Here is a 61,114-nt window from a genome sequence, read left to right as displayed (position 1 = left end):
GGAACTTTCGACGAAGAATTCTTAACAACTAAAAACTCCCTCGAGAGAGAGAAAAAAAGAAGTCTTGCTATTGGTACCGACCAATAGCATAGGGAAAATGCACCGACGGCCGCGTCGGGCCGTCTCCGGCCACCTCCGAGCCGTCCAAATTTTTTTTTAAAAAAACCGAGTGGTCCCGTGTGGAAATCAACGGCATCCGACATGTGTAAGTGCTCGATCCAAACACTCCATTGAACACAAATCTTCTTATAAGGGCGCCCCTACAAGAACACCCCCTTTTCCCGATCGAATGTCGATGATCCGAGCCGCTCAATGTGTTCAGAATGTGATTTTAAGGGTACCAATAAAAAATCGGCAAAAAAAAAAAAGACCAGGAAGGGTTCGCTGGGATCAATTTTTGATAAAAAAAAAGCTATAAGAACATCAAAATTCGATCGAAAAAAAGGAAGAAAAGGAAATGTTTGTATTTTAAATAAAATGCGGACGTCTTTATAAGAAGGGGACTTAGGGTTTGAATGTCTATACTTTTAACCCAAACTTAAAAACTCTATGCCTAAGTTTTTCAGTTTTTAAGCCACATTAATTTTATGCGATTACAATGGTTGATCAAACTTATTAAGTTCCTGCCTTTGCACTTTCTGTTGGTTGCTTAAAATGGTTTCGTACAGTTAACAAAAACAAATGCATAATTTAGGTACACCTCCTGAACACACCGGCCACCATTAAAGAGTGAGTTTCACCACACTTATTGTCAATCAAAATCATTCATTTTGTAGCTCTCAACGTGCATGTTATTTATGCCAAAGTAACTAACTCAAATTGTCAAAATATGTCGTGCGAACTCGCGCTATTATAAGGTGTATTTCAGACTTCGTGATTTATATGTATCTGATGCAAGTTTAATCGGGTTTGTAAAATTTTTGATTAGTTGGCTTTCTGTAAGTGTATATTGGGTCAAAGATAACTAACTCCTCAGAGCATTCCCATTATAATAACCAAATGGGTATATATAAGCAAATTTAATAATAATGCCAAAAAAAATCCCACATTGTAAAAGCATCGGCAGTGGAATAAGCAAATGTGAATAATCAAAACATGCCACATCAAATTTTGATTATCCATTTAGAGGTTGCTAAAGTTAGCAATGTCAAATCTCATATTGGTTATTTTTTTGCCTATAATCAAAATCAATGGGCCCTCCAAACTTTTTCTCTTCATTTTATGCATATTTTTTGAAAAAACGGTTTTTGAAGGAAAAAATCCCGTTTATGTTAGAAATAGTTCAAAAAATAAATTTTCAAAACAAAAAACAGTTTTCCAAAAAACACACTTTGTTCACTTAAAAACTATAAATACAATTTTGAGAAATTTTGAAAGAATTGTATTTACAGAAATAGTTTTAAAATTTTAAAAACTATAAATACAGTTTTTTAAAAACAGATTTTGTGTAAAAAAACAGTTTTCTATAAAAGAATTTTGAAAAACACATTTGATTTACTTACAGTTTTTAAAATTTTTGAAAAAGTTATTTTTTGTAAAAAAAAAAAAAAGGTTTCTGAAAAAAACAAAAAAAAATCTGAAAGTTAAAGTTTTTTTAAAATTATTTTTTGAAAACATTATTGAGAGAGAGAGAGAGACGGTTTTTGTGTAATGTTAGTGTACTTAATTGAGAGATAAAATTTGGTTATTGACAAAATATTGCTAGCTTTGATTATTGAAGAGCCAAAATTTGATGAGTTGTTAAGAGGTTGCTAGGTTTGGTTATTCCAATGTAAGCAGTTTTTTGATTCAACATTGCTAACTTTAATAATTTTTTGTTTTGCTTATTTCACTGTGGATGCTCTAATAAACTAAGTTACAAGTCTTTTAGCAAATAACCAAATTACACCCATTTCATAACCAAACTTAACTACTTTTACCAATAACCAAAACTCAAAAACACCCCACATTGGAATAGTCTTATTGAGAAGAATCATTTGGTATGGTTGAGTGCATGATTGAAACTCGTTTGCGATTGGACAAATGTGTATTGTGGGGATTTTTTTGGTTAGAGATGCAAAAATAACTAATGTGGAGGTAGAAGTTGTTAAGTTTGATTATGAACTAAATGGATAATTAAATGCTGACATGACACATTTTGGTTATTGGTTTTGATTATTACCATTGCGGATGCTCTCAGCACTATCTTCTTGTAACTTTCAACGAATGGAGATGGTATTGTGCAGTGGTGTGGTGTGCGCAGCACTGTGCTGTGCGCCTCCGAACGGCTCAGATCTCATCTCGGCAATGAACAGCTTTCGATCGTTGATCGTTGAGATGAGATCCGAACCGTCAGATACATAATTCGACGACTTAGAGGTGCGCAGCACACCTCACTGCACAACACCAACTCGAAGTCCAAGTTTTGGCTTGACGATTGCCTAGTCTTTTCTCTAACTCAGGTTGTTTTTGGCATACCCAAAAAGTCAAGACTTTTTGGTGAATAAAAAAGAAGTTCAAAAATTAAATGCCTTTTGTTGAAAAGTCAAGTCTCTTTTTCTCTTTTTTTTGTCAACTTAGTAATTTTTTGAAAAAAGAAATAAAACTAAAAATTTTAAGGAGTTAGTGCTAGTTTCTGTGTGTTTTTAAGGTCGTTGGAGCAAAACGTTCTAAACATTCCGACCACTGAAGGTATGCCCAATCCTTAGTTTAATGACCTCAAAATTAATCAAGATGCAAACAAATTAACCCAGACACCAAATTAACAGAAACTAAATACTATTTGGCACCGGCCGTTCGGTATGATGCTGGCCGTGAATTTTCCCGGTCAAGATAGACGTGAACATGTGGTGGGCTTTTCCCTGGGGTAGCCCAGAACTTGAAAAGATTTCGAAGCAGAAAGGCCCAGGTTGTGTTAAATGTCATTTCAAGGTCAATGTGCAGCTAGTGTGCCCAAGTTTGTAAACATTATTAAGTCCATATTTATGACAGTGCCGGCCTTGGGAAGAAGCGAGCAAAGCGATCGCTTTTGGACCTCCAGGAAATTCCTAAACCGAGGGGCACCAAAAATCAATTATGTAGCACTCACCTTCACTACAGGTCTATAAAATTGAAATTTGTTCAAATTGAATCCATCAAATAAGAGAAAAATTGATTATACTATCGTAATTGGTACTTTTGCTGCTACAAATGCAGGAAGGGTGATACGTAGTATTTAAGTGATGGTATCAGATTTTTGTAATGAGGCATAATTTTGGAATTGTTGGAAATTTTTGTCATGATGAATTAATGTTGGAATTTTTCCTTGTTGACTATTAATAATGATTATTTTTTAAGTCGATATAATATTTATTTTATCGTTTGTTTCTGACGTATACATTAAGAGCCCTATTTGTTTAAATTTGTTTTAGGACCCCATAATTTAAAGACCGGCACTGTAATTATCCTCAGTTGTGTTTGATAGGCTTCATTTTTTTCACCGTGTTTGTTCTAGTGAACTTTTATTTTTATTTTTTCACAAATTTTGGTCGAAGCTTTCCCGATTTCAATGGAAGTACATATCTTTTCGGGAGGATTAGATCTTGTAGCTGGGGGTCTATGGTTGACCGATATTGCACACCAACGTACTTTTACTTTTCCTTCTTCTTTTTCGATTGCCATTTCTTTTTTGAAATCGATTTCTTCTTCTTCAAGGTCTTTCGACAGAAGGCAAAAAGCAGAATTGATTCGAAGGAGAAATGTGAAACATTTTGTTCCACCCCATAAAAAATATTTGATTATTTTCTTCCAAAGAATTTCCGTGCCAGTTTGGGCAAAAGGAGAAATCGAAAGGTAAAAATCTCACATATCGAAGATTAATGACAGAGAGGAAGATCATCTAACTTTCAAGATCTTCCAGTTAAATTGAAATTTTCATGCTACAAAGATTGAATTTTGCTATCCCAAATGTCAAATTTGGTCGATCGATTTTGCATTCCCACAGGTCTAACCTCTTCTCTTTCAATCACTACGTATAGATTACATTTTCCCACTGTTGCTCCCTTCAACTAGATCTCTCTCTCTCTCTCTCTCTCTCTCTCTCTCTCTCTCAACACAAAAGGCAATACAAATATTATAAAGGCCTTGCTTATTTATGATAGGGAGAATTTTTCATAAGTCGTCCACTATAGCAGTTTCATAACCTACTAAGTCCACTTCTAAAATTCATAACCCATTAAGTTTACTAGCCTACAAAAATACTAATATAACCAAGTAGCCCTAATCACTATATATACCCCACTATAGCAGTTTCTTTTTCATTTCCTTCAAACGTAGGAGAGAGAGAGAGAGAGAGAGAGAGAGAGAGAGAGAGAGAGAGAGAGAGAGAGAGAGGGAGCCGCCGGGACAAGCATCTCGACTCAACCTCCTGTCGTCGCCACCGTTGCCGCCCACCTTCAGTCGCCGTCACATCCCATCCCAGCCTCCCGTTCCCATCACCATCGCCACCCATCTCTTGTCGCCATCGCATCCCGTCCCAGTGTAACACCCAAGATGTTTAATTATGCTAATCATGCTTATTTAAGTATAAGTTAATCATAGATGTTAAATTATGTGATTTTAAGTACTTACGTGTCCTTTATGTGCTATGAGACACAAACGAATTATATTTGAATTATATGCCATGTATATGATTTATGTGTTATGAGTCAAATTTCCTAAGACAAAACATAGAGATTCATAAAATAAAGTTATGGGTCAATGTGAAAATATTATTGGGTACTTATTTGAAGAGAATGTTTTGTGAGGGTTCATTAGATAATTAGATCACCCCTTTTCTAGACAATTCTAGATGTAGAAGGAAGAAAATAATAACAGCCCCCACCCTCTCATTCCTTCAACATCCTATGTCTCTCACTCCTCTCAAGAAAAAAATCAAGAAGGCTCCCCATCTTCTACTTCTAGGGTTTTGGTTTTAGGGTTCAATCAAGTTCTTGGAGCAAGATTCAATCTTAAATCCATCTCTCACAAAAGTGTTTGAAGCTCTCTCAATCCATGGTTTAAACCTAAAAGAGGTAAATTTTCTTGTAGTGAGTTTGAAAAGAAATCTGTCCAGAAATTTACTGGAATCTGTACCTTAAGCCACGAATTTTTAAACCTAGTAAATCATCTTCAAAAATTATGAAATTTTTATGGGATGTTCCTCAGTGAGTCTACAATGTTGTGTAAAAATATGGGATTAGCATTCCTTGAAACGAAGTCTAGAAAAATCTCGCACTAGACTGCACTCTGTTTTACTGCTACTGCTGAATCTCTGTTTTGGCCTTCGGTTTTTGGTGTGTTTGACCTAGTTTCGCATCACGTTATTTTCTGATATTTTTATGTGAGGTACCCATATGTGCCTAGTGTATTGTGTCCAAAAATTAGAGTAAAACTCAAAGAGAATAATTTTGAACAATTCGTTTATTAAGCTGCGTGCTGTTTTGGACTGTGCTGAATTCTGCAGTTTTGTTCCTTATTCTTCTAATTTGTAAGGGAAGTTCTTGGCCACGTAAATTCTCAAGAAAATTTGACACCATGTGAATATGAGTCCCCTTTATACGTTAAAATTTTCGAGACCTAGTTCATTGTGTATTTGTGTTTGTGTTTATCCTCAAGAATTGTTGGAGCATGTCATGGTTAACTTATCATTTTTTTTTTTGGGAATCATGCATGTGCATCATTTTATGAGCTTTTTGTGTAAATGATGAATGTTCATATACAATATGTAGGATTTGGTGAACAAGAGAAGGATATAAGAGATACAAGTTGATGTTTACTTGAAGTGTAAAGGAATGTGAGTAACCTCATACTTTGAATTGGAAAATTTTATAAACTTTTCTTTTCTATGAAGTGTGACTTGATTTTCTAAGTTATGAAGTGATATGTCTAAGTGTTTTGAGTGCTATGTTATAATGAAAATGTTCATTAAAGTATTTCCTAAGATGTTCGAAGTATGTATGTTACAAGTTTTGTTTTACGAAGTAAGTATGTCTTGCCATTGCTTTACCGTATGTGCCCGCTGGTGGGTTCCATAATAGCCAGCATTATGTGCCCTTTTGGAGGGTTCTATAATATCCAGGTATGTGCCATTACCGATGGGTACCAATAATCGGCCGGGATCCCGATATGTATCAAGTATGTATGTGTGTGATAAGTTTAGCGGTATTAGCTATGTAAATGTGTTCGAGTACCTTATGCTTTCATGTAAGATATCTTTTGTATTTCTTTTAAATGTTCGTAACTAGTGTGCTATATATGTATTGAATATTCAAAACCCAAATTAGAGTATGAGCTTTACTTACTGAGCTTTCAGCTGACGGTTTAATTATCAATTTCAGGTGATGAAGTACAATAGCTTATAGGTGCAATGTTTTGTGCAAGTTTGGGCTTCATGGAATCGTTTTGCATATAGAATAGAAGTAGAAAGAAGACTTGTATTTTTGGACGTGTTTGTACTTGTTTCCCTTATGATCAAGGGTGTATATATTTTTGCAAAGTGATGTACATAAGTTATGTATGTTATGGATGTTCATGCTAATGTAATTATGATTTCATGAAAATTATCAATGTATGGATGCTCTAGACCAAATGGGTTGTGCTCATTTTGCTTAAACTTGTTTATGGTTACTTTGATTAATAGACCCAACAAATTTAAGTGAAGTTTTTTTAATCGCTTCCGCAAATGTTCAATTTTTTTATTTAGAGCACTTTATTCTGAGCCCATTTGGTTATGTAAGAAGGCCTTATTGGCCGGTCACAGGCCGTGATTCCCTTATAAGGGGTCTAGGGATAGCGGGTCGTGACACCCAGCCTCACCGTCGCCATTGCATCTCACCTCCGCATTACTTTCGTGTTCGACAAAAGTATAGATCGCCAGCACGTCACCAAACGAGATCTGCACAAATCTCCACGAGATCGCCGTCCTTTCCCACTGTCGGCTTCATTCCCACCACTGCCGTTCTTTTCAACATAAACAGGTAAGTCGAGTTTAATTTAGGTTATTTGTTACTATTTGTTCAGATCTGATTTGGTTAGGATTTTGGATGAACTTATGGGATAATATAATGTTCTATATGATCTTCTGAAATCATTTTCATTACAGTTGAAGAACATATGATGCTATATGTTTACATCTGAGTCTTTAACATATAACCCTAATTACATACCGACTACAATATAATTAGGTCAGGTTCTATGGCCGAAATTACACCACAAGTACTTGATGTAGGTGTTGGAACCGGCTTTCTCTTCGACCGTGATGGGCATATACTGACAAGTGCACATGTCCTGTCGATTTTGCAAGAATTCAAAGTGGGGGAGAAAAAGGTCGAACGTTGGCTTCCCGGGCATGTTAGGGCAAATTTCAGAGGAGAAGATGACTATGTTGTCGATGTCAAATCAATTGACATCGACAATGACGTTGCACTGCTAAAGCTTCCTCCAGGTGTAATAAAGCAATTTCATCTTCCCTGTGTGCTTATGGAAGTACCCCTGATGTGGGTGAATTTGTCTTCTTGATTGGACACCAAGCAAATCTCTCATTCTCTTTGCGGTTTGGTCATGTCATTAATCCTCGCCGCTCCCCCTATGATTTTAGCTTGGGTCACCTTGCCCGTTTCCCTCAACATGATGAATATATGGATCCAAGCATGAAATTCCTTAAGCTGGATATGAGGTCAGCCTCAGGTTTTTCTGGTTCAATAAACCCAGACTGACAAAGTTTAATAAACATGCCATAACAAGGGAATAACACAAAAATTCTGATGCTCACATTAGGAATTAACAGTGTACATCCACATTGGAATACGAAGTCATATAATCCAGAATTAGAAAATCCATAAACCATAGCCAGAAATTAACTGAACAGTCTAGGAATTAAGAAATATGCAGTCACATAACCCAGAATTAGAAAATCCATAAACCATAGCCAGGAATTAACTTAACAGTTTAGGAATTAAGACCCAACCTCCTTACATGTGTCGAAATACATTATCAGCAAGGCTCCTCTTATGCATCTTCTCAAGAACCTTCGTAATCATGGACGACAGAATCCCATATGCTGCTTTTGCACCTTGATCAAAAAGTCCATCAATCCCAGCATGCAAATCCCAATCACATTGCCTTCCATTGTGGCTAATGGCCCACCAGAAAAACCTGGGGCTGACCTCATATCCAGCTCGAGGAATTTCATGTCTGGATCCATATATTCATCATGCTGAGGGAAACGGGCAAGGTGACCCGGGCTAAAATCATAAAGGGAACGACGAGGATTAATGACATGACCAAACCGCAAGGGGAAGGGGAGACTTGCTGGGTGTCCAACCAAGAAGATATATTCACCCATATCAGGGGGTACTTTTGTAAGCACACAGGGAAGATGAGATTGCTTTATTACACCTGGAGGAAGCTTTAGCAGTGCAACGTCGTTGCCGATGTCAATTGATTTGACATCGACAACATAGGCATCTTCTCCTCTGAAATTTGTCCTAACCTGCCCGGGAAGCCAACGTTCGACATTTTTATCCCCCACTTTGAATTCTTGCAAAATCGACAAGACATGTGCACATGTCAGTATATACCCATCACGGTCGAGGAGAAAGCCAGTTCCAACACCTTCATCAAGTATTGCATCCTTGTGCATTGAAAAGTTAAATTAAAATCTAACATAATGTAATGTAATTTAGTTAAAAAACTAGTTGAAATTGAATACAAATTATCTCGTACCAAATTGAGAATGGAGTAGGACAGTCCACGTAGGACGTTCTCAATAACCTCTTTGCTGAAGAGTTTGGCCACTTTAACCAAATTAGTCAGTGAGAGATAAAACCAAAACTCACATTAGAAACCAAAAACTCACAAATCTCACATTACCAGACTTCTCTCCAGAATTTACAGATCAAACAAACCTAGAACCTAATCGATGAATCAGCCCATTTGACAATGATTTACCCTCATTCAACTATAAAACAAGTATGATGTATGCACAGACAATGCAGTCAAACATGTCATCAAGGCAACATATCTTATCAGTATATGCCTGAACTTACTCTTACATACTACTTATTAAGGTAATAGTGGCTTTACCATAAGTAATGAAATAGTTCTATTTAACACGTTTGTCAGTTATTCCAAAGGTTCTTGAGAAGATGCATAAGAGGAGCCCTGCTGATAATGTGTTTATACACATGAAAGGAGGTTGGGTCTTAATTCCTAGACTGTTAAGTTAATTCCTGGCTATGGTTTGTGGATTTTCTAATTCTGGGTTATGTGACTGCGTATTTCTTAATTCCTAGACTGTTCAGTTAATTCTTGGCTATGGTTTTTGGATTTTCTAATTCCGAGTTATGTGACTTCGTATTCCTATATGGATGTACACTGTTAATTCCTAGAGTGAGTATCTGAATTTTTGCGTTATTCATTGTATGGCATGTTTGTTGAACTTTGTTAGTCTGGGTTTATGTGACTTTGGATTCTATGTGAGCTCTTTTTGAGCTAATATTGCTAGATTTAGTTTTGATTATTGCACTACGTATGCTCTAGCATCTTTTTGATAATTGCATGATGTTGCTAACCTTAGTTAACTTTGTTGTAAATTATAATTCCCAAAACAAGTTTGATACGTTATGAAGACCACTCGGTGTCTCACAGGTGTCTCAGTTGAGTCGTGTCCCTACGTGTCTAGGATGTCCCACAGGTGTCTCAGTTGAGGATGTCCCTAGCATCTTAAGCGTGATTAAACTAATTGAGTCGAGTTTCACTTTAAGCGTTGAGTCGAGTTTCCACAAAGATTGATTAAACTAATTGGGCTAAAATCCCATCTCTATTGATGTTTTCCACATCAAATCTCTTCCAAGAGTAAATAAAATCATTGCCTCGAAAGCAATATTTTTCATAGCTATATCTCCACAGTTTATGACATGATTCACTTTGTCCGGACTACTATTACACTCACAACTACCAACTCTCTCTCTTAAGTGACCATAAAAATAGACTTAGTACTATTTGTGGAGAGTGACGTTAACAAATAGGGAAAAAATAAGAAGGGAAGTGACATTAACAAATATTTTTAATGTGGGCTTTAATATCGTTTAAAAAACTTAACTTTAAAAACATATACGGAAAAAGGGGCATGGGGTTTAATATAACATATTGGCGTGCTTGGAGTGCAAATTGTACAGTATGAAATGGATGTACGATGTATAAATAACAGAAAGTTGTACAAAGTCAAAAACTGCTACTATCAAAATAAATGCGGCGCGGCAGAAAAATACATCGCACAGTGTACTAGGAATACCGTGCGGTACATATTTCTGCATATTCCAGAATGGTTCGAGTTTGCATCATAAAATGAATCCTTGGCCTCTAAAATGGACTTTTTTGTATTCGGAGTTTCCGAAAAACAGATTGTGAAGTTTTTGATTCATTTTATTATACAAAATCTTACTAAAAGCCATTTTGAGATGTTTTAGAATGTTAGTAGAATCAAAAGTGACTTTTAAATTGAAAATCCATTATGAAATAAATCTACGCAAAAAAAAAAAAAAAGACTAAACAAAATAACATAAGGAGCATGTACAAAAAAAATAAAATGATGCACGGTGTAACACACTACGCCGCACGATGTAGCGCATCCAATGCAGAAGCTGTTCTTTTTTTTTTTTGTGCTTTTTGAATATAAAGCTCGTTTGAGGCCCAAACCCAGTATAGATGAACTAGGAAGGGCCTCGGTGAGCTCCCCTCAAGGCTAAAACACGTTTTAGCCCAAGGAATTTATTTATACCTTTTGATCGAAGCTTGAATGTGGAGGAATGAAGGTTGATAAGGACTGAAAATCCCTAAAATCAGTGGGATTTCTGAGTTTAGGGGAGATTTGATGAACTTTTGTAGAGAGAATAAGAAGAAAAATCAATTTCAAAGTGATTTTGTAATAGCCCAGCTTGTAGGTTGATGTAGAGAAAGAAAGAGATGTATATGGTGGTGATGGGTGTAAAGGGTTGTAGAGAGAGAATTAAGGGGGTCCTTTTTCTTTAAGAGAAAGAGTGTATTTATAGGCAAAAAAATGCTTGGAGTGCACCCAAAGGAAAAAAAATGTGCAAAATGTGCTCTGGCCAATCTGCTGACACGCATGGGAATCTGTCAGACGCTCCTCCTGAAGGCCGTGCAGTGGAGTGATTTTTGAATTTTTCTGAAATGCCGTTCAGCGTTTGGAAATGCCGTGCGGTTTTTCGAGACAGCACAGCTCACCAAACTTCGCGGGGGCGCCCCGAATACTCCCAAACTCGGATTTGAGCGCGGTTTGAAGCGTTGAAAAGCTTGTCGAGTCCTCTTTCTAACCCAATTGATTTCACTCAAAGACATTTTATACATTGAAATATGTGTCCATTTTACCCTCAATGTGTCATGGAAAAAATTATTTTTGACAAAGTAAACGCATATTTCTCTTTTGCAATTGAACCTAGGGCCACCATATATGTTTAAAATGGGATTTTCTTGAGGTTAGAGAAGGAGTAAGAAGGGAGCAACAATCCAAGCCTTGAAAGTATATTTTTTCTTATTTCATCATCGGGGAACTTAAAGATTATTCGGAGGCCCAGATTGAGGTGTCTACACTGTCATTTATCACTATTTTGTAAAGGCTAATAGTAGCATTTTAGAGTAGGATAGAGATAATGCCACGACTATTTTTTTTATAGTGCCACGAACTCGTATGTAATCTAACAATCTTGCCCTCTTTACTAAAAGCAACCAAGTTGGATTCGTCTCTTTCACGAGAGATTTCTCCTCTTTCACCTTTTGACCTTTTTTCCTCTTCACCAGGAAACCCTTACACTTCTTCTATGTTCTCTCAATTTTATTCTCATTCTCTATTGACCCGCCGCCTCTTCAATCCACCACTCTCTTTTCTTCACCGCGGCGTCAATATTAGGCATTTGCGAGTTGCGAAATTACCAAGCAAATCCCTAGTTTCAAATATGTTCTTGTTCTCGACTTCACTCCGAAGATCCCGAACCTGATCCCTAACTTCGAGACACAAACCGTCCCAAATATTCCTTTCGACAAGCAAGGATTGAAGCCTTCTAGTGATAGTTTGAATGGAGAATTTTTCATAAGTCCACTATAGCAGTTTCATAACCCTGTAGCCCTAATCACTATATATACCCCACTATAGCAGTTTCTTTTTCATTTCCTTCAAACGTGTGGGGGGGGGGGGGGGGGGGGGGGGGGAGAGAGAGAGAGAGAGGAGGGAGCCGCCGGGACAAGCATCTCAACTCAACCTCCTGTCGTCGCCGTCATTGTCGCCCACCTCCAGTCGCCGTCACATCCCATCCCAGCCTCCCATTCTCGTTGCCATCGCCATCCACCTCCTGTCTCTGTCGCATCCCGTCCCAGCCTCGCTGTCGCCATTGCATCTCACCTCCGCATCACCTTCGTGTTCAACAAAAGTATAGGTCGCCAGCGCGTCACCAAACGAGATCTGCACAAATTTCCATGAGATCGTTGTCCTTTCCCACCGTCGGCTTCATTCCCACCATTGCCGTTGTTTTCAACACAAACAGGTAAGTCGAGTTTAATTTAGGGTTGAACATATAAGGTTATTTGTTACTATTTGTTCACATTTGGTTTGGTTAAGGTTTTGGATGAACTTATGGGATCATATAATGTTATATATGATCTTCTGAAATCATTTTCATTACAATGGAAGAACATATGATGCTATATGTTTACATCTGAGTCTTTAACATATAACTCTAATTACATACCGACTACAATATAATTAGGTCAGGTTCTATCGCCGAAATTACACCACAAGTTCTTCAAAGTATCGTTTGTGCCGTGGGGGCTCCGCCCCTACACTCCTGTCGTCGGGAGAGAAAGAGAGAGAGATCAAAGAGAGAGAGAGGAGGGAGCCGTCGGGACAAGCATCTCAACTCAACCTTCTGTCGTCGCCGTCGTTGCCGCCCACCTCCAATCGCCGTCACATCCCATGCCAGCCTCCCGTTCCCGTTGCCATCGCCACCCACCTCCTGTCCCTGTCGCATCCCGTCCCAGCCTCGCTGTCGCCATCGCATCTCACTTCCGCATCACCTTCGTGTTCAACAAAAGTATAGGTCGCCAGCGCGTCACCAAACGAGATCTGCACAAATCTCCACTAGATCGTCGTCCTTTCCCACCGTCGGCTTCATTCCCACCATTGTCGTTGTTTTCAACACAAACAGGTAAGTCGAGTTTAATTTAGGGTTGAACATATAAGGTTATTTGTTACTATTTGTTCATATTTGGTTTGGTTAAGGTTTTGGATGAACTTATGGGGTCATATAATGTTATATATGAGCTTCTGAAATCATTTTCATTACAATGGAAGAACATATGATGCTATATGTTTACATCTGAGTCTTTAACATATAACTCTAATTACATACCGACTACAATATAATTAGGTCAGGTTCTATGGCCGAAATTACACCACAAGTTCTTCAAAATATCATTTGTGTCGTGGGGGCTCCGCCCCCACACTCCCGGATGTAAACATATAACATTACGTTATAACATTGTAATGTTATATGTTATTGTGTAACATTATATGACGTTATATATTCTCCTATTGGTTGTTTATATATATCATTTTGTTCTGTGAAGATGTATGGTATTTTATCATTTTGTTCGGTTGTCATTTTGCTCTGTGAATATATATGGTTATTATGGGCAGCGTGCCCTTGGAATTTTCGGATTCTAAAACGCAAAGGGCCCGGGTCGAGGGAGCGCGAGCGGGGAAGCAAGCGCTCGCAAAATACAGAGTCGCCACTCGGGTTTGAAGGTCCGACACCCAAGGAACCGTATTTCGAAGCACTTGCCGCACTGATTGATTTGAAAAAGTTTAAGGAACCAGTCCGTCATAACCATATCTGGGTTCGGGAGCCAGGTTACGAGAGGGAAATGGTTTTATGGCACCCCTCTCGCCCAATCCGGAGATCGGTCTCTACTTAGGCATTTGCGAAAATACTTGTTTTGCGATTCTGTTTGATTAATCAATTCTTTAGCCAATTAGGGCGGGGGAACAGTTTAACGGGAATTAAAACTGTAACATGTTTGCAGGATGTAAATGATAGCATAGATGAACAGTTAGTATAGGATGAGAACAGACTGCTGTGGGAGTTTAAACAAACTGGGAAGCCCCTGTTTTGGAATGACGTGCGCAGGAAGAAACCAACATGCACTGAACAAGTCACTACATACTGTTCACTCATGCGCACACAACTCCAAGACACGTGCGCGCCGGTGAGCTCAAACCCACAGCTCTTATTCTCAAACCCTCTGGGCTATGGAAGGACCAGTGCACACCCAGGACAAACCACGCAGTTATAAGAAGCATAATATACAGTTTAAAGGTTGTAAAGCCCTACAAATTAATAAAACACCCCATAAACAGTGTGGGGACAAAATAATGACCAAAAACTAAGCTACCCGTGCAAGGCCACTCACTGGTTAGAGACATACTATTGCGCGACGGAGCTAGTCTGGCGCGCGAGGATGCGCCCTGGCGCTCTGTCGCGTGATGGAGCCAGTTTGGCGCGCGATGGTGCGCCCTGGCGCGGACCGGTGTTTGGTTTACACATTTCTGGGTTCTGGGACAGGTCCAGAATGATCCCAGGGGTACTCCAAAACCGCAGACATGCAAATTGAACTACATACTAGCAATTTCTAACAAAGGAAAGCAGTAAACTGATTTTTAACATGCTTAACAGTGATCTATAACATAATAAAGCATAAAACAGTAGGAAACCAATCCCCACGCGGTCCATCGCGTGCAACAACGGAGTGTCGCGCGTGAGAGTGGGACCATCGCGCGTTGGTTCCTACCACGATAGTTTTTGAAACCTTGCCAGCTTTAGGACCAGGACTGGTATTGATTACCAGCCTTGGCTCTGCCAGCTCCCCTCAGGGATCAGAACAGAAAACAGAACAAAGGTAAGTTATGCCTTCGGTTTTGAGTTTGAAAGATGTTTGAACTTTGATGTTTGAAGGCTTGATTGAGGAGTTTGAGTGGTAGAAGGAAAGAACAAGCTTTGTTCTTGAATGGTTGAAGTGTGAAAATGGAGGATTGTGAGTGTAATCCTTCTTTGGGCTTAAAATTTGGTAACCCTTTGAAAGAATAACCATGGGGGGGTATATATAGGGGGAGATGGTGGATTTGGTTGGTGCCAGGAAAGGAGTTCAGTCAGTCCACGAGGCTGGCTGAGAGTTGCATTGGTGGCCAACTGTCCTCCTTCAGAAAGATTGGTGGTAGGTTGGACCGTCGCGCGACGGAGTCAGTCTGTCGCGCGATGGTGCGTCCTGGCGCTCTGTCGCGCGATGGAGTGAGTCAGGCGCACGATGGTGCGCCCCGGCGCGGGATGGTTGCACCCTGGCGCGCATCAGTAGGGTTTTTGGTTTTTGAAGTGGCTTAGGCTAGGTTAGGTTCAAGGATTTTGCAAACACTCAAAGCTCAAACACGCTATCATTCCCGGGGTGTTCTTGATCCATTTCATCATCGAGGAATCAAAAACTGTAAGTAAACTAATCTGGAAGCCCAGATTGGGGTGCCTACAGTTATATATTCAGGTTTCTAAGAGGTTTATAAGCCGCTACGCGGACCTATTCAATAGCATAAATTTAGTAGTTTATTAATTTGTGTGTATAAATATATGTTATTTTTATTTGTACATATAACTATATTATAAAATGATATGGTATGTTCTCCGTATATGAGACACATATATGTGTGAATATAAGGTTATATGGCAATACACTGTTGTGTGGTTATATGTGGACTTTTTATTTGTCAATTTGTTTCGATTCTTTATGTCGTCAATTGGTTATTTGGGACAGATTCAGACATATAAGGTTAAATATCGATACACTGTTGTGCCATTATATGTGGATTGTTTATGTGTCAACCTCTGTGACTATATATTGTCATATGTCAGTTTTTCTGAACATATAATGTTATATGTCTGAATCTGTCTATGGTCATTAGAAGCAAGTCATTGATGTCGCTGCGCGAACCAATTCAATAAAGTAAACCATATAACGTTATATGTGTGTTTCTGATAACCATATATGTCTATAACAGAGTTCAGTTCTTCACAAATAATCATAATGACACTGTGGTGATAGAGTTAATGATGAACTCCAACCTCAGAAGAGCCCTCCACATCAAATCCTTCTACCAAAGATACATGATGAAGTTGAAGAGCCACATCAGGATCGTTGAGTCTGAAAAGACAGCCAATGCCATTAGATTTAGAATTTTAATTTTTTAAAAGTTTTTTGGTATAATTTATTTATCTTGTTTTTATATTGCTATTCAGAAGACTTTGAATCCATTTTGTAGATCTATCGATCAAATTTATAACTATGTAAGCCTCATAAATCAATGAAATTGATTTGTTATTCATGTTCTGAATAATACCCAAATAATGGTATATGTTCCTCTCTCTTTTTTGGAGTTTCACTACATAGAAACTCACATATAACATTATATATTTTACTTTATTGAACTGGTCCACGCGGCGGCTTCACTGACTCACTTTTGATAACGTTATATATTTAACCGAACCACTAATCAAATGTCCATTTCACATTTAACATTGTTATATGAGGCCAGATCAAAATTTCATTTTTTCTGATAAATGAATATCTAACGTTAAATGTATGTTTTTGTCATGTGTATCCCTTGAAAAAATGAACATGTGACATTATATAAGGTTAAACCTAAACAACCATAATCATTTTAGGTTTGCATCGTTAATATCGTTATATGTGATCTTTTGTCATGTGCGAATGAGTATATAACGTTAAATGTGAGCTGATGAATGAGTATATGACGTAAAATGTAAGTATCTAACGTTAAATGTGAACTGTTGAACGAGTATATAACGTTATATGTGATCTTCCTTTTTTCTCTCTGTCATAAAACTCCCTCTTTCTTTTTGTCGCAAAATTCCAACGTCACTGCCGTGATTGGCGTGATTTCAAAAGTAGAAGGGATAATGGGCTAAACGGATGGGATTTGAACGGAAGGGTAATTCTGTCAGGCACTATTTTCCTTTTTAAATGTAGTGGACTTTATGCCTTACTAAATACATATTAGTGGACTTAGTGGGTTATAAACTTGATCAGTGGACCTAGCGGGTTAGAAACATGTTATAGTGGACCTTAGGCCAATTTTTTATTTATGATATGATTTAGATGGTTTTGATTTCATTATTTCATAATCGGGAAATTTTTTATTTACGGAGCTTCCGTAAATAAAATTTATCGAGGTCAATCTTGGCCGTCCAAAAGTGTTTTGGACGTTTCAGATTGAAGACAAACTATTAACGGTAAGAAATGTTTAATACATGTCATAAATTAAAAATAAATCTCAACCGTTGATTGCAGAAACGGACGATTGAGATCGCGCGTTTTCCGTGAAAAGCTTGTTCACGGAACCTCCGTGAATAAGACAATCTCTTCGTCATCACTGTAACACAAAAAGTACACAAATTTGAAATTTCCCATCATCCCTTACAATACGACACACTACCGCCCCGTTCCCATCTTAGGCCAAGGATGCATCATTTGGTAATTGTGGGGAGAAATGCTAGAGGCAAAGTAATAGTATTTTCATTGAGATTCCAACTAGTACTGTTTATGTTCATTGCCAAATCTTCAAAATTTTATCTACTCGGATAATTACATCTGCGGTGTGCAGAGACTGTGTTTTAAGCTGCTTGAAAAAGTCGAGTGTCTAGTTGATGGACTAGACAAAATTGTAAGTTATGGGCAATGTGTGGGATCGACGCAATGTCTAGGTTTGTAATTTCCTAACTTGGTTAGGGTGACATGATAATGTGGATTAACATCATGAGCTTCATGAATAGTTGTAGTCAAAAACTGAAAAAAGTTCACCGGTGACGGAAAAAATACAACTGTAATTCATTCCAAACCCCACCTTGGTAACAAGAATTGAAAATTACGCATCTCGTCGTAGTGGACTATCCATTTGGGACGGAGAAAGTAATGCTCCATTATATAGTCTCCAGTATGGAAATTTGCAGCATCCAGGCATAAGTTCGGAAAGAAAATACTTTCAGTACCTATTTCCATTTCCATGTCCCTGCATTGTCAAAAAGCAATGAATCATGAACTTTGATTGAGATTGATTTCATTTTTCTAGGAAACATAGAAAACTAGGCTGAAGATCCATCTCTGAAAATTCTTAAAATACAAAAAACACTTTTCAGGGCATTATTTATTTATTTATTTTGAATGCAAGCTACATCCAGTTTAGTTCCCGTTAGTGAAGTCTGGGGAGGGTAGATTAGTTAGAGCATGTACACCAAATTAGGTATATTTTGAGCTATAATGGCTATGAACAGTACACTTTTTCAATTTTATCTACTTTCTATTACTCTATTATGATGTTAGTTTTTTTTTCTCTCTATGGCCCGATCAGAAAAATTAATTATAATACTTTAAGATAAAATGGATTAGATTGTTTATATATTAAAAAATTAAATGGTCTAATATTCAATCTGTTTAAACCGGTGCGATGATCGACTAAACCTCTAGCAATTTATGTGAAATAGTGGTCATCCTCATCTCAAGGTCCTTTGCACGTGTATTAAGTGATTCTCAGCCACAAGACTACATTCGGAGGTTCTCATGTTTTGACTTTTGAGATTCCTGTGTTCTTTTGTGGCTGAGGATCAGCGGTTTATTGATTCACCAAAAATCAACTTTTAACTTTTAAACCAGTGGTTTCCTAAACAATACCAAATAAAGTTTCTAATTTTCAAAATAAGAATAAAAAAATTAATCAATAAAAAAAAACTTGATGAAAATAGAAGTTCTCGTGAAATTTTAATCAATTTTGCTTTCCAAAACACGGAAAATAACAGAAAATGAGTAATGACAATTCGTTACTTACTGCGAGATTTGCCATTGACGGTATTTGCATGACCAGTACGAGAAGCTCCATAGTCCCTCTCGTTACCCGTCGACCCACCCACCCCAGCAAGCTTCGAATCAGGTCTCGTCCCGGCTTGTGGGTTTTTCTTCCTACTCAACATCCCCGCAATCGAACCCGGTCCCGTCCTGGGTGCACTTAGCGACCGCACCAATTTCGCCTTAGAGGGTTCCGTATTCTCCATGTAAGCCGGAGCCATCACGCTGTAGTCGTACGAGAGATACTCGAGTTTGGACGTTGCGGATGAGCCATAAGGGCTGCTTTGGTCCGTGTCCAAGTAGTAGTCATCGGAACGCCCACTTTCGGCCCTCAGGCTAGAGTCCCCGAGTGCCGATGGTTGTATTAGGGATGTGTCTTGGCATTCATGCTTTGCGTAAGCAACGTTCGTGAAGACTCGGTGATATGTTTGGGCGCCGTACGAGGGGTACTCGGGCATGGACCCCGCGGAGGACGAGTACTGAGGGCTGCCTTGTGCCGCGTCAAAGTACCGGTCACGATCAAGACGCATGCTTCGGGATATCGGGCTAGAGCTTACGAGTGCCGATGGTTTTACGGGTAAGCACTCCCGGCGTTCTTGCTTCGAGTGAGCGTGATTCGTCGCGGGTCCTTTCGAGGGTCGGTGATTTGTGTGGGCTGTTTGAGGGTGGCTTGAGTGGCTCTTTCTGCTGTTTGTGCTTCGCTCTGATTCCCCGACATCCATCTCCACAATCCTGATGTTTCCATCCATGCCCCGGTCCATTTCCTGCATCAACCATATGGAAGATAAGTACTTTATGTTTTCAAAAAACGCTATGAAGAAAAAGCGGGCGGCCCGGGGCTTCAGGCGGCCTGTCGCTTGAATAGAATCAATCAAAATTCCATTGATTGTAGCATCACTGCACCTCAAACAGACCACATCATCAAGTCTTTCTAATTCCTAGTCCAAATTCCAACATGAAAACGAATGTTCCTGGAAATAGCACAATTTGATTAGTCGAGGAAATGAAACTCACCTGATCATAACTTGATTGTCTGGACCTCCTATCCGTGGATTTTCTGTGATTGGACTGTATCCGATGACTAGAGTTCGATTCATCGGCCATTCTGATCCTCTGAGACCGTGCCCTGGCTTGGGCCGTCGCAAGTAACTGCATGCTGTGGAGGGTCGCCGTGGTTTGTTTTCTTACTAAATAACCCCTCACCAATGCCTGCACCTTCACCAGCCCTTTCAAGGTCTTTAATGCTTTTCTAGCCTGCAAAAACACCACCAACTAAGCAGTTCACGTATAGGCATGGATGCAGCCCCGAGTTTAACTTGAAGTTGTCCAACATGTAGCTTTTTTTCCATAACGGATGTTCAGATTAGCTTGCACATACCTTGAGTACTAATTTCGACATCCTGAAGTTAATGACCGGACAAACCCTCCAGTAACCCTGGACTTTGGAATGTTTGGCCTCTGTGCGATTTGAACATGCAATCTCATGGAGGACGATTGCTTTCTCATACCCACTTGACCAAACACTTAAGATCATCGTTGTGGTAAACGAATTAAATTGTAATATAGTTCATGTGAGTACTGCTATGAGTACCGACGGTTTACGTAGGGAAACCGTACCGACGGCCATGCCGGGCCGTCTCCGGCCACCGGACGGCCGATCCGAGCCGTCCAAAAATTCTATAAAAAAAAAAACCGCGGGGGCCCACGCGAAAATCAACGGCATCCGATGTGTGTAGGGTACTTGATCTAAACACCGTATTTTTCGTATATATATGTATAGAGACGGCCGGCACGGCCGTCGGTACTGTTTCCCTACGGAAACTGTCGGTACCTATATCATTTTCGTAGTTGATTTACTCTCCAAAAAAACCCAAGTTGTAATCAATATACGAACATCATTCGTGTTTTCTAAACTGTGATTAGTCCTTATAGTTCACCAAGAGGTTTTTATTGTTCTTATTCATCGGAATTTTTTTTTAGTTCTCTCCGAAAATATGAAATTATCATTCTCATATTTACCCCTAATCAACTGCTTATCGTCATAATGAACTAGAGTCTTCAACACGGCCATTACGTAATGGTTAACGGATTTTTGACTTTCGATACCATTATTTACCTATGTATCGGTCAATATGGTCGGTATTCCCTTATCACTGGTGCATGTTTCTTTCTGCCGTGATTTAAAACCATGTAATGAAATTTTATTGCGTGTGTGTACATACGTACCAAATAAGAACGAAAAACAGATTGGATCATGACAGCAGCCGCCTCCTCAACAGCACGACCTCTCCTGTAGGCGACGGCCCCAACAAGCTCGGCGGCGGCCGCCGCCACCGCAAACGCTTTCTTCTGCTCCATCCACGATTCCAGCACCCCGTGGTCTGCAGGCCGAACGGCGGGGACGCGGGGTGGCGATCTCCGGTCGCTCTCCTTCGGACTGTCCGGCGATGGCACGCGATTACGAACCGAAGCACTCCTGGTGAGAATTCCGGACTTAGTTAAGGAATTCGCCTGAGTACTGCTTGGTTTTTTCTCCTTGTCTTTTTTCCCTGTGAACAACTTTTTAATCCACTTCGTTAACCCCATCTCTCTCAGAAATTCGTAGTAAGTAACAGATAGAGAACAAGGTCTCTCATATGTATGTCTCTGTTTCTCTCCCTTGAGCAGCTTTCAGCGATATTAGATTTCGTTTTTAGTTGATTGGATTACCGACGTATACCCAAAAAAAAAAAGATTTGGTATTTGATCTGATTATAATGTTTGATTTGTCCTCTCTGTGATGAAACCAATCAAATGTGATCTAAGTAACTCGGAAGAAGGCCTTCCCCTGTTTATTCCTTCCCTTCAAAATGGTGTCGCTCGCATTTACACATTTTACCTTTAAAATGGTAACTATGCAGGATTAACACACGGACATGCAAAGCACACGAGATACGAACATGATGCGATGAAGAGATAGGTCAACTGGCAAAGAGATTCGTCCGATGTTGTTTGTTCATTTTTGTTAGTTCTTTAATATGGTACCAAAAAATTATGCAAGACTGTACTTTATTTTTTTTTAGAAAATGACACGACTTTTAAAATAGGATATGGATACAGCTAGTAAACGTTTCTAATAGGCTGTCTTATAAGAAGACACTTGCAAGAAGGTCTTCCTTTTTTTTCCCGACTTAATTTACCCTTAACAAATTTCTTAATAAACGTTTTGCCGTATCAAAAGGTGTTCCCCTATTTAAAGCTAGTGCCAGTTGCGACAAGTTAAATGGTATATATTCCTTCTCTTCAATAAAGTGACTCGTGCCTATTTTACCCTTTGTAAACATGAGTATCTATGCAGTATTGACACCGACATGATAAGGACACGAGATACCAATATGATATGATTTAGATACGTTGATTAGCAATTTCTTTTGGCCGGTATTATTTGTTCAGTTTGATCAGTTCTTTGTATGGAAAATTAGTCAAAGAATTATGCAAGATTCTGCTTTATTTTATTTTATAAAATTGAACGACTTTTAAAATATGACAAATAATCTGTGGCAGAGAGTAAAAGTTGGATACTTATAAATCTAAGAGATGTTTGTGAGAGGATGTCGTATGATGTTTGTTCCTATTTTACTCTTGTATTAGGAATCACAATAGTGTCCTAGTAATTGTTTGTTTAAAAAGAGAAATATCCGCGAGGATACGATTGGCCCTAAATATACTGACCCTATGAGAATTCTTCAAGTTCTAGCAGACAAAATTGATTTTCAAAGAGAATCTTCTTCCATCTCTGTAGATTATTATGAGCCTGTCAACGTGATTTTCTTTTTTCTCTTTTGAACAAGTAGTAGTAGTAAATTGCATATAACCGATTAGACTACAAAATTAGCTCCCCTGCTTAAAGGGTCGCTGTGGCTGGGACATGAGCTTGTTTTACCACTGATCGATCCATCCACTTCAACAATATAAAGTTAGAAACAGAGTACTCTAAGCGAATGAGAGATTTTTGGTGAAATAAGAAGATGGTTTCGGGAGGGAATTAAGCCTGTCCCCATTACTTGCTCATCAGGTTAGTCTCAAATGATGAGTAAAGCTTTTTTGTATAGAACAGTTTAATTAACATGAGTAGCTATATTAATATAATCTTCAAGATGTAGTACGATATTTGATGTACTAACTTGTAAGAGCATTCACACCCATGAATGCCATTTTACTATTGTCATTCTCATGTTTGAATAGTGAATCAATAATCATATAGGTACACGAAAAAGGGGTGCTCGAATCAAGCACCCTATACAACTCAGATGCGGTTGATTCCCACTTTGGTCCCCTCGGTTTTTTTTTATAGAATTTTTGGACGGCTCGGATCGGCCGTCCGGTGGCCGAAGACGGCCGGTCGGTACAATTTCCCTCCCCGACCGGTCTGTACTCATAGCAGTACTCATAGTGAATAGAGTCATTTTGCCAAAACAATAAATAGCGTTATTTTGCCAAAAACACCCATGTTGCATGGGAAGTGGCCCTTCTCTCTCTCTCTCCCTCTCTCCATTTGAGAGGAATGCTTATGTTGGGAAATAAGAAGTTAAACAATTCTCATAACGGTGGAGTTTAGACTAACTGAACTTGTCTTGGTTGTTTATGATTGACCGATCGTTTTCTAGATTTGGTTTTGAATTCGTATTCACGACAGAATCAGAAAAGTGAAATCATAAACGAAACTTGTAACAAACTCGGTTTGTGGTCTGCAGCAACGCCGCCAGAAGGGGAATGCTTCTTTTTTTTTTTGATCATGGAAGGGGAATGCTCGGAAAAGAAATATCTGATTGCTAAGGCTGATGCAGCATTAACCTTACGAGGGATGGTTTGCTTCTATTTTCCTAAAACTGGCAGAAGCTACTCCCGCCTAAGCTGTATGAATCTGTTTGCGACAGTGTGTTTAGCAGTATTGCCAAGTTTGTATTGACCATTTTCGATCTGGAAGATTTCGAGAGAATATTTAACTTGGAGATGCTCATTGATAGTTATACAAAGTTCTGTCATAGCCTGTGGCAATTAAAGCCTGACCGTGGTGCTCTGATAGCCATTGCTGAAAGGACGATAAATGCAAGAGAAGATCCTATCCTAAGGGAACACGATGTTGGAGAGATATTGAAGGTTCATACCATTCTGTCTCGTTACCCAGACTTCGAGCGCTGGGAGGTTCAGGGTTTGCCATGGGAATATGATATTCATCCTATCGTGGTGGATGGTATTGAGTTGCATTTGATGGAGCTTGCATTGAAAGAGATGAGGAAGTATGTGCCGCTGAAGGGACATCTTAAAATGCAGCTGATGTTGGAGTTTGTGCGTGACACAAAACCTCATGTTCTTGATACTCTGAGTTTAGAAGCTTGGAAAGATGTCAAATTCGTGGAGCTATTTGAGTATGTTACCAAACTGGCCGAAGATAAACGGGTTGAAGATTTTGGAGGTTTTGAACACCTGAAGCTTTACATGGAGGATGCAGAACCACGTGCGTTTGCGATTAAATTGCTGGATGAGTTTGTTTGTGGCATGCATGATGGGCTGGCTATATTGAAAGAATTTAAACGCCTACCGGTGCGGATGTTTCATGTTGCAGCTCTTGCCCCTTTAGAAAGTGATGGCTTTTGAATTTTTGATAGAGAAGTGATTGATGTTGTTGAGCACTTTCTGTTTAGCCTATCACTATCTAGAGTAGCTAAGCCTGTCCAGAGGATCCTTGATGGTAAAAGGCTTAAACGTAACATTGGAAAGCATTCGAAAGTTGAAGTCCCTTCGTGGAAAATGGTGAACACTGGTGAGACTTGAGCATTTTACTTCGGCAGTCATTGCTTGGAAACTGCAAAACGATACTACCAGTAAGATGGCAATGGAAACGGAAACTTCTCAGGCTAATGGCGACGTCATAGGAAGTGCTGAACTCCTTGAAGCTCTGAAGAACGGATCCGATCCTGTGAAGAAAAGCTGGAAGTGTGGTGGCTTGGTGCGTCTACGAGAAGGATGTTATGAGGAAAAATATGAAGCAGTGACGTGTTACGAGTTGGATGGAGCAGTAAAATTGGTAAAGGCCTTTGACGAGGGATTGAGTTTGCCTGCAATCCGTTTAGATGCATGATATGGGAATGAGATTGACTTATACGTACACGGAGGCTCCGTATAGAAGTTAATCTGTATGGGAATATGCTAACTTGACAACACAACCATCTATTCAAGTTTGCAACTTAAAAATTGTTACTACCAGTGTGTATATATATCCATAAGTAAAACTATAGACAAATTCGAGCAGATAAACAATTTGTCGATAATTAAAAGAAAATTGGATTCTTTCTTTTGCACAAAGCGTCAGCGTATCAATGGGCAACAATGGCTACCATCCCTTTAGGCTTGAGTTAATTGTAATGTAACGGGCAACAATGCCGATAGCATACTCTTTTCAAACATTCTCCTCTGCGCCAAGCTCAAATCAGTTGTCTCCTAATATTATGGTCTCTAGAACGGGGGTCTCTTTGCAATATCCAGCCAAAATGCTTGTAGTTGGGAAAGTACTTTCAGTACCTATTTCCATGGACCTGCATTGTCACAAAGCATTGATAAGGAATTTGTGTCTTGTATAATGAATCATGAAATTTTTTGAGATTGATTGATTTCATTTTTCTAGGAAACATAGAAAACTAGGTTGAAGATCCATTTCTGATTATTCTAAAAAAAAAAAAAACACTTTTCAGAGGAAAAAAATTTAAAAAGTCAAGCTACATCCAGTTTAGTTCCCGTTAGTGATCAAGTCTTGGGAGGGTAGACTAGTTATAGATCAACAAACTTCTAGCAATTTATGCGATATAGTGGTCGTCCTCAGCTCAAGTTCCTTTGCACATGTATTAAGTGATTCTCAGCCGCAAGATTATCTTGGGAAGTTGTCATGTTTTGAGATTCTTATGTTCTCTTGTGGCTGAGAATTACGCGGCTCATAGATACACCAAAAATCAAGTTTCAACTCCTAAACCAGCACAGCACTGGCCCTCTTTGCATCATGTTCCCTGGGCCTCAGTAATATTGTGGATGAGAATGTGCTTAACTCTATTCTTAACATCCACATTCCAAGATTTTCCAATGTACAAGATCACCGAAACTGGGAGGGCCCTGCCCGTGGTCATTTTCTACAGCTGCCGCCTATGGTCTTATCAACTTGGAAGCCACTGATGTCAAAGGATGACTTTGGTTTTGGAAACTCAAATTCCCAGCCAAATTCAGAACACTTACATGGTTGATTTTGTAGAATAGACTTCTGTCTAATCTCTTGCGTGCCAACAGGGGTATTAACACTACGGATTTATGTCCAAGATGTAACTTACTCCCAGAAGACCTTGATCACCTCGTTAGAAGGTGTGCCAAAGTCTCTGGAATCTGGACTAAATTCATAGTTCACAGTGGATAAGAGGAGATTTGAACTGCTCCTTTCATAACTGGATATCCAAAAACCTCAAGTCCAAGAGGAGATACAGTCATTCAAGATAACGGTGCTTCCCTCATTGAAGATTCAAAGGCACTCATGGCTCAAACGGGAACCACGATCTCCCACTTTCCCAGACTGGCTAACCAAAGCGCAGATAACCTATCCCGCTTTGGAGCTGAGCAGGAAGAAAGCTTGGTTATCACTTATGACATCCCTGAAGGCTGAAGCTACTAGCTAGGTCCCTTATCCGAGAGGACATTTTGGGAGCTGGGTTTGTGTGTGACTGGGATTTGGACTTGTTAGTCCTGAACTTTTATGTCCTGCTTTTTTATGATTAAGCCGTGTATGAACTCAAATGTTAAGCAATTTTGCTTTCCAAAAGACAGAAAGTAGAATAATGACAATTCGTTACTCACTGCGAGATTTGCCATTGACGGTATTTGTATGACCGGTACGAGAAGATCCAAGGTCCCTCTCTTTACCCGTCGACCCACCCACCCTAGCATGCTTGGCCAACCACGGGTCCACCTTCGAATCTGGTCTCGTCCCAGCCCTTGGGGCCTTCTTCCTGCTCGACATCCCCGCAGTTGAATCGGGTCTAGCCCAGGTTGCACTCTGCGATCGCACCCCTTTTGCCCGAGGGGATTCTGTATTCGTTACGTAAGCCGGGGCCATCATGTTGTAATGGTACGAGGGGTACGAGGGTTTGGAAGACGCGGATGAGGCATGAGGGCTGCTTTGGGCCGTGTCCAAGTAGTAGTCATCGAAACGCCTGCTTTCGGCTCTCGGGCTAGAGTCCACAACTCGGTGATATGTTTGGGCGTACGAGGGATACTCGGACACGGACGCCGCGGATGAGTACTGAGGGCTGCTTTGTGCCGTGTCAAAGTAGTAGTCATCGAAACGCATGCTTCGAGCTCTCGGGCTAGAGTCTACGAGAGCCGATGGTTTTGCAGATAAGTCCCGGCGTTCTTGCTTCGAGTGAGCGCGATTCGTCATGGAACCTTTCGAGGTTCGGTGATTTGTGTGGGCTGTTTGAGGGTGGCTTGAGTGGCTCTTTCTGCTGTTCGTGCTTCGCTTTGATTCTCCAACATCCATTTCCACAATCCTGATGTTTCCATCCATGCCCCGGTCTATTTCCTGCATCAACCATATGGAAGATAAGTACTTTACTTTATTTACCGGAAAAAAAAAAAAGTACTTTTACTTTATGTTTTTCAAAAACACTATGAAGAAAAGGTGGGGCGGGTCTTAAGGCGGCCAGTCGCTTGAACAGAATCAATCAAAAATACTACGGACACATACCAAAAGCACATATTCGGATAAATCGTTTGATCTGTATGCGCCTCATTTCTACAGTGTGAGCTTCACGTGCATCAAACGGTTCAGGATACATTTGTATCTGACTCTATGCACTTATGCCTGTGTTTGAAGCAATGCTTATGTTAGATTCATCTAAATGTGGCCTACATAATGCAATTTGTGTTCGGATTTACTCGTTTTTGTCTGTGTTTGTGACATTACTCATGTTAGATTCATCTAAATGATGCTCACACCACACGGAAGTAGAAATTATACATTTAACGTCTTGTACCAATCCCAAACTCCTGTAATGTTATTGCTTCCACACACACTCTCACAACTAGACTCAAAATATATGCATCTCAAAACAGACCACATCATCAAGTCTTTCTAATTCCTAGTCCAAATTCCAACAAGAAAACGAATTTTCCTGGAAATAGCATGATGTGATTAGTCGAAGAAATGAGACTCACCTGATAAATTGATTTTTTGGACCTCCCGTCCATGGCTTTTCTGTGATTGGACTGTATCCCATAACTAGAGTTCGATTCGTCGGCCATTCTGATCCACTGAGACCGTGCCCTGGCTTGGGCCGTCGCAAGTGATTGCATGCAGTGGAGGGTCGCCGTGGTTTGTTTTCTCACTAAATAACCCCTCACCAATGCCTGCACCTTCACCAGCCCTCTCAAGGCCTTTAATGCTTTTCTAGCCTGAAAAAACAACACCAACAAAGCAGTTCACAGATAGGCATGGATGCAGCCCCGAGTTTAACCTAGGGTTGGCCAACATATATTGGTGATTCGAGCTTGTACATGTAGCTTTTTTCTATAACGGACGTTCGGGCTACTTTACACGCACCTTAACTAATTTCGAGGTCATGAAGTTAAGGACCGGGCAAACCCTCCGGTGATCATAGGGTTCAGAAATGTTTAGCCTCCGTAGGATTCGAACATGCGACCTCATGGAGGACGATTGCTTTATCATGCCCACTTAGCCCAACAGTTAATTAAGATCATCAATATGGTAAACAAATTAAATTGTAATATAGTTTATTTACTCCCCCAAAAACTCAAGTTTAAACAATTTACGAACATCATTGGTGTTTTCTAAACTGTGATTTGTCTTTATAGTTTCCAAAAAAAATGTTTTTCACCAAGAAGTTTCTATTGTTCATATTCATCGAAAAAAAGTTTTAGTTGTTCTATCCGAAAATGAAATTATCATTCTCATATTTACCCCTCATCAACTACTTATCATCATAATGAACTAGAGTTTTCAACACGGCCATTATGTAACGGGTAACAGGTTTTTGACCTCCGATACCGCTATTTACTTATGTATCAGCCAATATGGTCGGTATTAGCGGTATCACTGGTACTGTTATGTTTCTTCCTACTGTGATTTAAAACCATGTAATGAACATTTGACTGCGTGTACATACGTACCAAGTAAGAACGAAAAACAGATTGGATCACGACAGCAGCCGCCTCCTCAACAGCACGACCTCTCCTGTAGGCGACGGCCCCAACAAGCTTGGCGGTGGCTGCCACCACGGCCACCGCCACCGCTTTCTTCTGCTCAATCCGTGATTCCAGCACCGCATGGTCCGCCGGCTGAACGGTGGGGACGGGGGGTGGCGATCTCCGGGAGCTCAACCCCTGCTTCTCCTTCGGGCTCTCCGGCGGCAGCACAGGATTACCAACCGAAGCACTACTGGTGAAAATTTCGGATACAGTTAACGAATACGCCTGACTGCTTGGTTTCTTCTGCTTGTCTTCTTTTCCTGTGAAAAAGTTCTTAATCCACTTCTTTGTTTTTCCCATCTCTTTCAGAAATTCATAGAAACAGAGAGAGAACAAGGTCTCCTATGCATATAGATCTCTGTTTCTCTCTCTTGGGTAGCTTTCAACAATTGATTTGGTGTTTGATCTGATTGTAAAGTTTGATTTTGTCTTCTCTGTTATGTAACCAATCAGAGGTGATCTAGTAATTTGGGGTATTTATGTTATTGTTTATGAGATGAGGAAGTGAAAGTGACAGAGGAGAAGAAAATTGGAAGAAAGCCTTCCCCTGTTTAAATCCAGTTGCCACTAGTTAAATGGTACCTTCAATAAGGTGTCTCCAGTGTGCACATTTTACCCTTTTAAACAAGGGTAACTATGCAGCATTCACACGGACATGACAAAGACACGAGATATGAACATGATATGATATAGATAGGTCAATTGGCAAAAAGTTATTTTTTTTGTCTGATATTATTTGTTCATTTTTGTTAGTTCTTTAATATGATACGAAAAATAGTAAAAAAAATTATGCGAGGATGTACTTTAATCTATTTTTTAGGATATGGCACGACTTTTAAAATAGGATACAGCTAAGAAACGTTTCTAACAGACTGTCTTATAATTTCTAAAATCATATTAGCCCGTCAATAGAAATTGTTATTTTTTATTTTTTGAATAAGAAGAAACTTGGAAGAAGGTCTTCCCCTGTTTAAAACCAGTGTCAGTTGCCAGAAGTTAAAGGGTACATATTCATTCCCTTCAATAAAGTGACTCCAATGTGCCTATTTTACCCTTATAAACATGATTATCTATGCCGCATTGACACCGACCTAACAAGGACACGAGATATCAATATGATGTGATATAGATACGTTGATTAGCAATTCCTTTTGACCAGTATTATTTGTTCATTTTGACCCGTTCTTTGTCTAGAAAAATAGTCAAAAAATTATGCAGGACTATAATTGTCTCTTATTTTTTATAAAATTGCTCAAAATTTAAAATATGGCAAATAATTTGTGGCTGAGTGTAAAAGTTGGATACTGATACAGCTAATAAACGTTTGTGAGAGGACGTCTTTAATTTCTAGAATATGTTAGCCCGTCAATGGTTTTTTTTTTTTTCCTCTTTTGAACAAGTAGTAAATTGCATACGGAGTATAACCGATAAGACTATTTCTATTTGATCCGCGCATTTAACAAATGATAATCGGCATTTAGGATGGAGCCGACAAGAACGAGAAATAAGGTGGATTGGGATTCACATGGGAGTACTAGTCTATGAAGCACATATTCTTCGGAAGTAAGTCATATCCATACATCGTATCTGTATTGGATTACTTCTCGGATCTTTGGACAGACGTATCTAATATTTTGTGTAAGTATCTGATACTCGAAATTAGTTTGCTCCACATTAATCCAAGTAGTATTGGATAATTGAAAAGTTCCCCATTCAAATTTTTTGTGGACTTGAGATTATTGGAGCATTTAAGACTGTACCATACAGTAGGAATAGTATCTGGACAGGTACACGATATATGTCTAAATTTTTTTATTGAGGATGTTAAACTGGCTCATGGGGATCTTGTGATGCAGGAAATCGAAAACTGGCTGAGGATGTTAAACTGGATTCTTCTTGTCCGGCGACTATGGCGGAGGAGGCTAAGGCGCGTTTGGAAGCAGTCCAATGGTGTGTATCTATTCCGAGCACAAAGTGGTCTCCATTTTCACAAATAGTCTCGTTCTGGTTCAGTACCTAACCGACAAAGTCCGGATTGCGAGGATTCTGAGGTTCAAATTTGGGAAACTCGACCTCTTTATTGGTCGCTCTCTCTTTTAGGGAAGGATAACCATTTTTCTTGACATATTGATTTCGTATTATAGAACTTTCCTACCATTTTGACCCCAAAAAAAACAAACAAACAAACAGTAAATTGGTTTCTATCGCGATATTCTTATTTAAAAAAAAAAAACAAGTCAACTGTAAATTGGTTACGTCCTGTAGGATGGAGTACAAGTCAACTGTTTGGATTGTAGATGGAGCCAGCAAGAATGAGGTTTTACGTCATGTATAGGATGTACAAGTCAACCGTTCGGGGAAGGAATCGAAAAAGAAAAAATTATGACTTTTACCCAAATATTTTTGAAATATTCAAAATAAAGCTAAAATAATATTTGGGTAAAATTCACAATTTTTAACTTTTTCGATTTGTCTTGACAAGAAATCAATACTCCAAAAAAGTTAGACGCAAAACTAACAAACTTGAAAATTTTTAAATAAGAAAAAGTCCAAAAATCCCAAAAAAAAAAAAAAAAACTCTTAGCGGAACTTAGCTAGGATTGGGTTTCGGACGGGAGCTTGACCATGTAAATCATATCCAAATTGTACTAATCTATGAGGCACGGATACTTCAGAGGTAAGTCATCCATATTGTATCCTCCCTATTGGATTACTTTTCGAATCTTTGGACATAGAGGTATCTAATATTTTTTTCCCGTATAGGATCACCCATTCAAACTTTGTGTGGAATTGAGATTATTGTATCTGTATCCCGTTTCCACTAAACTATAAATTGTAGATTACAATTTTTTTATTTTGACCTTATTCAAATTTTTTTTACATTTGTTAATTTTGCTGCAAACTTTTATGTATTATTGGTTCATCTCAACGAGAGGTACCGAAAAAGTAAAAAATTATGACTTCTAACCAAATTTATTATGGAATATCTAAGAAAAGTTCTTGGATATTTTCAAAAATACATATGTAAAAGTCATAATTTTTTACTTTTCATATACCTCTCGTCGAGATGGACCAATAATAAAGAAAAGTTAGGCGAAAACTAACAAATGTAAAATTAAATTTGAATATGAACAAAACAAAACAAAAATTGTATTCCAAACTTGTAGTTTAGAGGAAACAGAGAGGATGAATGTTTAAGAATAGTATCTGGTCAGATCCAATATTACTCTTTTAATATTTTTATTTTACTTTTTCTTAATAATCTAAACTCAGGGTTATCTTTCTTTATGACTATGGCAGAGGCTAGGGCTTGTTTGGAAGCAGTCCAATGGTGTATCCCTTTCCAGGCTCCCAACACAAAGTGGTCTCCATTTTCATAGATAAGCAATGCTATGGTGACCACATTTGAGTATCATATTATGGGTACTGCGAGATGTGTCACCGTCGAATTTATAAAATCTGCTTTTGCTACCTAACAAATTGAGAACATTCCACCAAATGCGGTACTCAAAATGCGGTGACCAAATGTGTTCACCGAAGTATTATCGTTCACAGATACTCTTGTCGGTTATATGCAATTTTACTACTTATTCAACAGGAAAAAAAAATTATTGACGGGCTAACATGGTTCTAGAAATTATAAGACAGCCTATTACAAACGTTTCGTAGTTGTATCCATATCCTATTTTAAAAGTCGTTCCGTTTTCCAAAAAAATAAAATACTGTCACATACAACCTTGCATAATTTTTTGACTATTTTTTTGTACCAAACAATTTCGGGCAAAAAGAACAATTTTTTGCCAATTGACCTATCTGTATTATATTATATTCATATCTCGTATGCTTGTCATGTCCGTGTGAGTGATGCAGAGTTACCCCTGTTTACAAGGATAAAATGTGCACATAGGAATCACCTCATTGAGGGAAGGAAACCATTTAACTTGTGGCAACTGGCACTGGCACTGGCTTTAAACAGGGTGAAGGCCTTCCAAGTTTCGTTCTTACCTAAACAATAACATAAATACCCAAATTACCACATCATATATTCATATTTGATTGTTTACGTCACAGAGAAGACAAATCAAAACATTACAAATCAGATCAAATAACAAATCAATAGTTGAAAGCTACTCAGAGAGAGAGATTCTCGAGAAGAGAAATTTTTGCGTAGCGGGTGGGTACCACGTGGCTGTGCCCACCTGGTACCCGTATATATTAGACGTTGCTCTCTCTCAGTGTGTGTGTGTGTGTGTTTCTATGTATTTTTGAAAGAGATGGGGAAAGCAGGAAACTGGTTTACAAACTGTTGGGGAGGGAAGAAAAACAAGAAGGAAAAAACAAGCAATCGGGCGTATTCGTTTACTGATTCTGAAATTTTCATCAGAAGTGCTTCCGACCTTACCCCGCCGCCGGAGATTCCGAAGGAGAAACGGGCACGGAGCTTCCGGAGATCGCCACCCAGGGTCCCCGCCCTTCGCCCGGCGGATCATGCTGTGCTGGAGTCTTGGGTTGAGCAGAAGCAAGCGGTGGCGGTGGCGGTAGCGGTGGCGGCGGCCACTGCCAAGCTTGCTGGGGCGGCCGCCAATAGGAAAGGTTGTGCTGTCGAGGAGGCGGCTGCTGTCATGATCCAATCTGCTTTTCGTTCTTATTTGGTACGTATACGTACTCAATCAAACGTTGATTATAGGTTTTAAATCGCGATATCAAAAAATGTAAAAGTACGATGATAAATTTAATGTCAGACAATATAGGCCGATACATGAGTAAATGGCCTTTGAAACTCTGGTTCATTATGACAATACGTAGTGGATTAGTGGTGAAATATAAGAATGATAGTTTAATTTTTCGTGAACAACTAAGACTTTTTTTCGATGAACAAGAACAATTGAAACTTCTTCATGAATTGTTTGAGAGAAAAAAAAAATTGGAAACAATAAAGAAAATTCACAGTTTAGAAAAAATCAATGATGTTATTAAACTGTTCACAAATTGATTTTTTTTTATGAGAGTAAATAATTTACCGTCTAAATCGTTTACCATAAAAGATGTTCCTAAGTTCAGGAGTCGCACCAAAGTCAAAACATATCAAGCATATAGATATTGGAACTAAAACAGTTTGGTTCATTTAAAACCTCTCTGATAAAAAGAAGATCGTTTCGGAAATTTCATATTTTTTGAAAATACCCTGCTCTACTAGGATTTTCGCTATTTTCAATCGAGTTAAATAGGTTTGCCACCTCTTGGTATTGAATGGATTTTTTTTTTAAAAAAAGAAAGAAAAAGTGTTTCAATCCGGACCGTTAGGTTGTATTTTTGGGGACAACCCAAATGTGCGCGAAGGGTACCACATCAGCCGTACCCTATTTGCACCCAAGAATTTCTCATAGGTTAAACTTTGGGCTGCGGTCATGACTAAATGTGAACTGTTTTGTTGGTGTTATTTTTTCAGGCAAGAAAAGCATTAAGGGCCTTGAAAGGGCTGGTGAAGGTGCAGGCATTGGTGAGGGGTTATTTAGTGAGGAGAAGTACCACGGCAACCCTCCGGTGCATGCAGTCACTGGCAACGGCCCAAGCCAGGGCACGGGCTCAGAGGATGAGAATGGCCGATGAATCAAACTCCAATTATCGGACACCGTCCAACCACAGGAAATCCTTGGATAGGAGGTCAAGACCCTTGAGTTATCAAGTGAGTTTCATTTTCTTCGACTAATCGAATCGTTCTTTATTTCCAAGAAATTACATTTTCATGTTGGAATTAATTACCTATTACAGAATGTGGTTTGGCGGTTACTGGATTCGTGATTCGGTGGACCAAACAAATTTTCTAGCAAGCCTAAGTTTTTTCTTAAGAAGTCCCAATTTTATCAAAAGCCCAATTTTCGCGGAAGATATTGAACAAATCCAAGATCGAAACCATACTTTTTCGATTCAACCAAATACAAAATCGAACTTTTCTGGAGCAGAAATTAGATTCTAAGTATTTCCTCTTCAAAGAGTAGAGGTAGGCTATGTAGCAGAGTGTGGTTTTGCTAGCATGAGAGAGAGAGAGAGTACTTTACGACGGAGGAAATTTTGGCTCCAAAAATAGTAGGAAGACTTTACATAAGGCCATAAGGGGAAGTATACTTAAAAGATTTGCTGTTTGTGAATTGGACTAGGAATTAGGAAGACTTGATCATAATGTGGTCTGTTGGAGATGCATATATTTTGTGTCTAGTTGGGAGTGTATGTGGCAGTAAAAATTATTACTTGTTCCTAGAGCGACATGTAGTGAGACTCCAAGAACACTGAATAATCACTCGTGTGGTGGCAATAGCATATTATAGGAGTTTGGAATTGGTACAAAACGCGAAATGCCGAAACGGCCAGATGCAGGAGTATTATACTCCATACTCAAAAGCAATAGGATAAAACTCCATAGAGAAAGGTTTCTCTCCAAAACAGTACGTACCAACAGGTACTAGTCGGTTCGGAATGGTATTCGTAACCTTGCTCAAAATACTCAAAAATGAAATGCCTAATATAGTTTTTACTTTCCTATGGTGAGGGCCACATTTAGATGAATTTAACATGAGTAACGTTACGGACACAGATAAAAGTGTACTGGACACAAGTTGCATGATTTTACATGAGTAATACTGCAGACGTACAGATAAAAGTGCACAAATTCGGGTACAGAATTAACCGGAGCATGCAAGTGGTGAGGCACATGCACATCGAACGATTTCAGGACTCATATATGTCCGGATATTTGCTACAATCAACGGAATTTTGATTCATTCTATTCAGGCGGGTGGCCTACCTGAAGCCCCGCCCGCCTTGTATTCATAGCGTTTTTGGAAACATTAATCATTTAGCGAGATGATGCATCGTTTTGTTATGACTCCGACATGCCTGAAAGTAAAATACTTATCCGACCATATGGTCAATGTTGATGCAGGAAATAGACTGGCCCATCGATGAAAACATCAGGATTGTGGAAATGGATGTTGGGGAATCAAAGCGAAGCACAAACAGCAGAAGGAGCTTCTCAGGCCACCCTCAAACACCCCAAACAAATCACCGAGGCTCGATGCATTCCGTCCCGAATCGCGCTTACTCGAAGCAAGAACTCCGAGACTTGTCCCTAAAACCATCGGCACTCATAGACGTCTCCAGCCCGAGAGCCCGAAGCATGCGTTTCGATGACTATTACTTTGACACGGCACAAAGCAGCTCTCGACAAAGCAGCCCTCGGTACTCGTACTCGTCCGCGGCGTCCATGTCCGACCACCCCTCGCACGCCCAAACACATCACCGAGCCGTCCCAAGCCGCGCTTACTCGAAGCAAGAACGCCAAGACTTATCCCTGCTACAACCACCGGCACTCGTGGACTCTAGCCCGAGAGCCGAGAGCGGGCGTTTCGTTGACTACTACTTGGACACGGCCCAGAGCAGCACTCGTGCCTCATCCACGACGTCCAAACCCGAGTACCCCTCGTACGACTACGACATGATGGCTCCAGCTTACATGGAGAATACGGAACCCTCTAAGGCAAAATTGGAGCGGTCGCGAAGTGGGCGTGAGAATACGGAACCCTCTAAGGCGAAATTGGAGCGGTCGCGAAGCGGGCTTGAGGATACGGAACCCTCTAAGGCAAAATTGGAGCGGTCGCGAAGTGGGCGTGAGACTACGGAACCCTCTAAGCCTAAGGCGAAATTGGAGCGGTCGCGAAGTGCACCTAAGACGGGAGCCGATTCGATTGCGGGGATGTCGAGTAGGAAGAAGGCCCCGCAGGCTGGGACGAGACCGGATTCGAATGCGGACCCGTGGCTGGCCAAGCTTGCTCGGGCGAGTGCTTCGGGTAAAGAGAGGGACCATGGATCTTCTGGTACCGGTCATACGAATACCGTCTATGGCAGATCTCGCAGTGAGTAACGAATTGTCATTATTCGTTTTTTTCTGTGTTTTGGAAAGCAAAACTGATTAAAAAAAAAACGAAACATCTCTTTCATAAAGTTTTTAAGAAAAAGGGTTTTTGTGAAAATTAGAAAAAATTTACTCCCTCTGTCCCGATTTGTTTGTCTAATCTCGGGTTTTCAACTTATTAGGAAATCAAATCTAATCCATTGATTTGAAAATTACATAATCTAAGCCATTGATTTGAAATTGGACAGTCAATTTGGGACATGTACTCCCTATAAGTCAAAAAATGAACAAACAAATCGAGACAGAGGGAGTATTTGGTGTTGCTCAGGGAACCACTGGTTTAGGAGTCAAACTAGTTTTTTTTTTTTTTTGTTGTTGTTTGTATCTACGAACCATGTGATTCTCAGCCACATGATAATGTAGGAATTTCAAAACGTGAGAACCTCTGTATGTAATCTGGTGACTAAGAATCGCTTAATACCAGAACAAAGGAAGCTGAATACGAGGACGGCCACTATTTTGCATAAATTGCTAACGGTTTGGTCAATCTATAACTAATCTACCATCCCAAGACTTCACTAATGGGAACTAAACTGAATGCAGCTTGATTTTTCAGAAAATCAATAAGAATTTTCAGAAATGGATCTTCAACCGAGTTTTCTATGTTTCCTAGGAAATTAAATGAAATCAGTCTCGAACAGGTTCATGATTCATTTTACAAGACACAAGTTCCATATCAATGCTTTTTGACAATGCAGGTACATGGAAATAGGTACTGAAAAGTACTTTCCCAACTAGCATTATGGCTGGATATTGCAAACCCCCCCTGCTAGAGACGATATTATTGAGAGATAACCGATTTGAGCTTGGCGCAGAGGAGAACGTCTGAAAAGAGTAGGCTATCGGCAATGTTCATTTTGTTTATCGAAACAGAAAAAGAAAAGAGTCCCGTGTTGATAGGTATTTTCTGAATGTCAAATCCATATTCCTGTTATACCAAACTATAGAAGGTACTTGTTAGATGAACTTTTCTTCAATTATTGTTTCTAAGGTGGATTTTGGAATGATTAGATTTGTGTTTTCCTCGTTATTAGTAAACTTTTTTCAGTTTTTGGTTAAGTTATTTATGAAGGTCATGATGTTAATCCACATTACCATGCTAACCATGTTAAGTAATTACAAATCTAGACTTTGGGTCGACCCCAGACATCGCGCGCAACTAGTGTTTTCCGGTCCACGTGATATACACTCGACTTAATTACAAATCTAGACTTTGTGTTTTCCGGTCCATGTCACGGGGCTGTTTTTCGCCTAGAAATCTGTTCGTGATGGCACCAAGTTTGCCAGCAACTTGGTCTCAGCCAACTAGTGTTTACTTACACACCCGATCTGTTTGAACGTCTAGAAACACACTCAAGAGTTACGGAAACCGTCCTAATCTTTATTAAGCACCAACTTACAAAGGAATACACCCAAGAACCTAGACAGAATATCCCCTGACTTAGGCTACGAAAATGCTTGCCTAAATAGGCTTACAATCATAAAAACATGGCCACTAAGTACATGAGATCATGGGGCCAACCCATGATCTTGCAGTTGACACCCCCAACTGCCCTAGGGCTGTGCTGGCACTGCCAGAATCTGCCAGCACACTGAAATATGAAACTGCCTGGAGATAACTGCCGATAACTGCCCATTTCTGTCTTGGACACCTGTCCCATGCTGCCAGCAACACATGCAGCCCGTTTCTGCCTTGGACACCTGTCCCATGCTCCCAGCAACATGTGCAGAATGCTGTTAACCGTCAACAACCGTTTTGCCTGAGCCAATGCAAGTCTGCCTCCGTTTTGCCCGAGCCAACTCAAGGCTGCCTGGCCAATTTCGTGATCCAACCCCAGCTCCCAATACTTAGCCGTTTTTCTTGATTGCCTTGTCCCACAAGCCTGCTTCTCGTTTAGCATCCTTGCCTCGATATCATCGGGTCATCACGTGCATCACGACTGCCACTTGCCTTAGGGACCAGTGCCGATACCAACCGACACCATCGGGTCACCTTGTAAAGACATGTCTGCCTCATGCCTTTGTTTCCACCGGTTGGCTAGAGTGCAAGGTGCCACCGCTAGCCAAGCTTAGCAAGCTTTGGAAATCAAGGTGCTAACATTAATCCACATTACCATCCCATGCTAACCGTGTTAAGTAATTACAAATCTAAACTTTGGGTCGACCCCAAACATCGCGCGCAACTAGTATTTTCCGGTCCACGTGGTATACACTCGACTTTTTCAAGCAGCTTAAGACATGCAACATGCTCTCTGCACACCGCAGATGTAATTACCCAAATACGTAAAATTTTGAAGATTTCGCAATGAACATATACTAGTTGGAATCCCCCTGGAAAGTTTGTTGTGTGCCACTTTCCCCTGCTCCAAGCTTTTCATCCCTCCGATTGTGTCGGGCAACATTCCTCCCAACATATTAAAGCACACATCAAACACTGTCACATATTTCAACAGCCCTATCTCCGGCGGCAAACAGCCACAAAATTGAGTTTGTTATTAGCCAAAACAACAACGGAGACAGGAGAGTTGCCGAAGTTTCTCGGCAACAATGACCGTTCATGAACAAGCCGGTCAAGTTTCAAGTCAAAAGGCCTTGATTTTACCTCCAAACCAATTAAACTGGATATTGAGGAAGTTAGGCTTCTTTTGTTTCGACGCAAGATATTTTACTAAAAAAATATTTTTCTTGTAAATTGATTTTGTCAAAAGGAAAAGTTTCGTTTTTATTTTTCAGTGTTTGGCTGATATTTGCAAACTATTAGCCAAACACTATTTTAACAACAATTATCGACAAATCAGCTGGTGCCAACTAGGAAGCTAGCCACTTCGCAATGTCAATCAGCGGGTATCATAATCCGGTATACATAATATGCAGTGCTCTATAGCCTTTGGAAAACAACTTACCGAGCAAAAAGTCATTTTACGTCTCTTGACTGAATATATTTAACTGTGTAAAATGTTTTCCCCTTATTTTCTACTACCAAACAATGAAAAACTTTTATGAAAGGCCAACTGCTGTAATGGAATTCTTAATCAAATTTTGACTTAGGCCCCGTTTCAGAAAGGGAAATAAGTACTTATTTTTTAAGAATGCAATTTTAATCTCAAAAATCACGTGCTTACGCAAATAATTTTTCTATCAATAGAGATCTTGTTTGATAGATCTCATTGAGATCTTTTATACAGTGCAAAAAAAATTGAAAAATTATTTTTCATTTACATTATTTTTTAGTTTGAAAATGTAAAATAAATACTTACGTATTTTTTAAAAAAATCTTCTGAAACGGGGCCTTAGATTGCCACGATTCCATTTTTTTATCAATCAAATCTTCGTTTGCGTTCACGCCTTTTCCTTCTGTTATCAATGAAAATTTGTATACTCGGTGGAATCTAGCATATCTTAACCAAACCCTTCAGTCTTCACTTGGGCTCAACGCGTGCTTGTATAGTTGTATGATCAGGGAAGGCTTATTTGTTTTAAGTTTAACTGTTTTTTCTATTGCCTATGGTTTCATAAATTTTCCATCAATCAAAGTGCTTCATACATGCTAAAGTTTTATTCAAATCTTTACTTCAATTTCAATAAAAGAATGAGTAAATGTTTGACATGGTCTAAAGATATCATAAACCTAGACTTGGAGACCATTCTTTTAAGGGTTTTGAATTTTATATTGTAATAATTATCATATTTCTTTCTAATTATTACTCTCATTTTTCTCTCTATCTCTCTCAAACCGTTACTCATATTTTTAATCATTACTTTATTTTTCTCTGCATTCATGGGTGTTCCACTTTTGTGGAAAAGTAACTTTTTTGAAAAAGAAGGCAATTTCAAGCTTAAAAAATATGTGTTTACGCAAATAATTTTTCTATCAATATGGATCTTGTTTGATAGATCTCATTAAGATCTTTTAAACGGTGCAAAAAAAATTGAAAAAATATTTTTCATTTTCATTATATTTGAGTTTAAAATTATCTTCTTTTTTCAAAAAATTCTTTTTTTAGAAAGTAGAACACCACCTCATTACCTACAAATTCAAAAATCCCAAAACAAACGAGTCAGAAGGTTCTTTCAATTTTCAGATTTTGAACAATAGTGTAAATTTGTAATTTTGGTCTTATTCAATTTTAAAATGATGGGAATAAAAGACAGAAAAGTTTATGAGGAAAACACAAGGGGAGTGTCGTTCCCGCCCCAATTGATTCGTTGAAACGTCCGGCCAACAGACAGCACATGGAAACTTCCTCAATAATTTCACAAACCAAAACCATACCCACCTCTGGATAAACATCAGAACTTCCTCTACCCTTTTCTCCCCATCTCTCTCTCTCTCTCTCTCTCTCTCTCTCTCTAGAAATTAACATGGCTGGAATGATGCCCATAGTTGAGATGCAGTACAGGAGGAGATCAAAGACTTATTCCCACCGGACTCATGAGGACAATAGTCATTTCCATGGAAATTACCCTTCTTCTCTGAGATCATGGATCGACCCATCCATGGATGAAGCGGCTTTAATTGCGCGGGGGCGGCTGGAGGAGAAACTTGGCTATTTCCGTCCTTCAAGGTATTCCCCCTTCACCATTGTATTTTTTTTTTTTTATAAGTCATGTATTCGGCAGTTCGGGTCAATTTTCACACACTTCAACTAATCTTAGGAGGTCCATCTCACCGTCCACTAGTAAGAATTCCAATTAAAGTCAAAGCCCTGTATGAATCGGCTCAAAGAGTAACCGACACCTAAAAGGTTTCGATTCTGAAATTTGAGGAAATTTGAGGAGGGAGAGAAAGCTGAGTCCCAAGCCTCCGCTAGGCCAACCCTCGGAGTTTTCACCATTGATTAATGAATGATTAATCTATATGAATTGTTTTCGACTTTCTTTTTGATACACAAGATTATGCTACCTCTTTTTTCTTTATGAGCGGACGTATATCAGAATTCACCAAACTAAAAATAACTTTGCAATCACTATAAGCTCAATTTAACTCGTAGTCACAATAGAAAGGAGAAAAAAATCCCGACAAATACAAGAGAAAAAAGCATCCACCTTGAGGTTGGAATATTTAGACTTTGACATCCTGATGAGATGCATGAGTCGTTGTCAACTTGCTAGCCGCAAGGTTAACTAAAGATCATACCTTGTTTCAAAGTTATTAAAATGTCCGTTCCACAACGCAAATTTTTTTTTTATTTTTTAACGAGATAATTTCAAGCTCAAAAATTATTGGTTTATTGAAATCTAAAACAATATGGATCTTGTTTTAAAGATCTCATCTAGATCTTTTATACAATGCAAAAAAAAAATTTTGAAAAATTATTTTTTATTTACATTATTTTTTAATTTGAAAATGTAAAATAAACTGCTTATTTTTTAAGAAGATTTTTGGAACGAGGCCTTATGGAGCCGGCAGGACCAATCTAGGTATATTAAATTTCTATTATTTTAAGTTTGAGTGCCCTGTAATTTTTTGAACTTTATGGACAAATTCTTGTAGATTACAATTAGGAATTACCAACTAGTTGATAAGGATGAGAAACTCTGTATACTCGTTTGTTTGACCAGATATAAGCATTGAATTTGACTACATTAATTTTTAAAGGACTTTTGTTGTTCGGTTAAATATGCGTAATACATAGGCCTAAATACGGGATATGTTATACCGTCGTCTTTATTAGTTGGACGAGATTGCATATCTTATACACAAAGAGAAATGATATTGACATTCCAAAAATTGATGCAGGCACTCCAAAAAACAAAGGAAAGTGACTTTGGAGTTACACTGATTTTGGAGTGGCTGCATCAATTTTTAGAGTGCCAATATCATTTCACATTTTATATCGCCTAACAAACAGATCTATAGGGTCCATAAGGCTCCATAACCCGCTCAACTCAACCTGTTTGATCAAGGATTTGAAATGGGAAAATGACGGTTCAAAACGTGTTTTGATAATTAATATCCGTTAGGAACATGCTAAGAACATTTGTTAATGCTGAAAATGTCCTTAGCAAGTATTAATTATCAAAACACGTCATTGGCCGTTATTTTCCAATTTGAAATTGATAACCCATGTGAGACCAGAGTCGGTCCTGATTTTTTGGAGGCTTAAAAGCGAAAATTAAAAATAGAACTTAAAAATAGAACCTGTTTTGTTGGACTATAATAATGGGATACAAAAGTAGGAGAGCTATTTACAATTCAAAAAATTTAGGAGGCCTAAAGCGACCGTAACATTTGCTTTAATTCAGGACCGGCTCAATGTGAAACATATTAAAGCACACATCAAACACCTTCACGTACCCCTCTCTTCCCGTAAATAAGATTTTCTCGTCATAAACCTTAAGGATAGTTTTGTGTACTTTTTGCAATTTTAAAATGAACTTGAAAAAGAAAAAGAAAAGAGAGAAAAGTTTAGGAGGAAAAGTTTAGAGGGAGTGTCGTTCACGCCCAAATTGATTCGTTGAAACCTTCGGCCCACAGGTTTCTTTGGAAACTTCCTGTTTCACACAAACCAAAACCAAAACCAAACCCACCTCTAGGGATAAACAACAAAACTTCCTTCCTCGACCCATCTCTCTCTCTCTCTCTCTCTCTCTCTCTCTAGAAATTAACATGGCTGGAATGCTGCCCGGAGTTGAGATGCCGTACAGGAGGAGATCAAAGACTTATTCCCAACGGGCTCATGAGGACAATAATCATTTCCATGGAAATTACCCTTCTTCTCAGAGATCATGGATCGACCCATCTATGGATGAAGCGGCTTTACTTGCGCGGCGGCGGCTGGAGGAGAAACTTGGCTATTTCCGTCCTTCAAGGTTTTTCCCCCTTCACCGTTGGTTTTTTTTTTTTAATAAGCTTTTGCGCACCTTGATTAATCCTATGAACCAATCCCACCGCCCACTTGCAGAGATCCCAATTAAAGTCAGAACTCTGTATGGACGACCCCTAGAGGAGTTGATGGCATTTCGAACTTGAAATTTTAAGAGAGGGAGCAAACCCTAACTCTCAAGTCTTGACCACTAGGCCAACCTTTGGGGTTTTCATCATTGATTAATGAATGATTAATCTATATGAATCTGTTTTTTACTTTCTTTTTGGTACACAAGATTATAACACCCATGCTCAGGTCAGAATATTCGAACTCTGATCTCCTGATGAGATGCATGAGTCGTGGTCAACTGGCTAGCCGCAATTGGTTTACTGAAGATCATACGTTGTTTCAAAGTTATTACTAACTCTTTTCTTAATTCAACCTATGGAGCGGGCAGGACCAAGCTTAACATCAACGCTTTGAATTTTTTTTATAAAAAATCATTGCATGTCAATGTAGGTACGCATTGCGTTTTTTTATATACTAAATTTCTATTATTTTAAGTTTGAGTGCCCTGAAATGTTTCGAACTTTATGGACAAATTCTTGTAGGTCATATAATTAGGAATTACCAACTAGGTGATAAGGATGTAAAACTCTGAATACTTGTTTGTTTGACCAGATTTAAGCATTTGGATGTTTGTTTGACCAGATATAAGCGTTTGGATGTGACTACATTTTTAAAGGGCTACATATTCGTTGTTCGGTTAACATATTTAATTTACCGTTTCGAATAAAATGCACGTAATACATAGGCCAGAATAGTACGGGAGATATTATACGATCATCATTATTAGTTCGATGAGATTGCATATCTTGTACACAAATTCTATATTGCCTAACAAACAGATCTATAGGGTCCATAAGGCTCCATAACCAGCTCAACTCAACCTGCTTGATCAAGGATTTGAAATTGATAACCGTTGGGAGGTGTGGCTCGAACAAAACCAGATCCGAATCAATTATAACCTGATCCACCATTGAAGCCATTGGCGGATTGTTCTCACAACAAAATACTTCTGAGAAGACCAAGCATATTGACCTTATCACATCCAAGAGACTACTGCGCTCCACCCGGACCAGCACTTTCCATCATTCACCCAAGCATAGGACCGACTTTGATTAAAATTTCAGGTCCTTTTGTTGAAGGGGACATGCTAGAGAAGAGTCCTTCAAACCTAATCTGGCCCAAATCTTCATGAATAGAAGATACAGGCTATACATACACTTTTAATTTGTCTGTTGAAGAAGTTTCTATAAGGCTGCTAAATGTCTTAATATCTAGTATTGACACTACTACATTGTACTAATTTGTATTTTCTTTCATATATGTGGTTTGTATTAATTTGCGTACTAGTATTTTTTTTTTCACACTTTCTTAACAAATAAATAAAAGCTACAATGATGTGTGTAATGGTTTTGGCCCTTTTAAGTCTTTCGTACAAATAAGGCAGTACTAAGTTTAGCCTCTTTATTAGTTTGGCGGAGTTGTGCACATGCAACTGCTCTACCTGTTTAGTACAATCAATGCCCGCCCCTAATTCTGGGCAAGGCAGAGCTAACTAACTGTAACTCATCCCGCCTCAGTTCAACTGTTAATATCCATACGCCTTCCGATTCTAGTTTCATATTCAAACGCTTCGTTTGTTTCGGGCAGAAAAACCTTTCTAAAAACCGTTGTCCATATTAATCAAATCCATCTTGTGTTCTCTCAGTAACAGGTTGAACGGAGTTCAAGCATATGAAGGTAGAGCCGATCAACTTACGACGACCGCAAGAGATAGGAGCGATGATCAACACTTGGTTTCAAGAATACTAGGGCGAAGACCCTGGAATTTCCAATTAATCAACAGCAGTACAAGTAGTAAATCGAAAGGAGGGCAGCAGCTGATCTGTGTTGTGTGCTTGGAAGGTTGCCGGGCGGAGGATCAACAAGTGATGGAATTGCCATGTTCCCACAAGTTTCACTCCAAATGCCTAAACCCCTGGCTTGCTTCTCATCCCAATTGTCCCAGTTGTCGAAGCCCGGTTCAAATCTAAGTTGCCTCTAGTGTATACCTTGTGGCCTTTTTGTGTGTTACAGAAAATTTACTTACTAGTACTAGTTGCTGCAACTAAAGTGGTTTCAAGAAACACAGATAGAATGGGCCCCTTTGTTCTTAGCGGGTGCCAAATTTTGAAGATATATTCGTCTTTTTGTCTTCTTTTCTTGTAAAGTAGTAATTATCAATTTTCAATTCTCTCAAAAGTTTACAAGTTACTGAGCGTCGCAATGTCAAAGGGGTGACGCACCTTAACCGTGATTGATTTAAATAGTGAAATCCATTCTTTTTCATGCTGGCTTTTTATACCCAACAACGTCGGAGGTGGAAAATTGGGTGGTTGGCGTGTTATAAGGTCATGTGGTGCCACTGAGCCACCGGATATTGATTCCAGTGGCTCTTGGAGTGGTTGCAATGAGATGTTATATTCGAGAGCTTACTGTATGTGTGTTACCGTCTGCTCCTTTGATAGGCGAGGGCTGAAGCCCTACATGTTCTGATCCACCAACAACCATCTGAGTAGCTTCGTCCCTGAATGTTGAATATTTTTGTTTTACAGTGGAGAAATGGCGTCTGGAAATTTCAGTTTTACTGGTTTCTCGAACAATTTTCAAATGGAATTTCATACATGATACTAGAACTATACTACCAGTATTGGATTCCAAGGAAAAGGGAATTCGGAAGATAGTGCGTGCTTATCAATTCAACATACAGAATCTATACCAAAACATAGTGTGAGTGGTAGAATAATGGTATCTATTGCTATACTAATATTGGTATGTTAAGTGAAGGTGCGGAAAGAGGGATTCAAACAAGGCTTGCCCCTAAGAGGTCACTAGGTTAGGTCACTAAATCGAATTTCATGAAGGTCATACATCCAAAGCTTGGAGTCACTGGAGTTTCCCTAACGACGTAAAACCCGAAAACCAAACCAAGTAAATAGTTAGAAACCGCTTGGTTCACTTGCTTATTTGCTTAATAAGTTATAAGTAAGACACATAATAAACACAGTCGTTTGGCAATTCATTTTGCTTATCTGCTCATTTACTTTATTGTAGTTTATGGATTAACAAATAAGTAATAGCAGTCCAAACTATTTAATTCACTAATTAATTTGCTTAAGATGAGCAAATCAAACGGTTAGCCCAGTGGTCAAGGCCTTGAAATAGGGGTTTGCTCCCTCTTAAAATTTCAGATTCGAGTCTCTCAAATGCTATCAACTCATTTGGGGTCAATCCATACATTCAAAAGCTTTACTCTATCTTTAATTGGAATCCCGCTAGAAGGCGGTGGGATTGGCCCTGCAGAATTAATCAAGGTAAGCGTAAGTTGAACTGAACACCTGAGTTATCGAATCGAAAAATATACAAAAGCCAATGAAGGCCTGCTGAAGGCCCCCATTCCGAGACAGCTTAAAAAATCTTTGCATGAATAAGCCCAATATCTGATCAAAAAAAAAAAGAAAGAATAAGCCCAATATAAAAAGACCTCTTTGGCGCGGATAAAAAAAAAAAAAAGAAGACCTCTTCTGCATTATGTTAAAAAAAAAAAAACCAGTCTTTTTCATACCGATCAGCAGTGACCCCATTTGTGCGAAGACCCAACCGAAAACCCTCCTTTGCGTTTTATTAGACCTAAATCCCACCTCATTGTCTTCGAAATAGACTTGAAACAGAACTGGCCAATATGTGAAATACAAAGAGCATGACAATCAAGGTTCCGTCCCAAAGGAAACAACGTTGTTTAGCATTATCCTAGTGACTAACAAAACATATCTGGCCCTTTCGATTGACTTTTCTACGCCATAAGATCATGAAAAAGGAAGAGAACACGGATTCTTTTTATTTTAAAAATCGGATATTCGGCTTAGCTTGTGCGTATTTTCAATTAATTTTAGGGCAATGAAGTTAATTACCGGGGTGAACCCTCCAGTGGCCCGAAGTTTGGATTGTTTAAACTCCGTGAGATTCAGGCTCCGTTCCGGAAACAAAAAAAAAAGCCCTTATTTTAAAAAATATATAATTTCAAGCTCAAAAATTATAGACTTATTGAAATCTAAAAATATGCAATATAGATCTTGTTTGAAAAATCTCATCGAGGTCTTTTATACGATGCAAAAAAAATTAAAAAATTATTTTTCATTTATATTATTTTTGAGTTTGAAAATGTGAAATAAGCTGCTTATTTTTTAATAAGGTTTCTGGAATGGAGCCTCAATATGTTACCTCGATCACATGGAGGACAAGCACTTATTAGCTTCCTCGTGCTCGCTTCACGAAACCACCGGGGATAGAAGAAAGAAGAAGGTTCTAAGGTGGAGTTAGTTGTAGGTGGTGTTGTGTTGTGGTCCTGAGATTGTAAAGAATGGGCAATATTTGCCTCTACTCATACAACAATTCAAACACAATATTAAATACAATCTCTCACATACATGTGAGCTCCACACACACTATTATGTGTGGGCCCCACATGTATGTGAGAAGTTGTGTGAGTTGTTATGTTTTGATTGTTGTGTGAGTAGTATTGTCCGCAATATGCTCAACTGCGCAGTTTTGGACATACAAACCAAGAAATAATATTTACTGATATCTGTTAGAGCTGATTTTTTACAGGGTCTCATAAAATATTATTTTAAAATTTTTGAATATTTTTTTGTATTTTTGTAAAATCCTGAATGAACTCTATAAAAAATATAATGAATAATATAGTGGTTTGATTTGGTATAGTGTATATAGCATGTCTCGGCAACAATATTTGCCTCTCTTATGGCTGATAATCAGTCTCTGTCAACTTAGTTGACACTAGTTTCCACAGATGTAGTTAACTATAGTTTGGAAATTGAAAGGACAAGCCCACCTATGTCTTGAGGTTTTTTTTGACATGATATGTCTTGAGGTTTGAGGTCCCATTTATAATGTACAAGAAACTGGAAAAAAAGCACTCTCCTTTCACGTTAGGGATAGTCTATTCTGTCAATAACTTAATAATGTGCCCAACTATGAAATCGTACTTGTTTTTTTTTACTCTTTAAATATTATGGTGGAGAACACCATAAAAATATTATGGTGAAGTTAAGATGCACATAAGCTGATCTGGACATTCAATTAAAAAAAAGAATATTATGGTTGAAAACGCCATAAGATAAATAAAATGATGTACACTTAATTAGTGAGAATACATACAATGATACGAGTACTATAACCCTTTTAATTTTGTACAGTATATGGTAACTACTTAAAAAGTAGTGATGATGAATGCTAAGCGAAAAAGGAATCTCTCACGAGAGCTCAAATTCTCTATCTATACACAGTTGTTTCTGTTCCAATGTTTTCGTGTATTATCTGTCATAGAATTATGCGAGAATTTTTTCATGTCTCTAGATTCTCACATGATCTAATGACTTAGGTTAATCCTCCACTACATGATCATGTGCGAATATTTAGGCTTGTTTATTTTTGCGAGCTTGAGCTCAAAAAAACTTAACATTCCAAGCTCGAAAAAGGCAAAAACGAGCCGTCCACGAACTGAATGACTATTGCATTTTATCCTTTTTTCTTTATCAAAGAAGTAACTTCCAAAAAGGCCAATTACAAAAGAAGGGATCCGGAAGCTGATCAGACTAGTCATGAAAGCAAGTTTACCGGTGAACATGTATAATGCATTGTGAACAGTTCACAATTCTATTTTAACTATCAACTTTTTCCTTCACAATTCTACTAATACTATCTATTTTACCTAATACCAATTAAAAAATATATTTTTCACTCATTTTTTATTATTTTTATTATTTAAAAAGAGGAGAAAGGAGGGAGAGAAAGAAACAATAAAAAAAATTAAGGAGTACAAACAATGTATAGGTAAAAATAGAGTTCAACCGTTCATAAATTCATTTTAGCTACTTTTTTACCTCTATTGGTGCAGCGTGTTTTTTGAATTTTTTCTATCTAAAGTAGTCAAAAAATCATTTCCCCTCTGCTGATGTACTTGCTATAACAAAGATTGGAGTTATTACTGAAGAGGAAAACCATACACCCCAACTCCCAACGCCCCAATTTATCCCTATTCTAGCTCAGACACGTTTAAAATCTTCCGACTTCCCATCCGTATCCCCCCATGGTCCTATCGTTTTACATTTTCAAACCCTTCCATTAAATACAAGGAAAGGGACTCCTCTCTCTCTCTCTCTCTCTCTCTGTTCTTTGTAACTCTCGAACATGGCCTCTGCTATTGTCGCCGCTGCTATAATCGCAAACCTCCTCCTTCTTCTTCATCCTTGGACTGTTACTTCTGACATTTTCACTCCTATACTTGGTCTGTTCTTATTCCTTATCTTTCTCAATTCGTTTTTTGCCCTTTGGCTTAAAGTTGCGAACTTTAAGATTGATTTGCAAAAACCCCATAATGGGTTTGGGATGTTACGACCCATTACCAACTGGGTCGAGTTTATTTTTGAAGATCATATTACGAATTGAGGATTTTTGAGAGTTTTGATCATGTTTTAGGGGTTTTTCTTTTGTGTTTCTTGATCTTTGACAGATGATGTGTGCAAGGGAGTGGAGTGTGGAAAGGGGAATTGCAAGCCTTCGTTAAACACCACTTTCTTTTTCGTCTGTGAATGTGAAATTGGGTGGAAGCAGACTCGCTCTGACAAGGACGATGATTTCAAGTTTCTTCCCTGCGTTATCCCCAACTGTGAGCTCTCTCTCTCTCTCTCTCTCTCTCTCTCTCTCTCTCTCTCTCTCTCTCTCTCCATACGACATACGTACACACATCTATATACTGTAAGATTGTCCAGTTCGAAAAGTGAGGACTTTAAATAATATACTGGAGTAATTATTGTACGAATACGTGCGATTGGCATGAATTTTGTGTGGAATAATTTGCGCTGTTTTTAGTGGCCGGTATGTGAAATGGTCATATGCATGATATAAGAATTAGCTTTTTTATGGTTAACTTGATCTTTCTTTGGATACTTAAATTTTTCAGTGGATTTGTTACTATGTTGTTTATTATAGGCATTTTATAATCTAATCTCTTACTGGTTCCGTTAATCCCACCAAACATTCTGAGTATAGAACTAAACAATGCGAGTATAAATAATGGGATCAAGATTTGTGATGTAACAGATGCATAAACTTATTGGGTCTTTTGGAATTTATTTCGGTGCTCAATTTCAGGAATTCCTAATTGGTTGATGCTACTGTTGGATCTTGCAGTGGTTGCAAGTTTTTCTTATTTTTTTCCATAACGGGATGTCCAGGCCAGTTACCACGCACCTCGACTAATTTCGGGGTCCTGAAGTTAAGGACCGGGCAAACCCTCTTGTGGCCCCAAGGTTTTGAACGTTTGGCCTACGTGGGATTCGAACATGCGACCTCATGGTGGACAAATTTATTAGTTTTCTCGTGCCTACTTAGCCAAACCCCGTGGGGGGTTTGCAGTGGTTGCAAGTTCCAAATTGCATTTGCCAGAATGCTTGCTTGAGTTCGTCATATTCTTTTAGTGAAGTGATGAGAAGAAATATACGCCTTTGTGGGATCAGCTCCCCTTCATACACCCATTTTGTTGGGCTGGCCGCATTGTTCATCTCGTAGTTCCTCCCAGAAAAGAACTTTCTCTGCCATTCCTACTCTTTTTCTATTCATCTTGATTAGATATCGATGGGCACGTGGAAAAGTTTAATTTTTTTTGCTACAAAAATGGACTAGAAAACAAATTTTTAGACTTAATGGGGTAAAACGGAGACTGTAAACAATTCATTTGACATGTATGTTCCTGAATAGACACAACACACACAATCGCACGAAGAATAAATCAAACAAGAACATAGAGAAAGGATATAGAGATTTTGCGTGGTTTTCCAATTGTGCAGGGTTTTAAGCATGTGGTATTGGGAAAGTTAATTATATCGGCGATAGAGCCATATATGGACCGATAGGAGACTGTATTAGTCAGTCAATACGTAAGTAAATAACGGTATCGAAGGTCCAAAATCCCGTTATGTAACGTCCATACGACTGGTAACGGCCTTTTGTTTAAAGCCTTGCAATTGTGTAATTAGGTATATCAACAGCTCAGTTCACATTTCACTATGTATTGAATGAAGGAAAATTATAGATTACGTTGGTTGCTGCTTACTACATGAATCAGGCTTCACAAAACTCGGCAATGTAAACTGTACAAAAGGAAATGACAATTGTGGGTCCTTGCTGCTGCATGAACGGTAGCTAAATTCCATTACTTATTGGACGTAAGAACTGGTCAACAATTTCGTGCTAAAGGCAATCTATAACGAGTAGCACACGGCAATATCATAATGAAACTGCGGCTGACTTTGTTTAGTTCTAGTTATTAAACCATCTTGATTGTCGTACTAAGTTTAGATACATCCAGTTTTGTCCAAAAGGGTGAGTAGGCGTGTGTTAAACTCGCAAGCTACTGATGTTGCTCGGACTAAGGCGAAGATCTTAAGTTTTCATTTTAAATTGTTGTGGTAGCTAACTTACGTGAGCGATCAGATTTGTTTTTTCGTAAACTTGATGATTGACTGTATTCACCGGATGATCTTTTGTTTTCTAGACTTTTTAATATTGTGGCTTTATCGCTGTTGACAATGCTTGGTTTTCCAGGTACCATGGATTTCTCTTGCACGAAACCTGCTCCTTCTGTTCAGGATAAAGAAACCCGTGCCAACATTTCAGTCTTTGACCGTAATCGCCATATTACTACTGTTTTCATTTGACATAGTCTTGTAATTGTAGTTTCCAAGTAACGTGTGAGTGTGTTCTTGTAGCTTGCCACTGGAGTGATTGCGGCGGAGGCACATGCAACAAGACATCGCCAGTCACGTATACTTGCGAATGTAAAGAGGGGTACTACAATCTACTCAAAATCGGGGCTTTCCCATGCTTCCAAGACTGTAAGAATACAAACCTACTACAGTAATATACTTCCTATGTTTCGTTGCGAGCTGAGGGTATTTCAAGCACAGTTACGCTCTGTTTGGACCGCGGAGGGATCGGAGGGAAAATAAAAACAACGGAATGGATTTAAAAAAATTCCTACCTTCGCATATCCGTTTTCCTCTTTTTCCTTTCTCAAATCAGTACATAGATCCCTGATGTTTGGTCTAGGTTGACAAATTTAGTGGGAAAGAATAACAGCAATTTTCATCCTTGAAAAAAAGTTGTTTAATGCATAATGCAGCAAATTAGGCCTCTAGGACAAAGACTGACCTGAGTTTTCATATGTGATTTAAGGTGCACTTGGGATGGATTGCGCGCCCCTCGGGATTACAATAATGAACAACTCATCTCCTACATCACCCAGTATGACTGACAGCAGTACCAACCAAGGTGAGATTTTCACTTCCAAAAACCTATTTAAATGACTTTTTTTTTTCATCACTTGTCCTGTATAAGATACAGTATATTTTTACTGAAGTATCTACCAAATATCAATCTTAGCTTAGGATATTCCAGTTTCACTAATTTCTGTTCGTTTTCTGGCAAAAACTTAAGTAAAAAAAGCGTTAGAATTTTGTTAACTAGGGTCACTTATCGCTGTTTCATTTCATGGTTACTAGAACACTCGTAACTGGTTACATCTTGTTTGGCGTTGTAAGTATGTAATGTGCTTAATTTCATGATTTTGCAGCTAGCTCCCTACCGCATGGTAACATCAATTGGTTGATTACCGTTACAATGATCTTGGCTCCAGTCATATTGAAATCGAACTAGCCAAAATAGACATTGAGGTTTTTGTCTTCCCATTCCCACGGTTCATCCTGATATCATTTCATTTTGGTGCTTATTGCCTAATGCCCCGTTTTGGTTAGGTGTTAGGGCTCATTTTTACGTATTCACGTAGTAGGAATAAAGTTGATTGTCACATGCTAACGGAGAGGGATGGGATTCTACAGCTTGTTATCAACTTTGTAAGTTAGTTGTGATCAGATTGAAGTATTGAACATATCAGCTAATCAAAACTAAGCCACCGTACCTTGTTATGTACAATGAAGCATAGCTGATGTAAATATTTAGATACGCCGAGGTCTTCTTTTTTGTTAGGGATCGTGGGTCACACAAAGAACACAGACATTAAAGACATAGTATGTGGTTTTTCTGGAATGTCTGCTCAACGGAGAATAAAAAGTTTTCACTGTGCGATTGCTGGAAAATGGAGTTTACACAATGGTAACTCTTAACTATTAAAATCTCTGGTTTCAAAAACAAAGACGAGAAATAAAATCTTATTAAAGACTCGTTACTAGTCTCCGCTTGGCATGCTCTGTGATCAACGTCTCCGCTTGGCATGCTCTGGGAAAAACGCTGAACAGCTGTGAAAAGGCCTGTTGGGAGCCGAATTGGCATTGCCGCAACCTCTTCGAGTCTATATGGGGTGGTTGGGGTGGGCCCCGTTCTCTTCTCCGTATGTCATGTGAGAGTCCTTTTAACGTAGGTCCAAATATTTAGACCCCATTCCATTAACATTTTTTCTACCTTTTTTTCAGACGTATCGAAAAAGTAAAAAAGTGAGGCGTAAAATTAACAAACGAGAAAAAAATTCAAATAATGACAACCCAAAAGTCCTAAAAGTTCCTATTGGAACAAGGTCTTGTACGCAAGTACAAAAATGCGAAGTACAACACCTAGTGATAGTGTTGTGTCACGGGTTCTTGGTTCATGCCTATGGTTTCTGTTAAGGATGTAGATAATAAACTTACTCACTAACAGTCTAAGCTTTTGGGTAGATTTATTTCCCAAACCAAAGATGAAGGGGTGCACATGATACACCCAAATAAGGGATGAGTATTGTAGACTTTTTCAACCGAAGATGAAGAATCTAATCGTTTGATGATTGGTTACATTAATTTGCTGGGTTGAGGCTGGGGCTGTACAAGGCAATTTTGGAATCATATACTAATTCTGTGTAGCCCAAAACTGACACAGTCCCAGTTACGGCCCAATGTGATCATCCGTGAACATCCTAAATAGGCCTAATAATAGTTTGTATCTGGACATACCAATTCAACTAGGCCCAATACTGCCACAGTCCAAGCTCTCTCTCTCTCTCTCTCTCTCTCTCTCTCTCTCTCTCTCTCTCTCTCTCTCTCTCTCTCTCTCTCTCTCTCTCTCTCTCGAGATAGAGATAGAGATAAAATCATAAGTCAAAGTACAAATTCAAGAAAGTAAAATAAAATAATCCCTTGAGTTTAAGCTTTTGAAAATAAGGTCGTGTTGTTTGAAGGTGCCCAGTGGACTGCAATGCGTGCTATCTGGTTATTTCCGACGCCATTTTGGGATTCCACTTTAGTTATTTGATATACTAATATTGTAGAGCTTGTGGAATAGAATAATCAGGTGAACTTATGTTTGTCAAACATCTATTAATTTTGAGTACATTAACCTTGAAGAAAAAAAAAGTATTGAGAACGATGAAATAAAACTTGATCAAGAATTGTGTTTTATTTTTTTGTTAATAAATTTTCTCCGATATTTAAAGATATCAAATGAGATCCGCAATGGGCAGATGGCACAGATAAGAGGTTACCGTAGTGCGTCAATGCACTACGAAAGTATAGGGAATCTCAATGTACTCAACTAAAATTTCGTTATGCTAATCTGAATCATTCACTTTGTAGAGTTTACTGAGAATATCATTCAACCAAAAATAATAATAATTTAAATGATTAGATATCATTAGTACATTTGTCAGACAACATTTGTTAAACGAAAATGGATGGCCAATACAGTTCAGAAATGTATTGTGAGACAAATCAATTTTGGTTGTGTAGACATCTTTATCCGATTAGCTTGATTTTTGTTTTCCATGTTTTCAACAACCTCTATAAACTGACAGATCAAATGGCTGGATACGTGTAGTGCAGGGGGTGCCCTACAGCACCCCGAATCACGATGACGGAATTTTAATTGAACACATTGAATGGTTTGGATTTGTTCAGAGAATTTTACCGATAAAGGATTCTTGCTACCAGTATTCTTACCGGTAAGACTCTACGAGTAAATACGAACCATTAATTACGAAGATAGACGATTTTAAATTTGGACTGTTTTGTCCCGTGGATTTAAGGGCAGAATGGGATCCAATTCCACTGCCAATTGCCAAATGAGCACGAGCTGCACCTCGTGCCTACTCGATCAATATGAATAGGGTACCTTTTAGCTGTGGCCGAGATCCCCACGTCTTCCACGGAGGTTTCAATCAGTCCCTAATCAAAGGTTTTCGTGACGATCAAAATCAAAACAGTAGTCACGTTTGCTTTTGGAAATCCAACCTCGTAAATCGCTGCACCTTCCCTTTCCGGCCCCCTACCGGCGGCATTACGGCTGTGCATTCACAGCCTGTGTCGACTGACACCCCGGTTTACACTCATTGACACCTTTCTCCATCAGTATTTGATTATTAATTCTAAATACTTATTTTTTTCTGCTAAAAGTGATTATTTCACACTACCTCCCTTCCAAATTGAAAGTCTCTTTTGGTGATTTCAACTATTTAAGGGAGGATATTCAATAATTACATCTAGAATGTCTTTTTCTACCTATTTTATAACACTTATGGTTACCTGTGAGGGACACTTTTGAAAAATTACCAAATTTTTTTTTGGAAAAGGATCATCATTTTGGAATAACTCAAAATGAAATAATGAACTCTCCATTTAAAACAGAGGGAGTAAAATATTTGAATAAAAGTAAAAAAAAAATTTCTTTTTTGATAATTTACAAAAAAAATTGGCACAAAACTAGCAAATACAAAAAAATTGAATAAAGACAAAACGTATACTTTTTTCTAAAAGTGCAAAAAGTGTTAGTGGAACAGACAATTACATAGTGAGAACCCCAAACAAGTTGAATCAATTATGCAATTTTTCATAGAATGTTGAAAAAAATTCATGCATCACGATCTTATTTGAAAATTCGAGTCGTCTATTCTGTATATTTTCAATATGCTAATAGTGCAAAGACCTATATCAATCGAATATCGATATGTGTTTGATCGAAATATAAAATATGAGAAGTGCTAGCCGTACCGACCAATTTCAAACCGAAACCGTACCGACGGCCGCTCCGGGCTGTCTCCGGCCACCGGACGGCCGATCCGAGCCGTTCAAAAATTCTAAAAAAAAAACCGAGGGGCCCCACGCGAGAATAAACGGCATCCGATGTGTGTAGGGTAGTTAGATCGAGTACCCTATTTTTCGAGTATACATATATACACGAGTATACACGAAAAATAGGGTACTCGATCTAACCACCCTACACACATCGGATGCCGTTTATTCTCGCTTAGGGCCACTCGGTTTTTTTTTTTAGAATTTTTGAACGGCTCGGATCGGCCGTCCGGTGGCCGGAGACAGCCCGGAGCGGCCGTCGGTACGGTTTCGGTTTGAAATTGGTCGGTACGGCTAGGATTTCTGATAAAATATTTATCTTAAGAGAAATAGATGATTTTCTCACATGACACATAGAAATCGTTGAGATGAGTAACAATGTCTGAGGCTCGTAAATGATTTACATATCGATGCGGATGCCTACAAAATAAATGGTTGATTTGGATCGACAGATGACACAATATTCTATTATGCATCACACGAAAAACACATGAAAAATTGTTACATGAGAAAATCTTAATTCAAGTTGCAACGGATACTGCTTTTGAAGGACGTCATGAAATTAATCCAACTTTTTATGACGTATACGTTATGTTTGGAGTGTAATTAAAGGGACATTTCCGCTAAGTTAGAAGTTGTAGACTACTTCTTAAAGCTATTTGTAATTAAGTTGTTTCTACTAAACTAAAAGTTGTAAAAAAAAAAAATGTAGGATTAGTAGAAGAAAATGTGTTGAATATTTTAGTTTAATAGAAACAACTTAAATTTTGAAAAAAAATTACTCCATCCGTCCCTTTTTAAGTGTCCTGCTTCGTAACTCCAACTTATTAAAAAGACATCATCATTATATCTTTCACATCAACTTTTTCTTCTACTTTCTCTACTTACTCATCATCATTACACTTTTACTCACTTACTTTTCAAAATGGAATTTACTTTTAGGGACAAAATAGACAATGCACCAATTTTTACCCACTAACTTTGCAAAATGGACACTTATTAAGGGACAGCACAAAATGAAATACTGGACACAAAATAAGGGACGGAGGGAGTAATTAATTTATTACGAACAACTCAACTAAATCCAAAAAGTTGTAGTGAAACGGACAAACTCTTTTCCGCTTTCAACATAATCAAAGATTCCATTGAGAATGAACAAGAAAAGAGGGACCAAACATCTTCCCAAGTGGATCAATTAAGGAGTTCTTTTTTTTTTCCAATCAGTGGATCAAGGAGTTGTTTGATAACTTTGATTGATTCACCATCTATTACTGGAGGAGTAGCAAAATTCTCCAAACAATGTTTTGTTTGCGAACACTACTTTTGGAGCATCGCATACAAAACACCCGCAATTTAGATTTCTATCTGAGTCTACATGGTTCGTCCCCACAGTCCATCCAATTGAGTAATTGTTAAGTGGTCTCGGCATCCAAACATCACCAACGCCACATTTCTTTCGAGATGTATATAATTAGCGACCGTTCAAAAGTACTATAGAGACACTACGAAACCGTTCTCCAACAGATGGATGGAAGGAAGGCTGGTGGTTGGAAGGTTTTTATCTCTCCATTAAATCAGCAGATGTGTAGTGAGCATCTTCTCATGAGTAATGGTTCTGTCCCATCTCTCCACCACCACCATCATCATTACTACATTGATTAGCACTATACAAACCTCCAGTGGACCACTATAACCACTATACAATTCAATAATACTATCACCACACTTACTTTTTACATCTAAATACACACCCATACACATATACAGTGGGTGTGTATTTTGGTGTAGTTGTAGAATGACTCTATACAATTAGTCCCGCGTTAACAAGAATTTAAGTTCTAATTAAACCATACTTATCAGCTTATTGTTTATATACTTTATAGGACCCACTCATCTTGCCAAATGTTGGTGCTGGATTGGTGCTTGTGAATTCAGCAAGTTTGTCATTTTCATCTAGGAAAAAGATTCTTTATCCTCTATTTTCAATGCATTTAAAATTTAATTTGTTGTGTTCTTTGAAAATTGTGTTGCTGAGTAAAGTTGGTGTTCCACCTTCCCTTTTTAAAAAATAAGTATTTATTTTATATTTTTAAACTCAAAAATAATGAAAATAAAAAATAATTTTTTGATTTTTTTTACCATTTAAAATATCTCAATGAGATATATCAAAAAAGATCCATATTGCTAGGGAAATTATTTGTGTAAACAAATGATTTTTTAACTTGAAATTATCTTCTTAAAAAATTAATACTTATTTTTGAATCTGGAACAGGAACCTTTTTTGTTCCTATATGTAAACATGGAGTGATTTTCACACTTCATTTTTTTTCCAGCCCATTCCTATTTTTGTTTTTATAGGTAAGTTTACGTGATTAGCTTTTCATGAGTTTTACACTTTGAAGCTTGGGTTATATTGTAATATACATGACAAGATGGCAAAAGAAAAGTGCGATTATTTAAAAATTAAAAGAGTGTAATAGTCAAACGTGCGCTTTGAAAGAAAGCTTTTCTGAAAAAAAAAAATGGAGTGAAAAATCATTGTGCTTCCTTTCAAATTCGCACCCAAAACTTCTTGATGATCCTTTCAATACACTCTAACTTAAAACTTAGTGATCTTATTTTCTCTTTGTACATATGTGCTATACTTTTACTATCCCGTCTTCAACCGACCAACCCGAGCATTCCCTATTTCCCCCCTCTAGCGACGTTCACCGCCACCACCAACATTGGTCTCCTTCCTCTCTTTTTCCTTTCATGCATTGCTTAATTTGTTCGCGATCTGTGTGCTGATGTTGTCTCACTTGATTGTGAACAACCACCATATCACTATTGTTCACACCACAACCACCTAGTTTATCTGGATTATTTCTCACAGAAATGATATTGGTACCGACCTCCCGGTACCGAAATCGTACCGCCGGCCGCCGGTGGGCCGTCTCCGGCCACCGGACGGCCGATCCGAGCCGTCCAAAAATTTTAAAAAAAAAAAACGAGGGGGCCCACGCGGGAATCAACGGCATCCGAGGTGTGTAAGGTTCTTGATCCGAGCACCCTTTTTTCGTGTATATATGTATATTCCCGCGAATATACATATATACACGAAAAAAGGGTGCTCGGATCAAGAACCTTACACACCTCGGATGCCGTTGATTCCCGCGTAGGCCCCCTCGTTTTTTTTTTTTTAAATTTTTGGACGGCTCGGATCGGCCGTCCGGTGGCCGGAGACGACCCACCGGCGGCCGGCGGTACGATTTCGGTACCGGGGAGGTCGGTACATGTAGCACTACTCTATTTCTCAAGTGTGTATACTAAGATCAATTAGTGCTTTATTCTATTCCCACGTCATTTTACTAGCAATGCTAAGATAAATGCTTTGACTGGACAAAAAATATTTGTAGCCGTCTGATACACAAGGGTTCCATTCAACACACATGGACTCCACACTCATGATACACCAATGTGTCCAAATTAATGTTTGGACATTTGTGTCCTAATTGAGCATTTTCTTATTTTATTTACACGCAGGTTTTTGGTGGCAAGCAATGTTTAATATTATGACTAATTGAGCGGGTCCATGAGTAATTACTTGGGGTCCCATTCCCCTGATTGTAATTAAGAGGAGGATTGGGTACTTTTGATTCCACATTAACGATGACATAGTGAAGTGGTCCGGGACTTCAGAATAATTTTCCGATAATTAAGGGGGGAGATAAGGTGACAAAAAGGCACACGTACTACGTAGTAGTATCATTGTATCAACCTCAATGATGAAAATGAGACCTTTTAATTTCCACTCCATTTTCCATCCACGTACCCAAACACTAAAATACAATCTTTATCACTTAGGAGGTGTT

The 61,114-nt window shown here is 38.7% G+C and overlaps 6 protein-coding genes and 2 long non-coding RNA genes across 10 annotated transcripts; 4 read left to right on the top strand and 4 right to left on the bottom strand.

The window, feature by feature from the left end:
• The first annotated feature begins 4,845 nt into the window (after positions 1–4,845).
• On the top strand, positions 4,846–6,519 carry LOC131324258 (uncharacterized). Its single transcript, XR_009199274.1, has 3 exons — positions 4,846–5,030; positions 5,727–5,791; positions 6,336–6,519. It is a non-coding gene; the product is annotated as an uncharacterized LOC131324258 (long non-coding RNA).
• A 1,099-nt stretch (positions 6,520–7,618) lies between these two features.
• LOC131324008 (putative protease Do-like 14) lies at positions 7,619–8,638 on the bottom strand. The gene is made up of 3 exons (XM_058355838.1): positions 8,119–8,638; positions 7,986–8,068; positions 7,619–7,708 (listed from the first exon to the last, which is right to left on the bottom strand). The coding sequence occupies exons 1-3, from the start codon at positions 8,636–8,638 to the stop codon at positions 7,619–7,621; spliced, it is 693 nt and encodes a 230-aa protein (XP_058211821.1).
• A 9,478-nt stretch (positions 8,639–18,116) lies between these two features.
• Positions 18,117–24,636, bottom strand: LOC131324007 (protein IQ-domain 26-like). Its single transcript, XM_058355837.1, has 5 exons — positions 24,548–24,636; positions 21,193–21,442; positions 19,981–20,220; positions 18,950–19,730; positions 18,117–18,136 (listed from the first exon to the last, which is right to left on the bottom strand). Exons 1-5 carry the CDS (start codon positions 24,562–24,564, stop codon positions 18,117–18,119), a joined length of 1,308 nt encoding a protein of 435 aa, XP_058211820.1. The 5' UTR covers positions 24,565–24,636.
• A 528-nt stretch (positions 24,637–25,164) lies between these two features.
• Positions 25,165–29,837, bottom strand: LOC131324257 (protein IQ-DOMAIN 19-like). The gene is made up of 4 exons (XM_058356145.1): positions 29,170–29,837; positions 28,198–28,434; positions 26,839–27,562; positions 25,165–25,541 (listed from the first exon to the last, which is right to left on the bottom strand). The coding sequence occupies exons 1-4, from the start codon at positions 29,545–29,547 to the stop codon at positions 25,528–25,530; spliced, it is 1,353 nt and encodes a 450-aa protein (XP_058212128.1). The 5' UTR covers positions 29,548–29,837; the 3' UTR covers positions 25,165–25,527.
• Positions 29,838–31,119: 1,282 nt separating this feature from the next.
• LOC131324256 (uncharacterized) lies at positions 31,120–32,652 on the bottom strand. Its single transcript, XR_009199273.1, has 2 exons — positions 32,517–32,652; positions 31,120–31,293 (listed from the first exon to the last, which is right to left on the bottom strand). It is a non-coding gene; the product is annotated as an uncharacterized LOC131324256 (long non-coding RNA).
• Positions 32,653–32,910: 258 nt separating this feature from the next.
• On the top strand, positions 32,911–38,105 carry LOC131324254 (protein IQ-DOMAIN 19-like). Its single transcript, XM_058356144.1, has 4 exons — positions 32,911–33,899; positions 34,697–34,933; positions 36,188–37,157; positions 37,915–38,105. Exons 1-4 carry the CDS (start codon positions 33,522–33,524, stop codon positions 37,926–37,928), a joined length of 1,599 nt encoding a protein of 532 aa, XP_058212127.1. The 5' UTR covers positions 32,911–33,521; the 3' UTR covers positions 37,929–38,105.
• A 3,375-nt stretch (positions 38,106–41,480) lies between these two features.
• LOC131324253 (E3 ubiquitin-protein ligase RING1-like) lies at positions 41,481–46,438 on the top strand. 3 transcript variants are annotated; one of them, XM_058356143.1, is made up of 2 exons: positions 41,481–41,781; positions 45,806–46,438. In XM_058356143.1, the coding sequence occupies exons 1-2, from the start codon at positions 41,579–41,581 to the stop codon at positions 46,122–46,124; spliced, it is 522 nt and encodes a 173-aa protein (XP_058212126.1). In that variant the 5' UTR covers positions 41,481–41,578; the 3' UTR covers positions 46,125–46,438. The 3 variants fall into 3 exon arrangements, with proteins under 3 accessions (XP_058212126.1, XP_058212125.1, XP_058212124.1); XM_058356142.1 differs by having other exon boundaries at positions 41,579–41,781; positions 45,800–46,438; XM_058356141.1 differs by lacking the exon at positions 41,481–41,781 and adding an exon at positions 43,827–44,029 and having other exon boundaries at positions 45,800–46,438.
• A 3,734-nt stretch (positions 46,439–50,172) lies between these two features.
• Positions 50,173–54,171, top strand: LOC131324252 (uncharacterized). The gene is made up of 6 exons (XM_058356140.1): positions 50,173–50,437; positions 50,663–50,818; positions 52,756–52,836; positions 52,920–53,045; positions 53,386–53,481; positions 53,783–54,171. The coding sequence occupies exons 1-6, from the start codon at positions 50,341–50,343 to the stop codon at positions 53,863–53,865; spliced, it is 639 nt and encodes a 212-aa protein (XP_058212123.1). The 5' UTR covers positions 50,173–50,340; the 3' UTR covers positions 53,866–54,171.
• The last annotated feature ends 6,943 nt before the right edge of the window (positions 54,172–61,114 follow it).

Source organism: Rhododendron vialii, chromosome 4a, assembly GCF_030253575.1.
Source record: "Rhododendron vialii isolate Sample 1 chromosome 4a, ASM3025357v1".
In the NCBI taxonomy this organism is placed as follows: Eukaryota; Viridiplantae; Streptophyta; class Magnoliopsida; order Ericales; family Ericaceae; genus Rhododendron; species Rhododendron vialii.
The sequence above is the reverse complement of the archived record's forward strand: the minus strand, read 5'-3'. Positions and strand labels throughout refer to the sequence as shown.

Excerpts from the sequence above, each read along its gene's own strand:
- LOC131324008 (XM_058355838.1), bottom strand. The coding sequence starts at position 8,638 with ATGCACAAGGATGCAATACTTGATGAAGGTGTTGGAACTGGCTTTCTC. Across the intron at positions 8,069-8,118 it reads GCCATTAGCCACAATGGAAG|GTGCAAAAGCAGCATATGGG; the intron begins GCAATGTGATTG and ends TTTTTGATCAAG. Across the intron at positions 7,709-7,985 it reads AGAGGAGCCTTGCTGATAAT|TCTGGGTTTATTGAACCAGA; the intron begins GTATTTCGACAC and ends AAACTTTGTCAG.
- LOC131324007 (XM_058355837.1), bottom strand. Across the intron at positions 20,221-21,192 it reads CTGTTTTTCGTTCTTATTTG|GCTAGAAAAGCATTAAAGAC; the intron begins GTACGTATGTAC and ends GTGTTTTTGCAG. Across the intron at positions 19,731-19,980 it reads GACAATCAAGTTATGATCAG|GAAATGGACCGGGGCATGGA; the intron begins GTGAGTTTCATT and ends TGGTTGATGCAG.
- LOC131324257 (XM_058356145.1), bottom strand. The coding sequence starts at position 29,547 with ATGGGAAAAACAAAGAAGTGGATTAAGAACTTTTTCACAGGAAAAGAA. Across the intron at positions 28,435-29,169 it reads CTGTTTTTCGTTCTTACTTG|GCTAGAAAAGCATTAAAGGC; the intron begins GTACGTATGTAC and ends TTGTTTTTTCAG. Across the intron at positions 27,563-28,197 it reads CCAAAAAATCAATTTATCAG|GAAATAGACCGGGGCATGGA; the intron begins GTGAGTCTCATT and ends TGGTTGATGCAG.
- LOC131324254 (XM_058356144.1), top strand. The coding sequence starts at position 33,522 with ATGGGGAAAGCAGGAAACTGGTTTACAAACTGTTGGGGAGGGAAGAAA. Across the intron at positions 33,900-34,696 it reads CTGCTTTTCGTTCTTATTTG|GCAAGAAAAGCATTAAGGGC; the intron begins GTACGTATACGT and ends TTATTTTTTCAG. Across the intron at positions 34,934-36,187 it reads CAAGACCCTTGAGTTATCAA|GAAATAGACTGGCCCATCGA; the intron begins GTGAGTTTCATT and ends ATGTTGATGCAG.
- LOC131324253 (XM_058356142.1), top strand. The coding sequence starts at position 41,579 with ATGGCTGGAATGATGCCCATAGTTGAGATGCAGTACAGGAGGAGATCA. Across the intron at positions 41,782-45,799 it reads GGCTATTTCCGTCCTTCAAG|TAACAGGTTGAACGGAGTTC; the intron begins GTATTCCCCCTT and ends GTGTTCTCTCAG.
- LOC131324252 (XM_058356140.1), top strand. The coding sequence starts at position 50,341 with ATGGCCTCTGCTATTGTCGCCGCTGCTATAATCGCAAACCTCCTCCTT. Across the intron at positions 50,438-50,662 it reads CATTTTCACTCCTATACTTG|ATGATGTGTGCAAGGGAGTG; the intron begins GTCTGTTCTTAT and ends GATCTTTGACAG. Across the intron at positions 52,837-52,919 it reads CAACATTTCAGTCTTTGACC|CTTGCCACTGGAGTGATTGC; the intron begins GTAATCGCCATA and ends GTGTTCTTGTAG.